This window comes from Equus przewalskii, chromosome 9 (assembly GCF_037783145.1).
Source record: "Equus przewalskii isolate Varuska chromosome 9, EquPr2, whole genome shotgun sequence".
NCBI lineage: Eukaryota > Metazoa > Chordata > Mammalia > Perissodactyla > Equidae > Equus > Equus przewalskii.
In genome coordinates, this window is record NC_091839.1 from 23,116,539 (window position 1) to 23,187,348 (window position 70,810).

Below are 70,810 nucleotides of genomic sequence, written 5' to 3' on the forward strand. Positions count from 1 at the left end.
AGAAGATTTTGGACCTGCCAGCATCCACAATCGTGTGAGCCAATTCCTTAGAATTTCATTCTCTCTCTGTCTGTCCATCTCTCTCTCTATTGCTTTCTACACACACACACACACACACACACACACACACACACACACACAAACACATGCGCGCACATCCTGTTGGTCCTGTTTCTTTGAAGAACCCTCACTAATTAACACAGGAGCTATGCCAGAAGCTATCTACACACTTGGGAAGTGGATCTAACAACAAATAGCCCAGCATCTGCCCAGTGGTGAACGGAGAACTGGTGCTACTAGTCACAGAAAGTCAGGAAAGGAAGGCAGGGGAGAACCAGGGGCCAGAAAAGACAGTGAAAAACGTACTGAGAAAGACACAGGAAGGAGACAGATAAGCACTATGACAGCGGAGATAAGACCCTAAGTCATCATAGGACCTTGAACGGAGGCAGGAAGGAGGCCTCTTCCTGTGCTCGCAGGCTCATTACTCAGAGATGTGGACAGAAACCCCCGCGCTTGGCCCAGTCACCATCCCTGGTGTTCTCTAGAATATGGACCTGAGATGCTTCTCATAACTTCTATTTGACACGTTTATTCTATATGAGGAGGAGGCAACCGAGGCGGCCCCCACCCCCAGCACAGAGAGAAGGGTGTCTTGACGATGAGCATCCTTGGGCTGATTTCTCCACGCGCTCTACGGATCTGCCCTTGTAGAGACTTTCAGATGCCACTGATTGATAGTGAACAATCTTCCTGTAAATGATCAGCTCCCAGAGACGCTCTGGTCTTGTGATCCCATGAGAGCAGGCCCAGCCAGCCCCAGTCCCCTTTGGGGCTCAGACAGGCTATTCTAAGCTTTTGACTCAGGAGAGACCCAGGTGGTGATGTGCGAGGTGGGTTCTAGGTTCTTGGGGAGATGGTGACACAGAGAGACCCTTCAGACTCAGCGGGAGAGAAGCACACTGATAGACAGAGAGAGAGAGAAAAAAGGAGAAACAAACAGAATTTGCAAGAAGCCCAATAGTTATAGGGAGTGAGACTGAGACAGAAGAGAGAAAGAGTGACAGACAGAGACAGACACACTGACTGAAGGAGATCTCTGCTTATTTCAAGCACCAGGAGCATGTTTAGAGCTGTGCTGTCCATTGTGGCAGCCGCTCTGTGGCTGCTGAGTACTTGACATGAAGCCAGTCTCAACTGGGATGCATCACGTGTGTGAAACACACTGGATTTGGAAGACAGAGTATGACAAAAGAAATGTAAGCTATCTCATTGATCATTTTCTTATATTGAAAAGTTAACATTTTAAAATAGATTGGCTTCAATAAAACATGCAATTAGTTTCACCAGTTTCTTTTGGCTTTTTTGGTGTGGAAACTAGGAAATTTAAGAACACATGTGTGCTTTTTGTATTTGTGGTTTTTATTGGATGGCACCGGTTTAGAGAATTAACCTGTCACTTTAACACCACACAATCTTTCTAAAGAAGACAGAAAGGAAAATGGGCATCGTCTCTAAAGCAGACTTAAGGAAATCTCAGGGGAGCATATGACCAAGAGGCATTCCTCAGAGATGTGGTGGGACCTATTCTCTCTGTCCCAGGAGGGAGGAGCTGACCCCCCACGCCTTGCTTGGCAGACTGTGCTGGACTGGCTTCCCATGCGCCTTGTGACCTTAACCACTGAAAAAGCCCACAGTTGCAGCGGTTTTCTGACCCCACCCTTTCATGTCGTTGGAACCTAATGAGTTTTGGACCCTGACTTCACGCTCACAGCGGGCAGAACAGAGAAGGCAAAAAATAACAAACTGGAAATAAGATAAAAGTATCCCAATTGGGGCTGGCTCTGTGGCCGAGTGGTTAAGTTCGCACGCTCCGCTGCAGGCGGCCCAGTGCTTCGTTGGTTCGAATCCTGGACGCGGACATGGCACTGCTCATCAAGCCACGCTGAGGCAGCATCCCACATGCCACAACTAGAAGGACCCACAACGAAGAATACACAACTATGTACCAGGGGGCTTTGGGGAGAAAAAGGAAAAATAAAATCTTTAAAAAAAAAATAAGTATCCCAATTGATGTATTCAGAAAAGAACAATAAAAATCCAAGGGAAAAAGCATAAGAGACTTGAGGAACATGGAGAAAAGTTCCTAGATCCGTCTAATTGGAGTCCTAGAAGCAAAGAAGAGAGGAAAGGAAGGAAAATTAATACTTAAAGACATGATGACATAGAAATTATCCAATGTTATATGATTTTAACTTTATTTGATTTTTAATTATCCAAGGTGATCCAGTTTGGGATCAGCCGTCAAATCACTGTTCCAGTAGCTCAGAGAAACCCAAGAAAATTACAAATAAAATTGTGTTTAGTGCTTGAAGTGAATTCATCCAAACTTTAAAGGAAAAATAATACCAATCTTATAAAAAATGTTTCTGAGAGAAAAAAGAAAGAGAATATATTTTATATCCCGTTTATTCATTTAGTTAGTTATTTTTATTGAGATATAATTGACATGTAACAATGTGTAAGTTTAAGGTGTGCAACATGTTGATTTGATACATTTATATATTGCAATATGATTACTACCATAGCATTAGCTGACACATCACATAACTGCCGTTTCTTTTTTGTGATGAGAACACTTAAGATCGAGCCTCAGCATCTTGAAGTTCATAATACAGTCTTGCTCTCTATAATCATTGTGCTGTGCATTAGCTCTCCAGGACTTATTCTTCTAATAACTGGAAGTTTGTATGCTCTGACAACATCTCCCCATCTCCCCCACCCCTCAGCCTCTGGCAACCACCATCCTCTTACCTGCTTCTATGAGTCTGACTTTTATAGATTCCATATAAGTGAGATCATACAGTATTTGGTTTTGTCTGTCTGACTTATTTCACTTAGCTTAATGCCCTCAAGCTCCACCCTTGTTGTTGCAAATGGCAGAATTTCCTTCTTTACTGTGGCTGAAAAACATTCTACTGTTTATGTACAACACATCTTCTTTATCCATTCATATGCTGACAGACACTTAAGTTGTTTCCACATCTTGGCTATTGTGAACGATGCTGCAATAATGAGTGTACAGTATCTCTTTGAGATCCTGATTTCATTTCCAATGAATATATACCCAGAAGTGGGGTTGCTGGACCCTATGGTAGTTCTACTTTTAACTTTTTGAGGAACGTCTATACTGTTTTCTATATCCCATTTTAGAAGGTTAGCAAATCATTGATTTCAAAACTTACCAGGATATTACAAGATAAAATATTACAAGCTGATCTTGTTAAAAAATCCTTAATAAAAATTCACAAATAAAATACAGTTATATAAAAATAATAATATTTTTCAACCAAGTGGAATTCATACTACATATACAGGATACTTTAACATTTAAAAATACATCAGTATAACTTTCCTCATTAACAAAGGAAAAAGAGATAAATCATACATCTTGACAGATGCAGAACAAATTTAGCAAAATGAAATGGCCACTCATGGTAAACAAAACAAAACAGAACAAAACCACAGCAAAACAGAACAAAAAACACAAACTATAGTAAGATAGGAAATTTCTTAATCTGGTAAACAACATATAAATAACACTACAAAAACATTATATTAAAAGAAGAAATCTTGATATGATCATTTATACACAACATTGTGTTAGTGATTCTAGGCAGTACAACAAAGCAAGAAAAAGGCATAAAAGATATAAACATTGGAAAAATAGTGATAAAAACTGTCATTGATCAGAGAACACCTTGTTGTGTACCTATAAAATTCAAAAGAATTTACAAGCTGTGAAAATTGATAAATGAATTTTGCAAGGCTGTTATATAGATCAACAAAACCTAGTCATGTTTTTTCATATCAGAAAAAAAAGGGAAACGAAACAAAAAAGAGAACTATGCCACGTACAATAGTCCAAATACATGTAATAAATCCAATAAATCTAACAAAAGACGTGCAAGACAGCCACACTGAACTACGACACATTATTTAGAGGACTGTTGAAGTCCTAAATAAAGGGAGGTGGACAGCTGTACCTGCCCATGGGTCAAAAGACTCAACATTGTAAAGACGTTGTTACTCCCAAAACAGAGTGTGCATTTGATGTAATTTCAACCGAAACCCAGGGAGACTTTTTTCCTGGGCATAAAGAGCACCGAAATTATTTAATGAGCTCTTGAAGAAGAAAAACAAAGCCAGAGACTTGCACTACCAGATGTCAAGCCCTATTACGAAGCAAGAACAACTGGTTCTGTATGTTACCGGCACATGGATACACACAGCAAACATTAGAACAGAACAGGGAGATTAGTAACAGGCACATTCAGTCTCCTGCAACATGACCCAGGACACCAGCAGCACAATGAGGAAAGGATGGTCTTTCCACCAAATTGTGCCGTACAAATCAGATTTCCAAATGAAAAGTGTGTTTGGGCCCATCACACACACACACACACACACACACACACACTACATTATTTCCCAAGGACTGAAGATATAACTCTAAACAGTACATATAAAGCTTTGAGAACAGTACACAGGAGAACTCCACATTTTGCAGCAAGCAAGTATTTCTTAATTAGGGCATACGAAAGTACTAAATATAAAATAAAAATATAGATAAACTGGACCATAATTAGATTCAGAAATTCTATTCTTTGGGGCTGGCCCCGTGGCCGAGTGGTTAAGTTCATGCACTCTGCTTTGGAGGCCCAGGGTTTCGCCGGTTTGGATCCTGGGCGCGGACATGGCACCGCTCATCAAACCAGGCTGAGGCAGCGTCCAACATGCCACAACTAGAAGGACCCACAACTAAAAATACACAACTGTGTACCTGGGGGGCTTTGGGGAGAAAAAGGAAAAATAAAATCTTAAAAAAAAAAGAAATTCTATTCTTTGAAATGACTGATGAGAGTGAAACCCTAACCAGAGTAGGAACAGATATTCACAATGAATATATTTGACAAGGAATGCATACCCATAATAAGAAAAATAGAAGGCTTCCTGCTGCTTAGTTAAAAAAAAAAGTCAGCTCAATTTTTTAAAATGAGGAAATGAGAAAAAGACTAAAGTAGTCGTTTCTCAAAAATAAAAAGGATATTCAAATGACCAAAACCTATGAAAATGTTCTTAACTGAATTAGTAATCAGAGAAATGCAAACTAAAACCACGATAATGTACCACTACTCATGACAGCGTGACTAAAACGAAAAAGGGAGAAACTTGAAGAGCTGGTGAGGACGTAGAGTAACCAGAACACTCCAAAGCACTGAGTACAGACTGACACGATCCCTTCAAAAAATGTTTGGCAGTACTTACTAAAGTTGAATACATGCATAGCATGAAACACACCAATTACACTCCTAGGTTTATACCAACAGAAATGCACAAATATGCTCATCAATACACATGTATTAAGATAATCAAAGCAATGCTATCCATCACAGCCTGGGCCAGAAGCTAAACAAGTATTTACTAACACTACGACGGATAAATACATTGTGGTTCTTCACACGACAGAATTCCCTAGAGCAATGAGAGTGGGTGGTCCACAACTCCGTGCATTATTATAGATAAATCTTACAATTGCTTGGTTGAGCCAAAGAAGCCAGACACACACACAGAGAATGTAGAGTATATTCACATCTATGTAAAAAGCAAAAACAAGCAAATTTATTCTATGCTGTTAGATGTCAGGAGAGCATGGATTACCTTTGGAAAGAAGTTACTGGAAAGCAGAATAGATGGGGCTTACATGGAGTTAGTAATGTTCTGTTTGTGAATTAGGATGGTGCTGGCACGTGTGTGCTCAATTTGTGAAAATTCACCGAGCTGTGCATTTGATATGTGCCCTTTTTGGCTATTATACTTCAATAAAAGTAAGCACATACACACACATGCACACACACACACCTACTCTGAGACACATTATAGTAAACCTTGTGAAACACAGACAAAATCTTAAAATCATTGAAAGAAAAAGGACACATTATTCTCAAAGGAGCAGCAATGAGATTTACAGTTTATTTGCAACAGAAATGATGAACGCCAGCAACAATGGGATGCCATCTTGCAAGGGCTGAAAGAAAATATCTGCCAACCTGGAACTCTAGAACAGGAGAAAATGCTGTTCAAAGTTGGAGATGAAATAAAGACATTTTAGGCAATGAAAAGCTGTATCCATCACTAACAGATGGGTACCACAAGAATGAAAAGTTCAGGCAAAATGAAAACAATCCCAATGGAAGCAGAGCCATGCAGGAAGGAGGAACAATGGGCAGAGTCCATATTTGAGTAAAGACAGGAACTTTGAATGATGATTTCATCATTAATGAATTAATAAAACATTAACTCATGCTCACTCTATATTTGATGAGATTTCAAAAATCACTTTGAACACTCTAACTTGTCGTAAAGTTAAAAATGGCAATGGACATATATATATATACACGTAGATATCTATGTGGTAACTCTACAAAAATGCAAGGGAAGTTTGAACACAAGATTTCTGATGTTGGTTACTTAGGTGAGGAAGGAATGGGGCAGGATGGGGTACACAGAAATAGATATGATTTGATGAATTTTCTGGTTTTCCTGCAGGATTTTGATTCCACAGTGTTTTTCTTTACATGTTCTGTTTAATCTTCTTTAAATTGGCCTTTGGGCGTTGACCAGCGTGTGATGGTAAATGTGTGACAATCAGCTCACTGAAAGAAAACACCTGAGGGTTGCGTTTGCCAATTTCTATGTTGTAAATACTCACACCAGGGGTAATTTCAAGATACCAAAGTGGCATTTCCGAATGTGAAATTGCAATGAGATGTCCACAATGAGCTGTCAGGAACTGGTTTGTGCTGGCTGGCTCCAGCACACCACTGAGTACAAGATTAAACAAAATGAGAACTGTATTCATCCAAGGGTTTAGGACTATAGGGCTTTCTTTAAGAAAAATAAAGTTTAGAAAGGGGGAGGCGAAAGAGTGAGTAAACAAGAGGAAGAAAGGAAAGGAGGGAGACAGAGGGACAGAAGGAGAAAGAGAAATCGTATCTGGCCAATGAACAGGAGGATTTTAGATAAAAACCTCAAGAAATAGTTTTTATATGTATTATACGTTGCCAATTATATGGAATTCCAAGATACGTTTGGTAACTCCTTGATATTCATGAAGGAAAATTAGTGGCTTTATAAATGTTGCTGAGTCAAAATTGTAGTTGGAATGATCATTTGAATATGTATGTTTCAATTTCTTTTTGCCAGAGTAATATACACTCCTATTTAGTTGGTAAAGGAATATTATATATAATAATAATATCTTGTATTTCAGGAAAGGAGGAAAGTAAAATAATTTTTTTTAAAGCTTTGATATGCATTTAGCATTTGGAAAAAACAAACTGTGACCACTTCGGATACGAGACTTGGGGCACAGACGCCATTCATGTCAAGCACTGATTAAGGAATCAGGGTTGCCTGACACAGACTTGAGTCTCCTGTAGAAAAGTTTCAGGAAGCTCTGTTCTTTTCTCAGCCCCACCCTGGGAAAGGACAGAGACCTAAAGAGACTAGAGAGAAAACCGCTCATTTGTATGTATGGTTGCTAAGTTGGGGGCTGTTTAAACTGTGACATCGATGTGCAACCACCACATCCTGTACATTTTTCAATTTTGCTTGGCTCCTGCCTCAAGTGCAGCAGGAGCATTTCTGCATGAGGGCCAGACGATAAGATGCAAGTGGGTGAGTCCATCCCCAGCCATGGGTTGCTTTCTTGGATGAACACCAAGTGTTCTCCTAGGCAGGAGGAATGGAGCACAGAGGTGTGGGCTAATGCACATGACTTGGGGAGGGCTTGGGCATTCGGGGCTCAGATTCTCTTCCCCAGACCACCACAGCAGAGACTCTGTGTTTGCTGAGCCAAACTGAGGATGCCCAGAAATGAAGGTCTTTGAGGTGTAGGTTGGGTATTCTGTGTAGTGAGGGAACGACCCAAGGCTACAACAAGCAGAACTCTCTGAAGACCAAGCTCTGGCTGGAGAATGCTGGTCTGTCAGTGAGAGTCTGCGGACCGTTACCCCATCACAGTCCCGGAAGGACTGGTCAGCATGGAGTGACCATGCTGGGGTATTTTTGGAATATTTGGACTGTTCTGATGCAATCTCATTTTTTAAAATTGAGATATAGCTGACATATAACATTGTGTAAGTGTAAAGTGTGCAACATATTGGTTTGATACATTGCCATTAGATTGCCTTTTTAGAGTTAGCTAACACATCTATCACTTCTTCTAGTGGTGGAAACAATTAAGATCTACTCTCATGGGGCCGGCCTGGTGGCACAGTGGTTAAGTGCCCATGTTCAGCTCCTCGGCAGACGGGGTTCGCTGGTTCGGATCCCGGGTGCAGACATGGCACCGCTTGGCAAAAGCCATGCTATCGTAGGCGTCCCACATATAAAGTAGAGGAAGATGGGCATGGATGTTAGCTCAGGGCCAGTCTTCCTCAGCAAAAAGAGGAGGATTGGCAGCAGATGTTAGCTCAGGGCTAATCTTCCTCAAAAAAAAAAAAAAAAAAAGGTCTACTCCCTAGCAGATTTAATGTTTAGAAGACAGTTTTGTTGTCTATAATCACTGTGCTGTGGATTAGATCTCCAGGACTTACTTACCTGCTAGTTTCAACTACGTACCCCTAAAGAACATTTCTCCCATTCTCCCACTGCCCAGCCCGTGGTAACCACACTTCCACTCTCTGTTTTTTCACCAAATTCATCTTTTAATAATGTTTCGTGTTGCATCTTGTGTAGATTTTGTCTTTGCATCTGACATTCAGTTTATATTTAATCTTCAAATGTGTATATATCTGAATCTATTAAGGGAATCATTATTCACTATTTGTGCCACACCTCAAATAAAGATTTTGTTTGAGGAAGATGTGCTATGCTCATCCTGTAATAAGCCTTGGACACAAATCTTCTTTAGCTGGAGACCTGAGTCCTAGAAGAATGCAAAGATTGAGATCCTTTCTGAGAGTCGTGAAGGATGACAGCTCTGCATCACCTTCTTTAAGGAAAAATCCAGAATGACCCCCTGATGGACAGTATGACCTTAGTAGGTGGAGGAAACTATGGTTGCTGATTCAGCCATTCCTTTTCCAAATAGTCAGCCCATCCCCACATCCTCCATGGGCATATGCTATCCAGGCACATTGGGAATGTTAATTAAGATTCAACCAGGGAAACAGAAACTCTTCTAAGTATTAAAACGAAAGAGAGAAATAAATGCAGTATGGTTTTCTGAATTGGATTCTGGTATGGGAAAAGAACATTAGTGATAAAAAATAGATAACATCCAAATAAAGTCTGTAGTTTAGTTAATGATTGTAGCAACGTTAATTGCTTGGTTTTGACAGATGTACTACAGTTATGTAAAATATTAACATGACGGGAAACTGGATGAAGGGAATATGGGAGCTCTCTGCATCTTTGCAACTTTTCTGAAAATGTAAAACTATTTCAAGCTAAGTTTGCTTATAAGTTAGGGAAGAAATAAATATTTTACCCAAAGAAAACAAGATCAGTGATGGCCTGGGAGGAAAGGGACACAAGGAATCTTTTGGCGGTGGTGGAAATCTTGAGTCTAATCATGGTGTCACAACTGTCAGAGCTCAGTGAATTGCACGTATTTGTGGATGCAGTTTTTTGTATGTAAAGCTGGTTAAAAATCACTAACGAAGGCCCACAAAAAGAGAGAGGAGGAGAATTTAATGCATAGAAGCCATTACCCAAGTGAAGGAGAGCTGAGAGGAGCAGGTGTGGGGAGCTGCAGTGCCATGGACAGCAGGCAATGCCGCTGGAGCCGAGGGTTCCAGGTGACCCTACATAAGGTGGAATCAAGTTCGGCAGGAACTGGAGTCATGGGGCAGATACATTATCTGGGTCTTGAGTGTGTGGGAAGGTTGAGAAATAGCCTGGCCAGCCTACAAGGGCAAATGGGAAAGGCACCCTTAGGAGTCAGCCCTTTCCATCAAGCACAGCTTGGGGCATGGGTTTGATCATAAAAGGACCAAGGAGCAGGGCTGTGAGGAATGGGGGCACGGAGCCATTAGAGATGGAAAAGCAGAGAAAAGAGAGGGAGAGATACCCAGAGAGAGAGCGAGTGAGCGAGAAAGAGCGAGTGAGTGTGAGAGAGAGAGAGCGAGAAGAGAGAGAGAAAGAGAGATCCACAGAAGGACACACACAGAGAAAAAGACCAGAAAGACACATATATAGGGTCACTGGCATTAGCCATTTCTCAGGAATAGCATTTTTGGCCTCCTGTTTAATGCTAAGTTTCAAACCATGTGTTCTTTGTAGCCCTCAGAAATGGGCGAGTAATTTTAACTTACTCTTATGATGAAGTGGGAGCTTTTGGTCTGGCTTAGCAAAGGGAGTGTCCCCCTAGACTTCTTAACTGGAATGATTCCTGGGCTTCATCCTTTAGCCTCTATAGTCTGCAAGACCGCGAAAATAAAACTTAATTCATCACCTTCAAGGCGAGAGCCAGGTTCAGCATTCAGCTTGACTCTGGGGAATTTTATCTTCCTTTAATTTTTGACTATATAGCCTTCACTTAGTTTTCATTTCTTTGAGCCATTTAACAAGATCTTTAAAATGTTGTATTAAGATATTTTAATGTTTTAAAAATAATTATTGTATTTTAAGATGGACTATTTGTCCATAGACTTAGTCTGACATTTTGACAGAAAATCTAGATTGTTTACTTTTTAAGAATTCCAGGGGTAGGCCATCCTAGGGCTGGTTTAGCAATCCAAGGACCTTCTAGGAACCTTGAGTCTTGTATTCTTCCACCTCAATTTGCTCAGTATTTCTGCTGTTGTGTTCAAACTTGTTACCTCATGGTTGCAATACAGCTGCTGCAACTCCAGATATCACAGCATCGTGATATACCTGCCAATGAAGAACAGGAGTAAAGGAGGCAATGATCTTATGAGACCCTCTGTCATTAAGGGACAAATACGATTTCCAGAAACCATGGTATATTCTAAGTATTGTTGGCCGTACATGGTCGTGTGCCCAACTCTGAACCAAACACTGCAAATGGGATTGCTAGATTGCCTTAACTCAAACTTCATCCTCATGGCCCTGAGCGTGGAACATAGCCACTCAAACAGAACTAGGTTTCTGTTAGTAAGGAAACAGTGAGCAATGGCTGCTGTGTAGACCACCATCAATATCTGCCACAGCTGCCGTTTGGAGAAGCAGCTCTTTCTTGTCTTCAGAGGCAGTGGATATGAGAACCCATGATGGGAGTTCTTGTCTTACTCGGCTCTGTGATGCACAAACACCACCCCCCCCATCCCTGGTCTTATTCTTCATTTCAGCACCCAGTTGGGTGCCCCATCTGGCCCCAACCCCAAAGTCTGTCTCCTGACCATTCAATCTCTTTAGGATTTTGCATGTGCTGATGCGCTACCCTATCCTTCCCCAATTTCAATGCCACTGGGGGAAGATGGAAAGAGAACTCACGTTACTAGGATATTTTTAATGCACTAAATACCTTGCTGGGAACTTAAGCATATATCATAGTATTAAATACTTGGAAGATAATTTTAGGCTTCCCTTTTTAAATATGAGGAAACGTCAGCATAAAGTGGTGTAATGCATTGCCCAAGAACAGAACTCTAGTTTGTGGATTTCGGATTGACATTCAAGTCAGTCTGTTGCACAAATCTATCTTCTGCCTTGTCCCGTAGATTGAGAATGAGGTTCACACCTCAGGGCGTTCATCTGGTGATGAGTTCAGCCTCATCTGGGCATTGAGGGGAAGAAACATCTTTTGGAAGCCAAGACCCTCCCCTGTCTCATCAGCAGGAATTGCGGAGAGGACAGGAGAGAGAGCACTTCCCCTTTTTGTGAGGCGGTTGATGTAGAAACCCCATGACAGGGCCCCCCAGCTAACACATCCTGTCCCCTTGTGTCTGCTTCAGTTTCTGTCCTTCCTCTGATTGGCTCCAGGACGGCGCAGGCTCGGGGCCGGGGCCATGTCTCCCCATCACACCACCCTCCTGGGCCTCGGTGAGTCCTGGAATGGGGGGCGGGGAGGCAGGATCCCAGGGACAGAGGGAGTGGGAGCCTTGGGGAGGGGGTCTGCTTCCCTGCTCAGTCCTGACTCGAGTCCAGGAGACTCTGGGGCCCTGGGGGGCAAAAGTGGTCCTCCCCGCCCCCTGGGGTCTGCCCCCTTCAGCTCTGGCCCGGATCTCAGTCTGACCACAGAAGATTCAGTCCTGGAAGTGGGTACCAGGTGTGGGGATGAGTTCAGACTCTAAGAAGGGCTGGGAGAGAGGAGTACCTGTTTGGAAGAGGGGATGCGGGATTTGTCTTGAGATTATTTCAGAGCAAGAAAAAGGATTGCACTCAGATGTCATGGTGAGGAAGGGTGGTTTGGGAATTATAAGAGCTGGCTCCCTTAAGGCCCCTTCATAGCAGCCCTATGAGGGAACAGGGAGGCGGACATTTTTTCTCACTGGGGCTTCTCTTCCAGCGCTCTGTCTGAGCTGGGTGATCCACACGCAGGAGGGTAAGTCTTCTCCCCAAGCCCTCTGCACCCCAAAGTCAGTTCTAGATGGGAGCAGAGGGGTGCTGATCCTGGGAGGGTCTGGGGGGACCCTTAAGTATGCCCTGAGGTGCAAATGACCCCAATCTCTCCCCACTCTCCACCTGAGATCTTGATGGCCCCACAAAGACTATTCAAATCCTTTGAACTCTCCCCACACAAGCCCAGACCTTCCTCAGCATCCCCTGGGCAGAGAACAGGATGATTGCCAAGGGCAGACTCTGAGAATTCACCCTTGATCCCATCTTCTTCATCCTCCTATAGTCCACATGTCACCCAGTGATACGATTTTTAAATGATAATTTTGAAGTTTTATTTACATTTTTTCACTGATTTTTTACTTTCAGGGAAAATAATTTTTTAGGGTTCCCTTGCAGTTTATCTTCAGAAAGATTGAGAGCCATGTACCTCTCTTTGGTCTGGTTCTGTCTGTCCGCATGCCCTCTGGTTCCCTCATCTCCAGAAGCTTTGCCTTTCTTCCACTTTCTCAAACTTGCCACATTTCCGCTCAACTCTGGACCTCCTCATGCGCTGATTCCTCCACATTGAATGTCCTAGCGTCGCTTATTGCTCAGCTTGGGTAATTCGTCTTGACCTGCCATCTCAGCTCAGGAGCCTCTTCCCTCTGACCTCCCAGATGAGGTCAGCTTTGCCTCCCATCTGCTCTGCTAGGTTCCCACACTTACCCCAAGGGCACGCATCACAGTTGGTAACTGAGGATTTGCACAATTGCTCAATCAACTTCTGTCCTCCTCTAGATGTTCACCCCCAAGAAAGAAGGGATCGTGGGTGTATTCCTCATATTTGTGGAACCAATGGCACGTGGCGGCATCTGTAAAGGGACAGATAGGATCTAAGATATGGTTGAAAGAAAGAAAGAATGGGCGAGTGAATGCTTGATGAACCTCTGCCGGCTCCCTGCCTCTATCACCAGTTTTGCTAGCTTTGACATCACCTTCCTGTTTCAGGGCCACCAACCCTCTCCTCCTCCTGCCCCAGACTAGTTGAGACAAATGGGGTTTTCACAAGGCTCAATAATAGGAAATGGAAGTAAGGCTGAGAGGAAGATAGAAAATATGGAGAAAACTCAGAGATGGGTGCTTCACTTGCATTGGAGTTAGGAATCCGCATCCACTAGGGGCCGTGTGACCAGATCTGTGCTGGAGCCCCACCACATCCTCACTGACTTCCACTGGAGCTTTGCAGATGGCCCCTCTCAGCCCCACAAGTCCCACGCGGGACTGATCAGCTGCCCTTCAGACCCAGCCAGATCATTCCTACCTACTCCAGACTCTGGTTTCCCTTGTCCTAGTCATTCCCATCCTCTGCCTCTGTCTCAGCCCTGTCTGTCCCCGTAGAAAGTGGTCGTGGGTAGGGAGGGAGCTGGGCTCTGCAGCAGACATGCCCAACCCACAGCCTGCCCTGACACCTCCCAGGTCGCCCGGAGCAAGATGTGACCAAGTCTCAGGTCCTTATGTCAAGTAGGGAAAATAACTCTGCAGTGATGAGAATTCACATGCAGGGAGAAGGGTCATGGGGTGTCTTTGGTGAGGCTGATGGAAATGTTCTAAAACTGGCCTGTGGTGATGGTTGCACTCCCCTGTGTTTGCGAATAAAACAGTGAAGTGTACACTTTAAAAAGGGTGAATTGTGTGGCATGGTGATTTCCTCACAAGTGGACCATGAGATCTTGCTCTGCTTCCCTTCAGTGGCCCTGCCCAGACCCTTCATCTCTGCTGAGCCAGGCTCTGTGATCCCCTGGGGGCAGCCTGTGACCATCGTGTGCCGGGGCCCTGCTGAGGCTGAGACATTCCGCCTGGCAGAGGGATGCTGACTCTAACTACACCGATCAGAAGATCCTGCCCCAACATCCTCCACATGAGACAGAGGTCAGATTCCCCATCACCAGAGTGAGTAACGACACTGCCGGGCATTATTACTGCCGGTATCATAAAAGTTCCAGCTGGTCTGAGCACAGTGAGTTCCTGGAGCTGGTGGTGACAGGTGAGGATGTCTCAGCTCTGCCCTCAGGTTTGTCCCCATGTCCCTGGACCCTGTCCCCAGGTGTGTCCTTTGTCCCCAGACTCTCCTGCCCTCCTGTTGACCCCCAAGTCCTCCGGCTCCCTCTCTCCCTTCTGCACACACATCCCTCTGCCTTCACACCCAGCTGGCTCAGGTCCCTGGAGCCCTGGTCCCATCGGGACATCATGATGGCCTGGACATCAGCCTCAGCATTGGGGTGGGCCCCTATCTGGCCCTGCTGGGCTGGGTGGGGAGTGGGCTTCCAGAGGTCGGGTGCAGGGTAGCCTCTGTTCAAGAGAATGTATGTCTTTTCTCTCAGGATGGTGTTAAACTATCCTTTTGACTGGGACAGAATCTGTGGGGGCCCCAGGCAATGTGTCCCCTGTGGTGTGGTCCATCCACATTGGGCAAATCACATGGTCCAGGGGTGCCCCGACCTGGAATGGATGGTGCTTTGGGGAATCTTTGGGATGAGGCCATCCCTGTCCCTGTGTGTGGTCAGTTCCCGTGATGTCCTGGACTCAGGGTCCACTGGGGACACTTCGATCTCCCTCCAGGTACTCCCAGGGCCTCAGAGGAGCTGCTCTGTGCCAATTCTGTGAGGTCTGGGAGGTCATGGCATGGGAGGAGCAGAGCACCCCCAGAGCTGGGAGAATGGAGGGCTTCTCCCTCATCTCCTGTGCCCCTGCCACATTTCCTCAGAATCTCAGGATGTTGTCTGGGACTGACAACGAGTGTCCGGTGATGGATGCTCAGGGTAGAGAGGGGCCAGGCTGTGTGGGACATCAGCCCTTCTCCCACCCCTGTCACAGGAGCCCCTGGAGACATCAGCTCCCCAACCACCCAGCCCTCAGCTGGTGACTAGAGACCGCAGACTCAAGGGGTTTCCTGGGGGGCTCTGTGCTGGGGATCAGGCTCCAGGGTCCAGCCCTTTACCCAGGCTTGGATTAGGAACTCATAAGACCACAGCAAGGGGCTGACACCCGCAGGGCACTGGGGTGTCACTCATATTCATAATGACCATGATTGAACTATCTCCAAGCTTGGTACTGTGACAGCAGTCAATGCCAACCACAGCCCAATGTGGGAGGTGCTCCTCTCACCTTCCAGGAGGCCCTGCTCTTTTTAATATGCAGAAAGAAACTCAGACACTATGGGAGAGAACAGGATCTATTGATGGTTATGCCCGAACAATGACGTAAGATCACCAAGAGGAAGAGAGACCTCTTCTCGCAGGGTCTTGACTCTGCTGGTGTGGGTGGCACACGGCAAATGTCTCTCACTGTCTGTGTCTGCCTCAGCCTTCTCTGTCCAGCTCAGGCCTCTGACCTATGTCTTCCTGATTCCCCATTCCTAGGAGACACCGAGACGAATTCGTATGACAGTGACAGTAACAATAGCGGTGAGTGGTGGGGACAGAGGAGCATGAAGCTGGTGTGTGCCTCTTGGGAAGGGGGAGAGAATGGGCTTCAGGAATGATCATATTCCAGCTCTGCTGTTGCCCTGTGGACAGAGGACTTCAGCACTCAGGACCCCGGTTTTGTAAAATGGGGATAACGATTTCCATGTTGCAGGACTGTTATGTATGTGAGAGATTTTATATACAAGCACCCAGCATATGTGTGGGATGTAGTAGGTGCTTAGTAAATGCATGCTGCTGATAATCTGCTTTCATCTTCCCTGCTCCCCCAGGCCTGTCGACACAGTATGTTTATATCCTCCTTGTGGTCGCTGGGGCCTTTCTCATTTGTTTATTCCTCCTGGTCCTCTTCTTCCTCTTTCGTCGGCATCGGAAAAAACTTGGTAAATCTCAGGGAGAGGGTGGGGTGAGCTGAGCAGGCTGTCTGGGGTGCTGGGAAGAGGGTCTCTCTTCTTAATTCACACCCTTGGCTGTCCTCAGGGCTCCCCAGCAGCAGAGGCAAGGAGCAGAGGCCCCAGGAGAGGTGAGGCCCCTGGGAATGACCCCTGGACCCCCTCCTAGTCCTCTGCCTCCAGGCTGCCCCCTGTGCTCACTTGTTCTTTTCCTGCAGGCTCAGCCCGGCTGTTGACATCCTAGGGAGGACACCAGGTAAAGATGAGGAGAGAGGACAGGCCTGGGAGAGGGGAAGTGAGGCCTCACAGCCATTCAGGATGCAATGGGAGGAGGGAGAATGTTTGAGCACATTCTGGGGTGTCCGAGATGGGATGTGGGCTGAAATCTGAAGCTGTGAGATTTCAGGCAAATTTGCCTCCTGAGGTCCACCCCAGAGAACTGACCACTTGCCCTCTCCCCTCCAGATCTGGCCATCGTCGATAGTCCTCCTAAGAAGGGCAGGGAAATGCACACCTCGGTGAGTCCTTGTCTGAGTTACCTATTGCCGTGTAATAAAACTACCCCAAATCTAGCAGCTTAATAAAATTATCTCAGTTTCTTGGATCAAGAATGTGGAAGTGGATTAGCCAGGTGGTTCTGGCTCACAGTTTCTCATGAGGTTGCTGTCAAGATGTCGACCAGGGCTGCATTCATCTGAAGGCTCAAATGAGGCTGGAAGATCCACTTCGAAGATTTCTCCCTCCCACGACTGTGGGAAGGGCCCCTCAGTTCCTCACTACATGGGCTTCTCCATGGCAGCCAGAAAGAGAGATCCCAGAGAGGGGAGGGGAAAAGCTACAATGTCTTTTGTGGCCTCTCCTTGGAGGTGATATGCCCTCTTCTGCCATATTCTATGGGTCCCACAGACCAACCCTGATTCTATGTGGGAGGGGACTACGCAAGGATGATCCCAGGAGGTGGATCGGGGGCCACCTGGGGACTTGATACCATAGTTTTCCCCTCCCACAGCCCCCTACCCTCACCTAAGCCACTCAAGCTCACCCTGGGTCTCTCTCCCTCAGACCTCTGCTGCAGGAGGCCCCCAGGAGGTGACATATGCCCAGCTGGACCACAGGACCTTCACACAGAGGCCAGCCCACGCCGTGTCCCCACAGACCACAGAGCCCACAGCCGAGACCAGCACATATGCAGCCCTTGCCAGACGCTGACCACAGGCCCACCTAGCCTCTGCACCTAAAGACACAGGACGTCACTCTTGTAAAAGCCTGACGTGGCCATTTGGAGAGCTTCCCTATGGAATCATCTCTTTCTGGAAAGTCATCCAGTCTCTTCACCTGGAGGCAAGAGCTGGAGTTGGGGGATTCCTAACCAACATGTGGGAGAGTAGTTAACCGTGTGGTACCTCCTTCAATCAACTAGCTCATTGGAGAGCACACACAACACTTGCTTTTGGAGACCCAGCTACAGTCCCTTGGCTGTTTCCAGAGACCCAGCTACAGTCCTACAGTCACCCAGCTGCTTCCAGACATGTCATGAATTTCCAACTGCCCCCAGAGACTCTGTTTTAATTGTCTGCCCAGCTGACTTTGAAGACTTCATAGAGTTCAGTTACTGACCTTGAACCTGGGCTCTACTTAGGCAGCTGATAGCTAAGACCCCGTTTTCTGGATCATGCTTCATTTTGTTCATCAATAAATGTTTTCACAGGCCTGACAGTGACAGCCCAGCACAAGCAGCTGGGGTACACAGGTGACTTGGTCCTAGCCTCTGCCTCCACAGGTGCTCAAAACTTAGGGGCACAAGACAGGAAGGAAGGCATCAGTGTTTTCTGATCTGAGGGTCTCAGGGATGAAGGGGGAGATGTCTGAGGGGACACATGGCTGGCTGAAGGCACAGAGCATACACCCCCACTCACACGCACATGCCTGTCAATGCATGCACGCACACACATGTGCACACACACACACACGTGCACATTGTACAAATACATATACATGTGCACATGCCCACACATATGGACACGTGGACTGGTCGAAGGAGTGAGTGAGGCCATGATTGCACAGGGAGGGTCTCTCAGCCTTTTAGTCCACTTAGAGGAGCATGGCAGTTTTCACTTCCCATCCCTACCCGAGGTTCATCCACGCTGGACACCATGCATTTTCCAAGCACAACAGGACCCATCCAGGTCTAGGTCATTATCCTTGATCTGACCTTCACCCCCTTGCCTAGCTAATGTCCTTCAAGTTTGGGATTGGACACTGTTCTTCCCAATAAACTTGCAAAAACTCCTCCATCTAAATTAAAAGTATTAGTTTCCAATTGCTGCTGTATTAAATTACCGCATGCTTAGTAGCTTCAAACACAATTTATCACCTTACAGCTCTGGAGGTCAGAAGTCTGAAATCAGTCTCACTGGCTAACATCAAGGCATCAGTAGGGCTGCCTTCCTTCTGGAGGATCAAGGGGAGAAGCCATTTCATTACCATTTCCAGCTTCCAGGGCCCATCCTCATTCCTTGATTCACGGCCTCTTTCTCCATCTTTGTGGCTCTTTCAAATGCCTCTTTCACTAGGACTCCTGTTTCTGTTGTCACGTCTGCCCCGCTCTGTCTCTGCCCTCTTGCCTCCCTCTTATAAGGACACTGTGATTACCTAGAGCCCACCTGGAATATCCAGGGTCATCTCCTCCTTCAAGATCCTTCATTCAATGACACCTTCAAGGAGACTTGCCACGTAAGGTAACACACCAGGTGGTTCCTGGGATTAGGACGTGGACACCTTTGGGGGGGGCTGTTAGTCTGTCTACCTGAGTGGATGTCTATCCTCAGTGCTACCTCTGTCCCTGAGGCTCACTATGATTCTGTCTCCTTACGGGAATGTTTTCTTCTCCCACCACTTGGTGAAATGATGGGTGTCTGAGAGTCTCATTTCTGCAGACTTAGAACCTCTACATAACAGCCGGTCAGGTAGGAGGCAGTGGAGATTGGAAAGAGCCCCCAGTGAACCCTTGGAGCCCAGGGTGACAGGTGGCCCCTGTGTGACAGGACTGCAGCTGTTCACCGGCACCATATCCTCCCTTCCCGGGCTCCCAGAGAGACCATCCCTCCAGCCTCCCTTGAAGTTAGGTGCATCCCGGGATGAAGTTCTAGCCAGTGGAGTGTGAGCAGGAGTGACAGGAGCTTCTTCCAGACCGGTCCCATAAATCCTTCCACGCAAGATCCTCCTTGCTCTTCCCTGCTGCTGGTGGACACCGATGCCCTGGGTGATCCTGGACGCCACATGTTGAAGGTGGTGTCCGGTTCCCAGAATGACCTTATGGAGCAGAGCCTGCTGTACCCTTGTATTAGCCACATTTCAGGTTTCTGTAAAGTTGAGGCTTTTCCATCTGTCCTACACGCCTATTGCAGACACGCTGTGTCCCAGACAACCCTATATCATGCCTGAGTCACCTTGCTTTGGCCTCTTGCCTCCCTCATTGCCCCCCTCTCCTGAGCAAGAATCCTCTTGTTGGGGGTGCACTTTTCAACTACAAACCAGCCAATCCAGAGTCCACAGCCCCAACCACCTCCCTTATGAGGTCCTCACACTCTGGGCCACTATGACCTGCCTTAATCCCCCCAGGGCCATGTACTCAACAACTAGCATCACCCCCTCCACCCCAGAACCCCTCAATTTATTTAATCCAGCCAGTCCTCAGCGTGTTTGTCCTGCCTTTCTCATTCCCTCCTGTGGAAATCACAGTAAAGGCTCCTGCCCACGATTTCCCCTCACCCCCTCTCCTCCTTTGTGACTCTGGTGCTCCCCTGTGTGTCCAGGATAGCTCCCTCCTCTTGGGAACTATGAGTAAGAGATACACTTCCTAAAATGCGCACCTTCTGACCGTGAGCCAGCCTTCGCTCAGGTAAGGGGTGCAGCTTCCTCAGTGGCTGTTGCCCCAGAGCTCCCGACCTTGTGCAGTGCAGAAAGCAGATCCCCACATTTTCCCAACTCTGCTCTTCACCTTCTGTTCCAGTTACAGGGTGTCATGTCCACGCAGGGCTCTCACACCTCTCTCCCTGACTCCGCCATCACGGACCACGTGGGTGGGCCTCTGGGGTCTGCTACATGAACGGATTCTCTGCTCCGTTTTCCATTTCCCCTGTGTTATTTCTTCATGTCTGTTCACACAGATGTAGGTCCCGTCCACAACCACCCACTTGTTTATTCAGCATTGACGCTGACTGCTACAGGGCTTGTAAACAGGGCTGCCCCATGCTGTCTCCACAAAGAACCATTTGGGATCTACATGACCACGTCCTCAGAGCGGGACCGGCTGTGCCACCAAGGATATGGGGTCACCTGGACCCCCTCTCCGGGAGTGCCCCAGCCTGCGGTCCCCGCTCAGGTTAAAACAGAACGTTACCCTGCGGACCACTAGGGGGCGCGAGGGGCTCTTTCTGATAAATTTTTGTTTGTCTTTCTTTTTTTTCAACAAAGGTTAGTAACTTGCATGCCTATTAGAGGTCTGGTACTAAAACTTTATTATATATTAAAAATATTTTTAAGAAAAGAGGCTAAACTCAGCTAATTCTTACTATGGTGAAATTGCTATTTTAGTTCTATGCAAGCATTAACACGTTTAAGCCTCCTCGTACGAACCCTCCACAGCACGTACTATTCTGGTCTCTATTTTTCTTGAGGAAAGTAGAGACTGAAGCGTTAACTTGCTCAGTGTCGGTCAGCTCTAAGTGGCGGGGACTGAGGCCCCCCGGGGGGTGCGGGGAGGGGGCTCCTCATTCCCTGTTCTGATTTCCGGACAAGATGCATCTCATCAGCTGCGAGCTTTCTGTCCTGGCTCAGAGGGCGTGTGCCCGGCCTTCCTACTGAATTTCAGTTTGTACTGAGCTTCAATTCTCTATTTGTACTCCAGGGTAATTTCCTCCAGAGATCTGCTTCCTGACCATACAGTCTTTATGTTTATTTTCTTGTTTTATACCCTGTACTGAATTTCTGTTTCATGTGGAACACATTCTTTCTCTCTTTATTATTTTTTGTCTGTTAGAGTATTAGTCAGGGTTCTCCAGATAAATGGAACTATAAGTTCTGTTATAAAGATTATGTATATACAAGACGAGTTTTATCATAGGGTTATGGGAGCCGGAAGTCCCACAGTCAGCCATCTGCAAGCTGGAGACCCAGGAGGGCCAGTGGTATAATTCAGCCCCAGTCTAAAGGGCCAAGAGCCAGGAGAAGCGATGGATTTCCAAGGGCAGGAGACAAAGGATGTCCCAGCTCAAGAGGAGAGAGAGGGAATCGGCCCTCCTTCCTTTTTTTTGTTCTCTTGGGACTCCCCGGGGATGGGATGATGCCCCTCCACACTGGTGAGGGTGGATCTCTTCGCTCAGTCTATGGAATCAAAGCTAATCTCCTCCAGAAACCCCCTCACAGACACACCCAGAAATAGTCTTTTACCGTCTCTCTGGGTATCCCTTAGCCCAGTCAGGTTGACACATCGAAATAACCATTACAGTTAGAATGGTGCGTTTTCACTTAAAATCTGGCTTGTCTGACTCTGATCCCAAGGCAGACAGGTGGGTACACAGGCTCCTTAGCAAGGAGGGGGTGGAGAGCTGGCATTCATAGAGAGCGGATTCCTGAATATTCCACTCCCTCCAGAACACAGGACGGCTGAGCAGGTCCAGCGTCTGCTCCACTGAAAAGGTGTCCCGTGGGTCCAGGCAGTGAGGCCACAGTGGGGAGAGACACGGTTTAGGGGAAATTAAAGGAGGAAAAGTCAACAAGTTAAAATGTTTCGCCTCACGGAGGATAGTGGGAAGAGGAGCAGGGCTCAGGGGGAGAGCAGAGAGGCGGACATCAGGACTAGTCTTTTCTTCTTGACCCTCCAGCCTGCAATCAGACCACTCTCCTCAGAAATACATTTCTCTTTCTAGCTGAAGACAACCACCCTTGATTTCCAAAGAAATAGGAAGAAAAGGCTGGTGACACGTTGTCTGTTGAAACTCACCCCTGTGCAAAGACATTCAAAAAGAAGGCCATGGGATGCAGGGACATTCCTGTGTGGAAGGATGTCCCCCAAGCACCACCGGAGGATTAGCCATATTTAGCACTCCTGGTGGTGAAGCACAGCCAGCAGGTGTGGGGCAGGGGAGAGGAGTCACCTTGCACTTGGACTCCCCTCGAGTCCCTAAGGTCTATCCAGGGAGTGAATGCCAGGGGGCCACAGTGGGGCCCATGGTGGTGGAAGGAGAGATCTCACCTGGACCAGATGGGGCAGGAGCAGATGCTCAGACATGTCTACTGAGCCCCTGGGACAGAGTGGACATTGAGATGGTCAGAAGGGTCCCCAGGCCCCAAGGGAGCAGAGAGAGGGTGGAGTCCATGACCATTGGGGACAGACATCAGCAGGGTCTTCAGCAGCTGGTGAACACACTACAGAGATCCCAGTCAGCTCAAACCCAGGGCCAGCAGGAGGATGCAGAGCCGTCCATTCCCCCAACAGTCATGTCAGCCACCTGCTCCCTCCACCTGGACCATCCTTGGAAGGAATTAAAAAGAAGAAATTGAAAGAAGGAATTAAAGCTAAAGTGGTATTTACAATGGTGGGGAAGGGCTGTGCATGGTGTGTGTGTGTGTTCCCTGTTATTAAGTTGGGGCGGCTCCTGAGTAAGATCAGATCTTTTTATTTCTTATGTTGAAGTGAGTTGCATCATGATCTGCTACTCACACACATGCACACACACATGCACTCATACACACATGCATGCACACTCAAGCATGCACACATGTGCACACACACTCAAACACATGCATGCTCACACAAATCCCCCACACAATACACATGCACACACACACTCACACATAAACATGATACCTACCTATGATGGTACTTTCACTTGTATGCACTACTATGTAAATTCTCCAGGTTTTCATTTCCGAAGGAGTGGCGTGCACCCCGTGGGACTTTTAATGGTGTTTTGATAAATCATAGCACTGCCTGATCAATGAAAGATGCTAGACAAATGCTGTCTATTGCTATTATTTCTCCCAGGTTTTTCAAGAACACATATAATCTTTTCTTTTCAAACATGAGAAATAATTTAGAGCTTCCCCCCTTTAAGTCATTTAGAGAATTTTCACTTAAAAATCCATGAAAAGCTTCCTTCCTCATATTACACTTCCACACAACCACTCGTAGGTCTGCGGCACGTTCCAGTGAGCACGAGTCCTCTCTGGAAGGCTTGGTTTGTCTAATAAGGTTCCCTCCTGTCCCCCCTCACCACCACCTTTCCTTCATGGAGCAACATTGTGCAAACATGTGGGGCTACTTGGGAGGCAGTAAATGGCACTACCTGTTTGCTGTGTTTGAGTGTCTTTGCACACGGGTGAGTTTCCACAGAGAGTTTGTGTGTCGCCAGCCTTTTCTTCTTGTTTCTTTGGGAAGCAGGGCTGCTTGTCTTCATGTAGAAAGACAAGTGATTTCTGAGCAGAATGGCTCTGACCACAGACCCCAGATTCCCTGGAGCACGTGGGGGTGCCCTGTCCTGTGGCCACATCGCCCTCGAATCTAGATTCAGGGCCACTTCCTGGGTTCTGTCCCAGGGCAGAGCCCCCGGGTCTGGACCTTCCGTTCCTTAGAGGCACTGCGTCAGCTGGACTGGGGGAGTTTGGAGGTCTTGGCAGATGTGGGGGTTCAGGCCAGGAATAATAAAGTTCATGGGCCATGATAGCTCGAGGGATGGCAGACACCGAGATCCTGAGTCTCTTCTTCTTGGACAAAGTGACCACAGGGGCTGGGCTTGAGTGCAAGGTCTGGGGAGAGTCACAGATCTGCACTCTTGGAGAGGTAGAGCTCCACTCAGTCCAGGAGGACACCACCAGCAGCACTGAAGACCTCTCCTCTGCCTCTGTCAGACCTCACCTGCTGACCCCAGGACCGTGAAGAAGTCCCTTCCCCAGGACTCCACCTCTGCCTGTGAGCCCACCTGGTGCCGTGGCCTCAGCCAGCCACTCCCTTGAAGTGACCCTAAGAAGGCCCAGGTCTTTTCCTCTGTGTCTTGATTCCCTTGTCCATCTCCTCCTGACTGGGCCAGCCCTCCCCTGGGAGGTTGTGATGGTAAGACTCAATGTCGTCAGAGATGGGGCTATGAGACCACCTTTCCTTGGTCACAGTGCCCGTGTTCTGGCCATAAATGGACCCCGGGAGGCCCATCAGGGTCTAGACAAGAATCCAGCCACCATCTCAACCCATCTGGTTCTTTGCAAACTCAACAATCAAGAAGCTTCACCCACCGATATTTGGACAGTCATAATTGTTTCCTCGGTAGATTTGCATCTTTAGTCTTAGGGGCTTTCAGTTTAGAGTTGGGATATCTGAGAGCATGAATCTCATCCTGTTCTGCCTCCTTCTCCAGCCCCACAGCCCCCTTCAGTGTCCCTAATGAGAAAGCTTGACCAGAGCCAGCTGGGAGGCAGCGGTGAGTGTGCAGAGAGCAGCCCAGAGTCGCGGGACACAGAGGGGCACAGAGACAAGAGCATCGGACCTGCCCAGGGTGCCACTCGCCCTGGAGAGCATGAGGAAAACCCAACTGAGTGTTTGTCCAATGTGCCTCATTCCTCTCTGTGCACCTCCCAGATGATTTAAGACGAAGTCATCAGGAGAATTTTATGGTTGCCCTTTGCATGTGGGAAATCTGTTTGCATGAGGAAATGTGAGGTTTGAGAACAGTCAGCCTGTTAGGAGCAGAAGCCAAACCAGTAAATTTCCCCACCTATATGACACAGGCATCTGCCTATTTATCTATGTATCTATGTATCCATGTATCTGTCTATGTATCTGTGTATTTACCTATGTATCCATGTATCTGTCTATGTATCTATGTATTTATCCATCTATGTAACTATCTATGTATCTATGTACATCTATCTATCTAAGTTTCTGTATATGTACATATGTATCTCTCTATTCACCTATCATCGATCATTTATCTACCCCAATGAGTTAATACTACGTGGGTCTCCTCAGGACATGGGTTCAGCCTGGTTATGAGATCTCTCACCAGAAATGCTTCTGGGAACCAAGGCCTCTCTGGACCCAAATAGAGGAAGCTAGACTCATGCCTGGGACCAACCACCTCCCTTCCTGTGAGACCACAGACACGAACTTTGTAATGTGGCCTCTGAGAGCCAGTCCTGCACACTTCCAGCCCTCACAGCCCCAGGACAAGGACAGAGCAGACGGTGAGAGGCTGGCCATGTCCCCCAGTCTCCCCATCCTCCTGGGCCAAGGTGAGTCTGGAAAGCTGTGGGAGGACTCCAGGGAGGGAGACGGTTGGAGACTCTGGGTGGGGGTCCAGGCCCTGCCTCAGTCTAGCCTGTAATCCAGGATCTCCTGGGCCCCTGGGGAGGAGAGTCACCCCTGCAGGCCCTGCCCGCTCTCATCATCTTGGCCTAAGGTGACCACAGAGGGACCAGGGCCTCTTACATGTCACAGACATTGGGACAGGGACAAGTCAGACAAGAGAAAGGCCAGAGGGAGTGTCTGGTTGGGAGGTCACCTGGGAACTTGTCTGGGACTGGCTATAGGGCGAGGGAGCTCTTGTACTGGGAGTTGACGTTGCTTAAGGATGGTTTGGAGATTTCTGGTGGCTAAGTCTTTCTCTGCATCATACTGTCCTTGATCCCCTGGTTTAAGGGAACCAGGCGGTGGACATTTTTCTCACTGGGGCTTTTCTTCCAGTGCTCTGCCTGGGCCAGGTGATCCTCACACAGGAGGGTGAGTCATTTCTACACTATTCCTAATCCCCCTTCACCCCAAGGGCAGCTCTGGATGGGAGTCTCCTTGGTTGTGGGAGGGATCCAAATCCCAAGTTACTCCAGATGAATATCCCTCCTCAGTCTTGTCCAGAACAGATAACACATCATCATCCTTGGTTGCCCCCAACTCTCCCCCATATTGACTCCATCGGAGAATCCTGTGGATTTCACCTCTGCATGTTCTCACGTCTCCCACATCTCCTGCTGGGCACCGTCTCCCCAGTCTGGGGCTCCATCATCTCTCACCTCCACACTAGCTACTGAGGCCTCCGGGGGACGCTGCCCACATCTCTTCATGCGAGCTCTGCCTGTCCATTCTCTCCCTGCAGGTGGGTTTAGAAAACACAAATCTGATGATGTTACCTCCCAGCTTCAGCCCTTCAATAGTTGAATTCAGGTCACATCAGATCCCTTATCAAGCATTTCCTCTGATCCCATGTGTCTCTAGACACATCCCGCCCTGCTCTCGCTCTCTTATCATCAGGCACATGTTTTCTTTCAGTTTCTCAAAGAGCCACAGTCACCTTCCACTCAGGACCTTCTCACAGGCTGAGTTCTCCCCCTCCAACAGCCCGGCCTCCCCTTCTCTGCTCAGCTGAGGTATTTCCTACTTGTCTCCCAGATCTCAGCACAGACATCTCTCCCCAGGAGAAGTCCCCCGACCCTCTAGATGAGGTGGGGCCTCCTTGTTATGTGCTCTCCTTATACTAGAGGGCGTTTTTCATAAGTCTGTCTGGGATCAAGCCTTTCTCATCACTCCATGTTGTCTTCCAACTGCTCTGTACAATAAAGCGCATCTCGGCAGTTCATTTCTCTCTCACAGAAATGCAGCCTCTGCGGAGTTTGGCCAGAGGTCATGTGCCAGCCCCATCATGTCTCCATGGATACAGGCTCTATATGTCTGCTCCACAATTTTAATTCATGACCACCAGCACTAAGGTCACCTCTTGATGCAAGATGCATGCTAGAGCTCCAGCCACCACATATGTTTGCAGACTGGTTGTCAAGGAAAGGCAGAAATAAGATAAGGGACCCCCAAGCTTAGTTGCTACCCTTTAAGCTGCCTTCCTGAGAATCTCACCAAAAACTTTCCTTCCACCTCCTTGGCACAGACATGGTATCACAGCTGCACAGCTTGGATCTTGGGGTTACCAAGTGTCATTTGTTGTTCTGTAAGGCCCTGTGCCCAGCGACAAGTGATGCTCTGATTCATGAGGATGTGGAGTGCAGGTGTTGCTGAGGCAACAGCAGTCTCTGCATTATTTCCCTCCTGTCCCTCACAAGGAGGGACAGTCTATTTCCTCATAATGGACCCTGAGATTCTGCTCTCATCTCTCATGCATACAGGGGCCTTACCCAGACCCTCTATCTCTGCTGAGCCAGGCGCTGTGATCCTCTGGGGGCAGCCTGTGACCATTGTGTGCCGGGGCCCTGCTGAGGCTGAGACATTCCGCCTGGCATGGGAGGATGGCTCTAACTACACCGATCAGAAGATCCTGCCCCAACGTCCTCCACATGAGACAGAGGCCAGATTCCCCATCACCAGAGTGAGTGACGACACTGCCAGGCATTATTACTGCCGGTATCATAAAAATTCCAGCTGGTCTGAGCACAGTGAGTTCCTGGAGCTGGTGGTGACAGGTGAGGACGTCTCAGCTCTGCCGTCAGGTTTGTCCCCATGTCCCTGGACCCTGTCCCCAGGTGTGTCCTCTGTCCCCAGACTCTCCTGCCCTCCTGTTGACCCCCCAAGTCCTTTTCTCCCTTTACAACTGAGCGTCTTCTCTCCCTTTTCTCTTTATTCCTCTGTGACTCAGACATCTCATGGCTCAGATGCACAGTGTCCAGGGGTAGCCCCCAACATCCTCGGGGTATCCACCTAATTTATCCTAATCCTGTGACCCCCCCACTGACCTGAGGGAACTCTCGGTCGCACAGTGTCCTTGCTAAGAGGGGTCAGCCTCCAGGACCCTGACCCCTTTGGCCTGGTGCGATAGCTTCCACCCACTTTGTTTGTCCATTGACCAGGAACCACTAGCTTTGTGCTAACATAGAGGGGGTGTCCAGCCCCTCAGATAAGTGGAAGCAAACAGGGTGCCATCCCTGTCCCCCTTCTAGGGGAGCGTAGAGGGTCATCTATACATGACAGGTGGAGAGAACGAAGTCAGGTGGGTGGACACTGCAGGAGGTGAGGAGCCAGGCTGAGTGGACAGACTGAGGAGGTCAGGCTCAGCCCTCCTCCTGCCTGTTCACAGGAGCACTGGAGACCTCAGCTTCCCCCTCAGCTCCCTCCTCGCCTGAGGACTCACAGACGTCCCCTGGGGCATCCACTCCTAGGGCCTCTGCAGGGGAGTGGGCTGTGGGCGGTCCCTTAGCCCTGTCCTGCTTTCAGGTGAGACTAGGTTTTAGCGGGGTGGGGATGACATTCTCTGAGCACTGGGGCCCCACCGTGTCCTCCCAGCTCAGAGCATCACATCTGTCCTGGGCCGGACAGGAAGTGTGGACCCCTCAAGAAAAGGGTCTTATGGGGTGAGACCCAAAGAGGGTGACAGAGAAAGAGACAGCATCAGGGAGAAGTGTGTGTGTGTGTGTGTGTGTGTGTGTGTGTGTGTGTCGTGAGCCCATATCTACGTATTGATATGGATATGCAGGTAAGGTTTTAAAATATGAAATCTCTATAAAGACCACAATGGTATAAATATATTTTGCATGAATCCTTGTGCAGATGCAGATCATGTATCATTCATCCTTTAAGGGGATGTTGCCTCAGCGTGGGGAAGTGGTCCTGACAGCAACTGGCCTGAGTCCCCACCCTCTCTGTCTTCCTGTCAGTGTGTCAGGAGTTTAGTGGCCCCACTGTCTGGACCTCAGTTTGTCCATCTGTGTGAGTGGAGTCCTATCTCATCCTCTCCCTGTGCTATTTGCGTGGAAACTTCCAGGAGGAGGACAGCCCAGCATGAGGCCTCTCTGGACCCTCCCCATCCTCCCCCTCTCTGTCCCCATTTAGGTAGTGGCCCTAGTCCTCTCTTGGCTTTATCAGTGTCTGTGAGGCTCACAGCTCTGACCACAGAGGGAGGTACTTCTCCATGTGCCTGCCCACTGAGGTCTTAGCAGGACCTCCAGATCCTGGAGTTCATACAATCACCACCCTCATGGGAGGTCGGCTCCCAGGGATCCACTAGAACTGGGGATCCCAGCACAGACCTCCATCCCAACGTGTAAGCTCCCAGAGTCTGTTTCACTCCATCATCTGGGCCCCAAGGAACCTCAAATATTGGGTGGAGGAGGGTGGCCGAGGGAAGGGTGAGCAGAATCATCCTTCCTCTTAGGGATGGAGACACAGGGGCCATGCTGACTTCATCCCATTCCCATATTGTCTCCCGAGATGCTCAGATGCTGGTCTCTGAAGCTGTGAGTGGAGGGAATGGGAGAGCATGAGTGAACAAGGGGGCAAGGCACTGGGGTGAGGTGGGCAGAGCAGAGGCAGCTCCACTCTCCTGTCTGGAGCTCAGGGGCCCTGCAAGTCACAGCCCCTCACCCAGAGCCAGGACAGCCAGCTCAGGGCTGGGAGCATGTGAGGGCAGTGGTCAAGCCGGTGGTCCCAGCCTCTGGCACCAGCACTGAGGGGGCAGGGATCCTACTTCTTGCACCAGTAGAGTGGACGCTCACTGGAAGTGAAATCTCCTTGCATCCTCCTACAGCAGAAACCCTGTTCCCTTTTGGGGCATGAGAACCAGGAGTGGGGAGATGTCCCTACATCTCTGAGTCAGGTTGGGTCAAAGGCAGGTCTGAACTTATCAGCTGTGCCGAGTTCTCAGGTCCTCTTGTTGACTGTTTGTGGGACCTGGGGGGTGTGGACCCAGGGATCCTGGGGTGGAGGAGAGGCGGAAGGGACCAGGGGAGGCAGGGGCCTGGATAATCCCAATGAAGGGAGGGTCTCGGGAGGGCTCAGGATGCCAGGTCAGCCTGAGAAGGGGGAGAGGCTGCCCCAGACATTCACAGCCCTTTCTGACTCCTAGGAGGCCCTGATGAAATCTTCCCCCTGCCCACAGAAGCGGGCTCCCAGACAGGTAGGTCACCTGGGAATGTGCCCAGGGGAAGTGTTGGGTGGGGACGGGTCCTGGTGCCAAGTGTGGAAGGAGCTCCTGTCCCAGTGGTCCTGGGCTGGGCTGGGTCTTGTCCACCTGTCAGTGACCCCATGTCCTTCTGCTTCCAGTGCCCACCTCCTGGAATTACACTGTGGTGAACTGTGTCCGCATGGGCCTGGCTGGTGTGGTCTTGCTGATCCTGGTGGTGATTCTGGCAGAAGCTTGGCACAGTCAGCACAGGTCCCAACATGGACCACATGGGGCCCACCAGACAGATTAGACCCCAGGGCCCCATGAGGTACATCCCCTAGGGCTCTGAGACTGACACCAGAGCTGAAGGAGACCCAATGCCTGTCATGGGCTGTGAACTCTGCAATGCACCAGGGGGAGGCTGCCCTGTGGGACCCAAACCCCATTCTTGAAAGTGCATGGGGCACAGCGTTGATGTGTCCTGGGCTCTCCTGGGTTTATGAGTCCCCAGTCTTTGAGGATTTGCCTCCAAGTTCCACACTCATAATCATAACCTCTGCCCCATTCCTTCCTGGGTCTCCTTTCCCTCCAGTCCTAAGACAGATCCCGGTTCCCTCCAGCCGCTCCCTCCCTTTTCCTTTTCCTCCTCCTTTGCCTGTTTCAGAGGCTCCATGAAGCTCATTTCCTGTTTTCCCTCCTCACCCTTTGGTGATGTCAGAATCTAGGGCTTCCCTTCCACATCTGGGCAGACTCCTTCCTGTTGGACTTTCCCATGCCCTCCTTCTCCTGGAGCCCCACATTGCCAGCTGTCCCCTGGGAACTGAAAACTTGTCCCCCAAGTCCCTGGCTCTCAGTGACACCAGTCACCTGCCTTTCCCAGGGAGGCCCCTCACTGCACCTGCCCTGGGCCTCCACGCATCCCATTTCTCTTCTTCCTGGAGTGGTTTCTGCCCTCCGTGATCTGTTTTCTCCTGCTTTCCCCATTGTCTTGGATCAAAAGTCCAGTGAAGGAATGTCAGTCAAAACTGCAGTGAGATGTCACCACATGCTTGTCAGGGTGCCTACAATTGCAAAAAAAAGAGGAAAGTAACCAGTGTTGCAAAGATCAGAACCGTTGTGCACTGTTGGTGGAAATGCAAAATGCTGCAACCACTGTGGAAAATGGTGTGACACTTCCTCAAAAATTAAATAGAATCACCACGTGGTCTGGCAATTCCACTTCTGGGTATGCAGGCAAAGAAATGAAAGCAGGGCCTTAAGCAGATATCTGTACACTCATGTCCACAGCAGCATGATTCACAATAACCAACATAATCACGAGGCTCCTTAAATATGGAAGAAGGAAGCAGAATAACCAGTGTTAGAGTGATGCAACATGAGAAGGACTCAGCTGGCCAGTGCTGGGTTTGAAGATGAGGAAGGGGCCACACGTCAAGGATGCAGGCGCCTCTAGAAGCTGGAGAAGGCCCAGGAACAGATTCTCCCCTTGGGCCTCCAGGAAGCAATGCAGCCCTGCAGACATCTTGACTTTAGCTCAGTGAGACCCATTTCAGATTTCCGACCTCCAGAACTGTAAGATAGTAAATCCGTGTTGTTGTGAGCCTCCATGTTTGTGCTAATTTATTACAACAGAATGAGGAATTTCATACACCTGGCGTCGAACACTGTTGGTCTCAAGAGGCCCCAAAACTTCTGGAAACTGATTCTGGTGCAGACCTTTGCTTATAAGGTCCTTGACCTCACCCCCTCACATTTCATCCCAAACCTCTGACCACCAGCGTCTCGAAGCCCAGCCTGGCACACATTCAGCCCCAGGGTCAGGAGGAAGGGGCTTCGTCTTTGAGGCACTGCCACAGAGGGCAGGATGTACCCAGGGATTGGAGCCCTTGTGGCTGGGATGCAGGATAAAGAACGAGTTTCCCCACTCTCGCTGCATCTTCCGTGTGAGGCAGGGCGGAGCAATTGGTTCTCCCATGTCCCCTTCCCTTTTCTCAGCACAAACAAGTGAAAGAGGGAGGGTCACTTTGCTTTGACTCAGGGCTTCTTCTCTCAGGACCTGTGCCCAACCCTTCCTCTCTGCTCATCCGACTCTGTGTCGCTCTCTCTCAGCGAGTGACAGGGGATCTTTCAGCACGATGGCTGCCTGCAAGGACCGCCTGCATCCTACTCAGAGTAGGGAGCGTCGTTGTAGTTTTTGGCACCCAGCTTCCCAAACTTGGCCATCGAAGGTTCTTCCAGCTTCCTGCTGTGCTTTTTGAGATGAATCCACTGATGATTTGAGCTCTGTCTTGCTCTCTGGATTAAAATGGGTTCCCAGGCTCTTCTTGTGTTCCTCCTGCACTGGACCAGGAATCCAACTTCTCTCCAAGAGTTCTTGAGTTCCTTTCGGTGGGGAACAATGCTAGAAAACAAGATCTGGTGTTTATGTGAACTGAAGGCTACTGGGATTTTGTTCTTTATGGACCGCTTAATATTCAGGGAGGATGCAAAGTGTAAATTCACACAGCTATTTCCAACCCTAGTGTAACGCCACAGAGTTTGTTACCCTTTTATGTTATACTTGTATCACTTATATTTAAAAGCCCAACTCCTAATAAATTAACATAGTGAATTTTTTTCTTTACCCTGTGACTCTGTTGTGAACTGGATATAAGCTTATCTTTGTTTTTATTCCTTTATATTCATGTTAGGGTGTGCTTTTTCCATCTTTTGCAATTTAATTATGTGTTTTGGAATAAGTAGAATAGTTACAGGTTTCAAAAGTTAAAACTACATAAAATGGCACCTTTAGAGATGATGCACTTCATCTTATTCCCTTCACCCCATGCCTCCACATGTTGGAAGTAACTATTTTTGTTAGTTTCTGGTTTTCAGAATGAAAAAAATGTGAAAAATACGTAAACATATACGTGATCTTATTTAGCTACTTCTTTAGAAATAAGTAACACATTCTATATATTGTTCTGCATCTTGCTTTCCATCTTTCTAGTTTTCTGTTGCTCTTGCAACAAATTACCACAAACAGTGTTGAAAACAACACATTCATGATCCTACAGTCTGTAACTTAGAAGTCTGACACGGGTCCCATTGGGCTAAATCCCAGGTGTCTGCAGGGTTGTGTTCTTTCCTGGACGCTCCAGGGGTGAATCCATCCTCTTGCCTTTTCCAGCATCTACAGTTTGTCCACATTCCTCAGCTCACGGCCCTTCCTCCATCTTCAAAGCTGGTAATGGGGGCAAGTCCTCATGCCGCATCTCACTGACTCCATTTCCATCACTGCAGCTCTTCTCTATCCATCCCCTCCTGCCTCCCTCTTCCACTTTCAAGGACCCTGGTGATTACATTAGGGCTCACCTGGAGAATCCAAGGTCATCTCTCCATCTCAAGGTCCTTAATTCAGTCACATCTGACAAGTCTCTTTTACCAGGTTAGTAAATTATTCACAGGTTCTGGACGTTAGGATGTGGGATCTTTGTGGGGCTGTCATCCAGTCCACCAAAATATATATTCTGGAAGTCAAGGCACAGCAGCTCACATACATCCTCTATGTTTTGTTTATGGCTGCTTGTCCCTCAGATGCCCCAAAATAATTTCCTTTCTTCGTTTTTTTTTTTTCCATTTAAATATATTTGACGTATAAATTTAAGGTGTGCACCATGGTAATTTGCTACATTTATACATTGCCATATGATTGCCTTTGTAATGATAATTAGCACCTCTATCACTTAACACAATTATCCTTTCTTTTTAGTATTTGGAATAAAGTCGTAGTCTCCTAGTGCGTTTCATGATTAGAGTACAATGTTGTTGTCTATATTCACTATACTGTGCATTAGAGCTGCAGAGTTTATGTACAACTCCTTGCGAGTTTGTTCTGAGACAACATCGGTCCTAACCTCCCATCCCCCAGTCCCTGATAACCACCCTTTTATTCTCTGTTTCCATGAGTTCAGCTGTTTTAGATTCCACATGTAAGTGATGTCATACAGAACTTGTCCTTCTCTGATTTCCTCACTTAGCATAATACCCTCGAAATTCATCCACGTTGTTGCAAATGGCAGGATATCCTCCTTTCTCATGGTTGAATAATATTCTCTGGCATATGTGTCCCACGTCTTCTGTATCCATTGTTGAGCACTTAGGTTGATTCTGTACCTTGACTATTATGAATAATGTTGCAATCAACAAAAGAGTTCATACACGATACTTCATTGTGGTTTTGATTTACATTTCCCTGATGATTAGTGATGTTGAACACCTCTTCATATAGCTGTTGGCCATTTGGCTTTCTTCTTTGGAAAATGTTTATTTAGTTCCTCTGCCCACTTTTAAATCAGATTGCTTGCTTTTTGTTATTGAGTTGTATGAACTCTTTATGTATTTTTTATATTAATCCCTTAAGTGACATATTCTTTGAAACACTTTTCTCCCATTCTGTAGGTTTCCTTTTCTTTCACTGATTGATTCTTTTGCCATGCAGAAGCTCTTAAGTTTGATGTAGTGCCTGTTGTGGATGTGAGCTTTGGTGTCACACTGAAAAAAATAATTGCCAAGACCTGCTTCCCTATGTTTCCTTCTGGGAGTTTTATGGTATCAGGTTTTATGTTTAAGTCTTTGATCCATTCTGAGTTAATTTTTGTGAGTGGTATATAATAAGGATCCAAATATGTTCTAAATGTGGTTATCCAGCTTTCTCAACACCATTTGTTGAAGAGACTGTCCTTGCCCTATTGGGTTTTCTGGCTCTCTTCTTAAATATTAGTTGACTGTACATGTGGGGTTTAATTTTGGGCTTTCTATTCTGTTCCATATATGTCTATTTTTGTGCCAGCACCACACTGTTTTGATTACCATAGCTTTGTAGTGTAGTTTGAAATCAGGAAGCGTGATGCCTCTTGTTATGCTCTTCTTTCTTAGCACCGTTTTCGTTATTCAAGGTCTTTTGTAGTTCCATACAAATTTTAGGATTGTTTTTTTCTGTTTCTGTGAAGAATGCCACTGGAATTTTGGTAGGGATTGCATTGATTCTTTAACAGCATTGGGTAATATGGCCACTTTAGTAATATTAATTTTCCCAATCCATGAACACAGGGTATCTTTCCATTTGTTTGCATCTTCTTCAATTTCTTTCAACAAAGTCTTGTTGTTTTCATTGTCAGATCTTTAACTCCCTTGATGAAGTTTATTCTTAGATGTTTTATTGTTTGATGCTATTGTGAATGGGATAGTTTTATTTTTCACATGTTTAATTATTAGTGTATAGAAATGCAACTGGTTCCTGTGTGTTGATTTTATATTCAGCCACTTTATTGAATTTGCTGATTAATTCCAACAGTTTTTTTTATTGCATCTTGAGAGCTTTGTAAATATAAGAACTATCATGTGCACTCACAGCTGAGAGAGAATTTAGAAGTTCAGTCTGCCTGAGGAGACATCCCAGCTTGTCATCACAGAGGGAAGAATATGAGTTTGGAGGTGGTGGAGAGGGAGGAACTCCAGCAGAGCTCCCACCCAGGGTGACACGGCACAGGGCTAAGCTGTCTGGTGGTGGCAGCTTCTCCCGGGGAGGAGGCAGAAACCTGTAAGTGAGTGTCCAGCTACCCAAGTTGTGCATGATTTGGCAGGGGCAGCTTGTTTTTTTCCAGCAGTACCTAGAGCACCGAGGCGGGACTTCCCTGACTGAAGGCGTGGAGAAGAATGGGAAAGTACCAGATAAGAATATCAAAGGGCACTAAAGGGATGAGGTCCTGCTGACTGTCAGGACTTCAGCAGGAAGTCTGCCCACAAGCCACCCAAGGATCTCCTCGCCAGGTTTGCAGGCATCCCTGATGCCCAGAGTGCTAAACCCACGCCTCCCCAACACTGGAGGCAGATATTTGTGCACCTCGCAGGACAGCAATGAGAAAAAGTCTGGTAAAGGAAGTGCTCCCGGAAAAGGAGACCAGGATCTGTGGGCAAGGGAGAAACTACAAACTGGAGCCATAGTGTCTCCTTCTGGGAAAGAAAGAGAGGTGTCCAGCAGCCAGCCTGGTGAGTTGTAAGAATAAGAGAAGACATAAAAGCTCAAGAATTCTCTCATGAGAGAGAGCAAGAAGAGTGGAGCAGGTGTACCCACACAAAATTGGAAGAAAGCCCAGATATTGGAGCACCAACAAACAGTACTCTATCTAAAGGCAACCAGAAAAGATTGAAGGAGGTGTCTGCTACTTCAAACACAAAAACGACAGCAGAAACCTATAAGGAAAGCAAAAACATCAAGGAAGTATATCATCACCAAAGGATGTCAATAATTGTCTAACAACCAAGCTCAAAGGCATTGAATTTTGTGACAGCTGATGAAGAATCCAAAATAGCCGCTTGACGAAACTCAGTGAGATACAAGAAAACTCGCAAAGACAGCTCGATGGTATCAGGGAAAAAATTACAGGAACAAATAAGTTCTTTACCAAAGAGATAGAAATCATAAAAAGAACCAAACAGAGACTCCGAAGCTGAAGGATTTATTAGGTGAGCTGAAGAATGCAATTCAGAGCATCTGCTGTAGACAAGAGCAGATGGCAAACAAAGTAAGTGAGTTAGAGCATAGGAATTTTGAAACAACAGAGTTACAAGAGAACAAAGAAAAGAGAATAAAAAGAGAAAAGAAAGCCTGTGTGATCTATGGGAATTCATCAAAAGGGAAAATATTAGAATAATCTTGTTTCTGGAAGAAAGGAGATAGAGGAGTAGAAAATTTATTTAAAGAAATAATAGCTGAGAATTTCCCAAACTTTGGGAGAGACTTGGACATCCAGGTTCATGAAGCTAATAGATCATCCAATTATCTCAGTGCAAAGACACCTTTTCTACGACACATTATAATGAAATTGTCACAAAACAAAGATAAATTGAAAATCTGACAGGCAGCTAGGGAAAAAGACTGTGACCTACAAGGAAACCCCCGGCAGGCTGTCAGTGGATTATTCAGCAGAAACCATGTAGGCCAAGAGAGAGTGGAATGACATATTCAAAGTGTTGAAAGAAAAAAATTGCTAGCCAAAAATACTCTATCTGGCAAAGTTGTCCTTCACATGTAGAGCGGAAGTAAAGACTTTTCCACACAAACAAAAGCTGAAGGAGTTTGTCACCACTAAACCTGCCCTACGAGAAGTGCTGAAAGAAGTCCTTCAATCTGAAATTAAAAGACACTAATTAGAGACATGAAAACACACAAAAGTATCAACACATTGGTAAAGGTGAAAAATATACAGTCCAATTTTGAAAACACCAATTCAATAGTGGTTGGTGTTTTAACCACCGAGCTATACTATGAAAATTAAAGGAAAGAAGTGTTAAAAAGAACTACAGCTACTATAATTTGTTAACAAATATACAGCATAAAAGGAGATAAATTGTGACATCAAAAAATATAAAAGGGGGAGCAAAAGAGTGAAGCCTTCTTAGGCAATTGAAGACATGTCGTTATCAGCTTAAAATAGATATTCCAAAAATCTATGAGATATTTTATGTAAGCCTTATAGTAACAACAAAGCAAACATCAAGAATAGATTCCCAAAAGATTTTATAATGAGGAAACAGAGCACACGCCAAGGGAAAATCACCAATTTAAAAGGTAGGCAGGAACAGAGGGGGAAAAATAGAAAATCAAAACTATCAGGAGCCAACTAACAAGATGCCATTAGTAAGTTCCTACATATCAATAATCACTCTAAATGTAAATGGGTTGAACTCAACAATCAAAAGGCACAGGGTGGCTGGTTGGATAAAAAAAACCAAGACTCACCTATATGCTGCCCACAAGACACTCACTTCAGCCTTAATGATACACATGGGCTCAAAGTAAAGGGATGGAGAAAGCTGTTCCACGGAAGCAGAAACCAAAATACTCTGGGTTCTGCTTGAGAGGAATAGGTTACTCCAGCAGAGTCCCACACAGCTGGGGAAGCCAGGCGCTCACTCACCTCTCTCCCTTTTGATGTTGGCTAGTTCAGCTTACACTGTGCCACCTAGGGAGAGGGTGGCATTGGAAAAGTTCTTCTTATCCTCTCAAATGCATGTTCATTTTCTTAATTTACCATGAAAGGTCAAGATACAGATATCATTTTAAAATATATGCAACCTATCTCTTGGTTGATCTTTCTTCATCTCTGGAAAATGTTCAATTCTTTATCTCTTGAGTTGTTGCTAGACATCATTCTAATTTCTTTCCTTCTGACACTTACAGTAGATGTGACATAGGCCCTCGTTATTCCACTCTCCAATTATCTTGAATTTTCATTTCTGGGATCTCTACACTGCATTCTGGCAAATTTCCTCAATATTGTATTCCACTTTCATAAATGGCTCCTCAGCTGTGTCTTGTCATTGATGGAACGATTTTCTTGAATGTGTTAATTCTATTGGATTTCTCATCTCTAAAATTTCATATTCACTTCAATAATTGCCTATTCTTCTGTGGCAAGTGCATATTCTAGCCTCAAATGTTCAATATCCCCCATTATTTCTCCAGATATTTAAACATGCTGAATTTTAAATTATTCTCATATTTTCCTATTGACTCTACTTCCTTGGATATGGTAATCCCCATTACCTTAAGATTTTTGTTCATAACACTGCTTATCATTATTAGAATTACGCTTTGATGTCCATTCTTGTTGGACACTCTCCCCTCACACACCTGATCTTCCTTCAAGGATGATCCCCAGGGAAGTCCTGGATGTCAGGCTGACGAGGATGGACTGTTGCAGCTGTTCCTGCCCCATGATGTCCACTTTCTCAAATTTAACATCTGCTCATGGTTGTGTGAGGCAGGGATGGCCCCATGGTGGCCTCATGCTCACATGTGGGACACACGCTCATGTTAGAAAACACTGCAGGGAATCTGTTTCACACTCACATAGAGGAAGTGACTCAGGGCAGACCATGGGCCTAGTCAGTGAGCAGACATATTCCTGTGCTTGTTCACCACTGCAAGGAGGAAGGCACCACAGCATCCAGCCTTCACTGGAGCCCTGACCCCTCCCTTCCTGTGAGGATGCTGGGGTGCCTCTCCTGTCCACACTGCTGGAAACCTTCACTCTATGACCCCTTGATGGTCCTGGGCTCAGGCAGCTACTCAGCTTTGTTCTCTGTTCTGTCTTGTGGCTTCCTATATATTTTAGAAAATTTCACTTCTCTTTTCCTGTATATGACTATTTCTACATATTTCGGAATTATGACAAGTCACCTTTATTCGTATTCAGAGCAGACTAGGTCTCTTGATCTTGAACGCATCAACAAACATCCACCTTGACTGTGGAGTCCGCCATCATGATCCTCTCATATCCCAAATCCATCGTGTCTTAACCTGTTCTGAAAATTACCAGTGACTGATTCCCTCTCATGAACTAGGAACTACTGACACCCACAGCTGCTCTGAGGAGTGCGGTTTGTGAAAACATGATTTAAACAGGGAAGCAGGCAAGGAAATAGAGAGTGTGCTATTGCCAAGGTCACACAGTCAGTAGATGATGGATGAATATTTTTAAAAAGTCATCTTTCTTTTTGAAATTGGAGCTCTAATCCAAAAAATGTCCCCTGAAGCTTATAAGCCGGACCCCAGGATGAGGAGCAGAGCTCTGCTCTAGGGAACGAGGGGTACTGAGGAGTCAGGGATGACTCAGAGATTTGTTCTAAGAGAGATGGGGGTGGATGCTGTTGCAAGAAAAAGGAAAATCCGTGGATCCGTGGGGCTGGAGGGCGGAGGCTGTGATAGAAAGTAAACCCACACTCTGAGGCCAGGAGAGGAGGAATGTTTCCTTCCCTTATTTTGCTGTATTTCTCCTTTGTGCTCATTGTCCCAATGACCTCGACCTAACTGTACAGTTAGATGTTGAGTGTGTGTCTCTGCTGATCTGAGCTTTGCCGTGCATCGGGAACCTGCATCTTCCCTGAATCATCTCCAGGGCCTGGATGACTACTCTCCCTGGTGAGGACCCCACAAGGATGTGCTGATGGATGGGCTGAGGATGAAGGACACTCAAAGGGAGGCTCAGAGAGGGAAGTATGTGCCCTGGCTCTCCCTCACCTGGAAGGGGCATTTCTGGTACGATTTGCTGCTCTGATCTGTAAACAAGAGTCAGGCTCTTGAGAAGAGGCAGTTCCCCTTCCTGTGGGGCTGCTGATGTAACGGTTTTGTGACAAGAACGACCAGCCTCTGAGTTGCCACAGCCTGTGCATCCGTCTGTCTTGCTGGACACAGTTGTCTCCTCCACCAGCATAGCCAGGGCCAGAGGGAGTGCATGACATGACCCCCACCCTCACGGCTCTACTCTACCTCGGTGAGATTTGAGGAGGGGTAGAGGAAGCCCTAGTCTGGGTGGGACCCTGCCCCTAGCCAGGCGTTGGTCTGTCAGGAGGCCAAAGGACTCAAGAGGCTCATGGGGAGGAGGGTTCTGCTCAGCTTCAGGGGCAAATCACTCACAGGGAACTCTCTTCCAGGACTGAGTGTGGGCCTGGGAACCCCAGAGGAGGCAGGTGAGTTTGTTCCCACATATCCTAGGCTGGGCCCCACCTCCTCATTGGGGACAAGGGACCACCCCAGGCAGCCGGGGATGAAGAACAGCAGTTGTGGGTTAAGGGATGGAGGACGTCTGGAGGGTCCTGGGGCTGAGAGCTGGGGAACTGGGAGTGAGGAATGTCTTGTGACTCAGTCTCTGATTTCCTTCCAGGGACCCTCCCCAAACCCACCATCTGGGCTGAGCCAGGTTCTGTGATCCCCCGGGGCACGCCCATGTCCGTCTGGTGTCAGGGGATCCCGGGGGCCCAGGAGTACCGTCTGGAAAAAGCAGGAAGCCCAGAGTTCTGGGGCAAACAGAGCCCACTGGTATCAGGGGACAAGGCCAAGTTCTCCATTTTACACATGACAGAGACATATGCAGGGAGATATCAGTGTTACTATCTCAGCCCCACTGGCTGGTCAGAGCGCAGTGACCCCCTGGAGCTGGTGGTGACAGGTGAGAGGACACTCAGGGGTCCCAGCCTCAGGCTCTGTCCTCAGGAAGGGAGTCCGCTCTCAGGGGTGTGTCCCCTCTGACTGCCCAGCCCTGAGGTATATGCGGGAGTTGTGAGCCCCATTTAACACACTTCCTGCTCCTCTCCTAGGAGTCTATGAAAATCCCACCCTCTCAGCCCTGCAGAGCCCTGTGGTGACCTCAGGAGGGAACGTCACCCTCCAGTGTGTCTCACAGCTGGGATTTGGCAGGTTTGTTCTGACCAAGGAAGGAGAACACAAGCCCTCCTGCACTCTGGACTCACAGCGACATCCCAATGGGCATTTCCAGGCCCTGTTCAGTGTGGGGCCCATGACCCCCAGTCACAAGTGGATTTTCAGATGCTATGGCTATTACAGGAACTCCCCCGAGTGGTGGTCACACCCCAGTGACCCTGTGGAGCTCCTGGTCTCAGGTAAGGAAGTCCCAACCCTGTCCTCTCTGTGCCCCTAAGATCAGCTCACAGCCCTGCCTGTGAGAGCCCCAGTCCAGAATGAGAATGAGGGGCTCCAAGGGAGGGTCTTCCAGAGGTGTCCACTCTCAGATAAATGGGAGACGATAGGGCCCTCTCACCCATGCCCCTTCCCATGTTTCTATCACCATAATTCTCCAGGTGGGTCGAGGGACTGCCTCGGGAGAGGATAGGACAGATTTAGGAGAGGGGAGTGAGCAGAGATGGAGTCTCTGGGGAACCTCCAGCCTCTCACTCTCCCCTTGTCCTTTTCCCATGAACCTCTGTGGATCCCAGTCCCTCACCCACTGAACAAAGCCTGACAGCTGGTGAGTCACTGAGGCCCCTTTGCTCAGCGGGAGCACAGACCACATCAGGGCAGTTCTGAGAGTCTCTCAGAGGATGTAATGCCCCCTCAGATACTCAAGAACAGGCTTGTGTTCCAGGGGAGCTGGGAGTCAGGGCAAGATGCTGGAGGGAGCACAGGGCTCCAGGGTCTCTGAGGCTGGACAGATGAAGGATGGGGTGGTCATGGCAGAAGGAGATGTTGGTGGCCCAGCCAAGGGGGCCTCATCCAGCTGAAGTAAGGAGCACAGCAGCTTCTGCCCTTCAATTCCCCATCCTTGGTTTATGACAATTGGGCGAAGTCCACTGTGGGGCTCTCAGTGCTCCCTGAGGTGGTGATTTTGAACATCTTCTTTTCACCTGGGCCTCAGTTTCTCCAGGTGTAATAGAGGAATCCTGGCTCATATGTTAAAGGGCATCTCAGTTCTGACCCTACAGGGATGCTGTCCCAGGTCTGCAGAACTGAAGGATGGACAACGTTGAGTTGTCAGGGCAGCAGGGAAGAACAGAGCGATAACACTAGTGATGTCCCAAGCACTTTCCTACTAGTCCTGTGGTCTCAGCCTTGTCTTATGGAAGGAAAACAAATTAAAACCAATTAAAAATAATTAGGGTTTTGAGGTCAGGCTCTATGGGGTGTAAATTCCTGCCCTATCACTTCCTGGCGCTGGGACTGTGGACAAGTCACATTCTCTCTCTGAGTTTCTGTTTCACTGTCTGTGAAATGTATCTCCTACCATCTCCATCACAGGTTTGCTAAGAGACTTGGGTAAGACCACAGAAGTGAAAGTACTTCTCAAGGGATGGGCCCCTCCAGTGTCAGGAAATGGCAGATCCATCCTCACTGTGCCTTCTGAGATACACACACCAAAAAGTTGAGGCAGGCTTTGCATGTGTGTGTGGGGTATGAAGGACAGAGGTTGGATCTTGTTTGGACTTGGAGATTGGGGAGAGCACAGCGTCCATCCCACGCAAACCTCTGCTCTGAGCACTCACTGTTAGGATCCCCAAAGCCCCTAATGGGTTGGTGTATGGGAGTGACAGTGAGGAGGTGCATTCAGCTCTAGCTAAAGGAGAGGGCTGAGCCATACAGGGACAAGTGGACAGGCTGTTCAAATCAGGTAAGGAGCACCAAAGACTGAAGCTGGAGTCTGCAGTGGGGTGGGCAGCATGAGGAGACCACAAGGGAACCCAGAGTCCTGGGTTCAAATCTCAGCTCTGAAACTTCCTGGCTGTTGACCTAGGGTAAGTGATTAATTTCTCTAAGTCCCAGCTTCTCATCTGTAAATGGATGGAATTGGGGTTGGAATGCCCATGTTGCCTGATTGTTGTGAGGGTTAGATGTGCTAAATTCGCAGACCCCAACATGTACCTGGGACACAGTAAGTGCTCAAATAAGTGGCATCATCGGTTCATCCATGACATCATTTCTTCCCAAGGTCTTGAAAGCTACCAGAAAGTTCTGATTGGGGTGTCAGTAGCCTGTGTATTGCTGCTTTCTCTCCTCCTCTTCCTCCTTGTCCGACAATTGCGCCAGAACAAATGCAGCAAGTCAGGTGAGTAGAAGATGGGAGATCTGGTCTACCTAGAGGTGAGACCTTACTCTAAAGACCTTTGAAGTGGCTCCTTAGGACACCAGCCTAAATATGGCACCAAAAAGACAGAAAAAAATGTTCAGTTTAAAAAATTATCCAAATTATTCTAGATTTCTACAAGCTCTTTCGTTGCAACTTCCACTCTATAATCTTATAGGACAGAGATCTAGGATTCCCAGGAAGAGTGACTGTGAGGGCAGGGGTCCTGTGTGGAGGTAGCATATGTGTACCCAGCGCCTGAAGGATCATCTTGGCGATGGGGCTGGGGAGCCACGTGAAGGCGTCATCATCATCCTGCAGCCAAGAGCAGTGCTGAGGAGTTGGGGAGAATGTGGAAGTGGTTGGGAGATTAGTTGCTGTGAGCAAATATGTAAATATATTGGGAATGAATGAAGCCAAGTTACTCAGTGTCTGTGAAGGGATTTATAAACGTGCAAAGGCAGTTGGCTAGAAGAAACTGTGAGGTGTCCTATTGGCATTGGAAATGACAGTATGACTTTGTTAAAAAAGAACTATATATCTATATCTATACCATCTATATCTATATCTATCTATATAAATTTACATAGAATTAGTTAGAGGCATATGTGTTTGTTGTCTGTCTGTGTGCATATGTATGAACAAGTATGTCTCAGCTGTGACCACTCATAAGACATAGACACAATGACAGCCCAGTAGCACTAAGCAAACCAATCATCCAAATCTTGGTTTCTAAACACCATCCTCTGTTAAAAGGAATTAGGGCTCATTGGATAAATTCTTATTCATTTATTTATTTAGGTAACATTGGTCTATAACATTATATAAATTTCCAGTGTATGACATTATATTTCAATTTCTTTGATGACTATATCATGTTCACCACCTAAAGTCTTGATTGCCATCTGTCAACACACACATGTGCCCCATTACCTCTTTCACTCTCTTCCCTCCCTCCTTCCTCTCTGGTAACCCTTTTCCCTCCTCCCTTTCTCTCTGGTAACCACCAATCTCTTCTCTGTGTTTATGTGTTTGTTGATGCTGTTTTTGTCTTCCACATATGATTGAAATCACATGGTATTTTGTTTTCTCTGCCTGACTTATTTGGTTTAGCATAATGCTGTCAAGTTTTATCAATGTTGCTGCAAGTGAGAGATTTCATCTTTTTAATGGCTCAGTAGAATTCCATTGTGTGTGTGTGTGTGTATATATATATATAAATACATACATACATATATTTATATATATACCACTTCTTCTTTATCCATTCATCCATTTATGGACACTTAGATTGTTTCCAAGTCTTGACTATTGTGAATAATGCTGCAATGAACATAAGGGCACATATATCTTTTTGAATTGGTGTTTTTGTGTTCTTTGGATAAATACTCAGAAGTGGTCTAGCTGGATCATATGGTAGTTCTATTCTCAATTTTACTTTATATTTATTTATTGAGTTAGTTAGTTATTATGAGGAAGATTGCCCCTGAGCTAACATCTGTGCTAATCTTCCTCTATTTTGTATGAGAGATGCCGCCACAGCATGGTTTCATGAGCTGTGTGTAGGTCTGCGCACAGGATCCGAACCCCTGAAACCCGGGCCACTGAAGCAGAGTGTGCCAATTTAATACCACTGGGCCAGCCCCTCTATTCTTAATTTTTTTGAAGAATCTCCATATTGTTTTCCATAGTGGCTGCATCAGTTTGCATTCCCACCAGCAGTGTGTGAAGGTTCCCTTTTCTCCACATTGTCTCCAACAGATATTATTTCTTGTCTTGTTAATTATCGTCATTCTGATGGATCTGAGGTGAAATCTCATTGTAGTTTTTATTTGCATTTTCCTAATAATTAGTGATGTTTAACACCTTTTCAGGTTTCTGTTGGCCATCTCATATATTTTCTTTGGAAAAATGTCTGTTCATATCCTCTGCTTATTTTTGGGTTATTTAGAAGTTTTGGTGTTACGTTGTATGAGTTCTGTGTACATTTTGGATATTAGCCCCTTATTGGACATACAATTTGCAAATATCTTCTCCAAATTGTTACATTGTTTTTATTGATGGTTTCTTTTGCCATGCAGAAGTTTTTAGTCTGCTGTGGTCCCACTTGTTTATGTTTTATTTTGTTTCCCTTGCCTGGGAAGACATTGTATTCAAAAAGATAGTCCTACCGTTGATGTCTGAGTTTTCTTCTAGGAGCTTTATGTATTCTGGTCTTGCAGTCAACTCTTTAATCCATTTGGAATTAGTTTTTGTATTTGGTGTAAAGTAATGGTCAACTTTCATTCTTTTGTATGTGATTGTCAAGTTTTCCCAACAACATTTATTGAAGAGATTTTTCTTTTTCTATTGAATGTTCTCGACCCCTTTGTCAAAAATTAGCTGTTCATAGGTGTGTGGTTTTATTTCTGGGCTCTTGATTCTTTCCCATTGATCTATGTATCTATTTTTGTGCTGCTATCATGCTATTTTGATTACTATAGCTTTGGGTATAGCAATTATACAAATCAATATTAAATTATACTTAGGATTGTTTTGACTATTTGGGGACATTTTTTATTCCACATAACTTTTAGGATTATTTATTCTATTTCTGTTGAAAAATGTCATTGGGACTTTGATAGGGATTGTGTTGAATCTGTAGATTGCTTAAGAAAGTGTGGACATTTTAACTATTTTAATTCTTCCTATCCATAAGCATAGGATAGCTTTCTATTCCTTGTGTCTTCTTTGATTTCTTTCACCAATGTTTGATAGTTTTCAGTGTACAGGTCTCTCATCTCTTTGGTTAAATTTATTCCTAGATAATTCATTTCTTGGTTGCAATTGTAAATTGTATTGTATTCTTGATTTCTCTTTCTGCTGTTTCATTGTTAGCATGCATAAATGCAACTGATTTTTGCATGTTAATTTTGTGCCCGGTAACTTTACTGTACTGAGGAAAAAAAAATCACTGGTAAAAGTAAATATACAGGCAAGGTAGTGGATCAACCAGCTATAAAGCTAGTATGAAGGTCAAAAGACAAAAGTATTAAAACCACCTGTATCTATGTTAAGAGATCAAAGGATACACAAAAATATAACAGGTAAAATTTGAAATAAAAAATGAAAAATGTTGGGGGGTGGAATAGAGCTCAAACTTAAGAGACCATCTACTTAATATAGATTGCTATTTACATAGGTTTTTATATGTGAAACTTATGGTACTCACAAGCCAAAACCCTGCAGTAAATACACAAAAAATGAAGAGAAAGGAACCCAAACCACAAAATCTTCCAGAAAAAAGGAACAAAATGGCAATATGTATGTACTCATCAATAGTTACTTTAAATGTAAATGGACTAAATGCTCTAATCAAAAGACCTAGAGTGGATGAAAAATCAAGACCCATATATATGTTGCATACAGAAGACACACTTCAGACCTAAAGACACTCACAAACTAAAAGCGAAGGGATGGAAAAAGATATTCTATGAAGTGGAAATGAAAAGAATGCTGAGGTAGCAATACTTATGTCAGACAAAATAGACTTTAAAATGAAAACTATAACAAGAGACAAAGAAGTGAACTACATAATGATAAAGGGAAGAATCCAACAAGAGGACATAAAAATTGTAAATATTGATATGCCCAACATAGGAACACTTAAATATATAAAGCAATTATTAACAGACACAAAAGGAAAAATGGACAGTAACACAATAACACTACGGGGCTTTAACACTCCACTTACACCAATGAATAGATCATCCAAACAGAAGATTGATAATGAAACAACGACATTAAATGACTCATTAGACCAGATACACTTCATAGATATATCCGAACATTTCATCCCCAAACCGTAGGATATACATTCTTTTAGAAAGCACATGGAATATTCTCTGGGATAGATAATATATAAGGCCACAAAACAAGTCTCAATAAATTTAAGAAGACTGAAATGATACCAAGCATCTTTTCTGATGGCGATGAGATGAAACTGGAAATCAAGTACAAGAAGAAAACTGGAAAAATCGTAAATATGTGGAGATTAAATAAAATGCTACTGAACAACTATTGGGCCAATGAAGAAATCAAAGGAAAAATTTTAAAAAATACCTGGAGACAAATGAAAATGAAAATACAGCATACCAAAATTTGTGCCATACAGCAAAAGCAGTACGAAGAGGGACGTTTATAGCAATACTGGCCTACCTCAAGAAAAAAGAAAAATCTCAAATACGCAATCTAAGAATACACCTATAGGAACTAGAAGAAAGAACAGACAAAGCCCCAAATCAGTAGAAGAAAAGAAATACTAAAAATCAGAGCAGAAATAAACAAAATAGAGACTAAAAACACTATAGAAAAGATCAATGAAACTAAGAGCTGTTTTTTTGAAAAAATAAGCAAAATTGACATACTTTTAGCTAGTCTCACCAAGAAAAAAAGAGAGAAAGTCCAAATAAATAAAATCAGAAATGAAAGAGGAGAAATTATGATGAACACCACAGAAATACGCAGGACTATAAGAGAATACTATGAAAAGCTAATGTCACCAAATTGGATAATCTAAAAGAAATAGATAAGTTCTTAGAATCATAGAACCTTCCAAAACTGAATCAAGAATAAATAGAGAATTTGAATAGTTGATCACTAATAAGGAGATCAAAACAGTAATCAAAAACCTTCCAAAAAGCAAAAGTACAGGACCAGACAGCTTCCCCACTGAATTCTACCACACATTTAAAGATTTAATACCTATGCTTCTCATTCTTCCAAAAATTGAAGAGGAGGGGACACTTCATAAGTCATTTTACAAGGCCAAAATGACCCTGATACCAAAATCAGGCAAGGACAACACAAAAAAAGGAAATTACAGGCCAATATCACTGATGAATGTAGGTGCAAAAATCCTCCACAAAATATTAGCAAATTGAATACAACAAGACGTTAAAAGGATCACACACCATGATCCAATGGGATTTATTCCAGACATGCAAGGATGGTTCAACATCCACAAATCAATCAATTTTGTACACCATATTAACAAAATCAAGAATAAATATCACATGATCCTCTCAATATGCAACATGATCATCTCCATATGTGACAAGACACAGCATCCATTTATATTAAAAACTCTCAATAAAATGGGTATAGAAGGAAAAGACCTCAGCACAATAAAGGCCAAATATAACAAACCCACACCTAATATCACACTCAATGATGAAAAACTGAAAGCTACCCCTCTAAGAATAGGAAGCAGACAAGGATGCCTACTTTTGCTTCTTTTATTTAACCTGGTATTAGATGTCCTATCCAGAGCAATTAGACAAGAAAAAGAAATAAAAGGGATCAAAACTGGAAAAGAAGAAGTAAAACTGTCACTATTTGCACATGACATGATTTTATATACATAAAGCCCCAAAGAATTTGCAAAAAAATGATAAGAAATAATAAATTCAGTAAGTTGTAGGATACAGAAATTCTTTATTCCAGGTTGAGACAGGGGAGCCCTAGAGGATGCTGGAGCATCTTATTGTTGCCAGAAAGTGCAAAAGCTCTCAAAAATGAATGGTGGAGACAAGTCAGAATGACACAGGAGCCAGCCAGAAGAAACTTTTGGAAAAAATCTAGGATAATCAAAACATCCATGTAAAGAATGTGAGTATTGGATTAAAATGCATTGACTAGAACAGAAAGCCAATAATTCATAGTCATATTTGTAAATGAATAACTAATAAATTAATACACGGGAAAACGTTAGAGTAGAATGCCAACTAATCAAGGCTGGAGTAATTAAAAGAGACCATGATTATTTAGTTACCAGCATGGTGCATGATCAGGTTAGAGTAATCAATGGATGTAATAAGAATGACAGTTGCATGGTTGAAGAGGGCCATGATAGTGGATGAATACTCAAATATTTATCCCCAAACTCCAAGGGAAAATTTGGGACCTCAGCATGAGAAACCTGACAGATACCTGCTTGACCAGGTGATCAGAGGGAATACCACTAGGGACAGGATAGGAGGACATCCTGAGCCCTTGATGTTGAGGGACATGACCACAATCTCATTTGTGGGATGTGCATCCAGGAATGCATGACCTCAGTCTTCTTATAAGTAGACATTGGGTGGAACCAGATTGAGGGTCATCCTATGGAATGCAACTCCTTTATTCCTGAAGACGGTCAAGGGGATGAGGGACAGAGAAACACTGAGGAGTTCTTCAGATTGCAGGAGGCTGATGACACAGGGCATATGAGGGTGACATCTATTCCTGAGTGGAACCCTGGGCCAAAAGGGAAAAGAAGATACTGTTAGGCAGTTGGTGGAACGTGAATTGGGAGTGAGGATTTGGTGAAAGTGTTGCATCAATGTAGACATCCTGATTGGGAGTTTTAGGGTTATGTAGACTGGTGTTCAGTTTATGGGAGGCACATGCTGGTGTATCTAGGGGTGATGGTGCATCATATCAGAAAAATATTTGTCTAGTCTTGTATCATCTATCTTTCTATATATCTATCTCTAGCTATCTTTCTTTTAATTAATCAATAATTTTTTTTTATTGTGGTAACATTGGTTTATAACATACAAATTTAAAGTGTACATCAGGGGGCCGGCTCCGTGGCCGAGTGGTTGAGTTCGCACACTCTGCTGTGGCTGCCCAGGGTTTGGATCCTGGGCGAGGACATGGCACCACTGTTCAGGCCACCTTGAGGTGGCATCCCACATTCCACAACTGGAAGGACCTGCAACTAGAATATACAACTATGTACGGGGGGTTTGGGGAGATAAAGCAGAAAAAGAAAAAAAAAAGAAGATCGGCAACAGTTGTTAGCTCAGGTGCCAATCTTTAAAAAAAAAAAAGTGTACATCATTATATATTTTGATTTCTGTGTAGATTGAATCATATTCACCATCCAAAGACTATTTATCATCCATCACCACACACACATGCTATATCTATCTATCTATCTATCTATCTATCTATCTATCTATCTATCTATCTCTCTATCTCTCTATCTATCATCATCTATCTACTTCTGTGTGTCTCTCTCTTTACCTATTTTTGTGTGCATGTGTTAATATGTGTGTGCACAGATATGCATATAATAGACATCTCTTCTCTCTCTCCCCCTCAAGACTTTCTCTCTATCTCCATCTCCATCTCTGTCTCTATGTCTATTTCTACTTCTATTGCCAAACTGTTACCAAACCAGGAATGTAGGTCAAATTGATGTGGGAATAAAGGATGGTTCTCATAAATTTGTGTGTAAAAATAAATATTATGAAGACATTGAGAATGAAGGGACTTAATAAGAACATGCTCAGACTTAAAAATGTTGTTTCTGTTTTATAAAAAAATTATTTAAATTATCTGTACAAGTTTTGCATGTTACAGATTAGCCTTGTTTCTGTTGAATTCCAAATGGTTGAGAGTGTGGAGTTTAAAGTTGTCAGGGCTCAGATCCTATGAGATCAATGTAGCCCTGGGGGCCAGGTCCTGGGTAATTTAGATGTTGATTTCTAACTTTGTGCAGGTACTCCAGATCCTGGAGCTAAGACCAGAGCCTCACAGAAAAGGTAATTTCTCCCCAACGATCCTGATCTCCCACTCTGCCTGCAGCTCCTTCACCACCACCTAATGCTTCTGTTTTCCTTCCCTCAGCTCCAGCTCCAGGGCTCATGTCCAGCAGAAGAACCAGTGTAACTGGGGAGGAGGTGGTGCTGATGGGAGATGGTGGCAGGCGGGTTGATTGGGAAGGGTTCTTGGCTTAGGGGTTGGAGAAGTATGAAAAATTCCAAATATGTGTGATCCCAGACACATCTCTGCCCCTTGCTGGGCCTCAGTTTCCCCACCTAAGGATGGGAGGGGTGTGTGGGACTGCAGGATTTCAGGAAACTTAGCTTGAGGTAGAATCTTCTCATTCTCTAGATACTGCCGTGAGAGATTGCCAGCCTGAGGAGGACAAAGAGGTGGACAGTGTGGTAAGCCCCCTCTCCTGTGCAGGGCACTCAGCACAGTCTAGTCAATAATCTGAATCCCCTGGCTACTTCTCCCTCCTCCTATCACTCAGCAGCATCTGACCTCACACTTCCTCTTGAAAGATGATACATGCAGGCTGCTGGGAGACTTCTCAGTGGAGTTTTTCTGATTCCATGTGGGCTTCTCCTTCTTGGTCTCCTCATTTGGGTCTTTTAATTGTTCATTGTCTGTGTCTTATAAAGGTAGTTCTTCCAGGGATGGTTGTACAGTTTGTGCACTGCACAACAGGGATTGTGGGTTTGAGACCCTACTGGTGGGATCTGAGAGGTGTGCCTTTTATTATTCACACAAAGATCCCCTATAAACTAGCCAATCCCTGCACTAGGACCCTCTGCCTTCCTTTTGCTCTCCTTACTCTATCCCCCCGTCTAGTGGATTTAGATGTGGTGGAACTGCACAATAACATGTCTTGGGTGTAATGGTTGGCGTTCTGCTTCTACTGTCACAGGAATCCCATCCAGCCATTTTGTTAACCTCACCGTGAGACAATTTTATGTGGTCACATTTAATTAATCCCAGGCATAGTTGGACTATCTCTCTGCTCATGATTCCGTGATTATTTCCAGCCCTGACCTCGTGCCAGAGCACTAGCCTCATATATCCAATGACCTGTTCATCCAGCAGGCATGTCAATGTCACACACACAACTCTTAAATTTCCCCAAAAAGTTGTTTCTCCCTCAATGTTCACTTCCTGAAAAAAAAATCCAGAAGTCTTTCTCTATTCTTCCCTCTCCCTTATGCCAACACCAATGTTTAGGGGCATTTTGTTGTCACAGCTGGGAGAGTGGGGTGCCAATGTCCTCGAGTGGCCAGGGATGCTGCTAAACATCTGACACTTCACAGGACAGCCCCAAAGGCAGACAGTCATCTGGCCAAGATGCTGTTACTTCTGAGTGGAGAAACACTGTCCTAACCAAGTAGTTCACTTACTCTCTACTGCGTCTCTATTTCACTTTCTTCCTAACACTTATCACCACCCCAAAGTACCTTGTTTCCTGGTTTATAGTCTGTTCCCAACCCTGGTGACCATGAACTCCTTGAGGGCAGGACTGTTATCTGTCTGCTTCTTGGCCTCTGGCAAGTGCCTTGATTCTCTCTCTGTCTCTCTCTCTATATGTATTTCTTTATTTATATTTATGTATGTTTATATTTACTGTATATGTACATATGTATATGTATATGGAGTGAAGTGAATGAATCAAATCCTAAATGAATGTCCTTTAAGACTTGTACTTTACCCCACATCAGTTCATTCATTTATTCAGTGAGTCAGCAAATATTTATTAGGAATCTCTATTTGGCAAGGCTCTGTCTTATACTGAGTATTGTAAATATAAATGAAAATGCATCTGAACAAGAGAGTCATATGACCCGATTTATGTTTTAAAATCAACTCTCTGGCTTCTGAGCGGGAACATAACTGAAGAGGGACAAATGTGGAAGCAAGGAGAGGAGTTCACCTCCTCACTGTCTCCCCTCAGCATAGCCCTGACAATGAAGACCCCCAGGGAGTGATACATGCCCAAGTGAACCATTCGAGTCTCAGGAGGCCTGTGGACACCCTGCCTTCCCCCTCGTCAGAGAGATTGCTGGACACGAAGGACAGACAAGAGGAAGGGGACAGTCAGGTGAGTCCTTTCCATTCCTGGAGGCCTGAGTTCTCCCCACCCAGTCACATCCCTGACTCTCACTCTACCCCTTTCCAGGCTGCTGCATCAGAAGACTCCCAGGATGTGACCTACGCCCAGCTGAACAGTTTGAATCTTGGACAGGAGTCAACCACACCTCCTTCCTCCCAATCAGAGTGTCCCCCAGCAGAGCCCAGTGTGTACGCAGCTCTGGCCGTCCACTAGCCCCAGGAAGGACCCAGACACCATCCTCCAAGGAGGGAGACTGCGGGGCCCCCAAAAGGCAGTGAGGCTGCCCCCATGGACACTAAGCTAATGAACTGGAGCCTGGGGACCTTTTGTAAGCAAGAAGGAGATCCTTGGACTTTAGAAGTCACCAAATTCTGTAGATGAATATAAATATTAGCTCTCTATTTTTAGAAATAAAGCAATATACTTCTAAATAACCAATGACTGAGAGAAGACAAGCACAAATGAAGATATAACTTTTTCTTTTGCTTAAATGATAATGTAAATCCTATACATCAACACATACTTGTACTTAAAGGGTAATGCAAGTGTTGCATATCAAGATCTAATGAGAAAATTAAATGCCTCTATGAAATTATTAGAAAGAGAAGAAAGCCTGAACATGAGCAACCTAGGTGAACATTTGAAGTGATTAGAAAAAAAGAGCAGCAAATTCATCCCAAGACAGTGGATGAAAGAATATAATAAAAAGAACAAATATTTATGAGGAAAGAATAAAAAGAGAGAAATCAGTTGTCTCAGTCTGTTCTGGCTGCTACAACAAAATACTGTAGGATGGGTGGCTTAAACAACAGAAATTTATTTGCTCACAGTTATGGAGGTCGAGAAGGCCAAGACCAAGGTGTCGGCAGGTTGGTGTCCTTTGAGGACTGTCCCCTTGGGTTGTGGATGGCTGCCTTCTCTCTTCTGCTCACATGGCCTTTCTTTTGTGTGTGTGAGATGGAGAGAGAGATCTCTGGTGTCTCTTCTTATAGGGGCTCTAACCCATCTGATCAGGACCCCACCCTTATGATCTCATTTATCCTTAATTACTTCCTTTGAGGTGCCCTTTTCAAATATAGGCACACTGGGGATTAGGGCTTCAATATGAATTTTGGGAGGTCACAAGTGTTCAGTTCAGGACATTCCACCTCTGGACCCCCCAAATTCATGGTCTTCTCCTATGCAGAATATATTCATTCCATCCATGTAGTCCCTCCAAATCTCCACTCACTCCAGCATCAACTATCAAGTATAAAACCCAAAGTCTCATCTAAATATCATTTAAATCAGACATGAGTGAGACTCAGGGGTAGATTCATCCAAGGGAAAGATTCCTCTGCAGCTGTGACCTGTGACCTGTGACCCAGTCAAGTCATGTGCTTTCAAAATGCAGTGCTGAGGCCATGATAGAAGAGAGAATCCCGTTCCCACAGGAAGAAATTAGAAAGAAGACAGGGGTGATGGGTTCCAAGAACATTCAAAATATAGCAAGGCAACTTCCACTAGATGTTAAGGTTCCAGAATAATCCTCTCTGGTTGGGAACTCTGCCCTCCAGGCCCTCTGGGGCACCAGTGTCACCTCTATGGCTCAGTGGAGTAGTGTGGCCCCTTTGTCTCTCTGTGAGGCCCCACTTTCAAGGCTGGAGAGGAGGCCAACTGCCCTGTTGAAATGGAGGCAGGGACCCAACCATTGAAACCAAGGAGGCAGCTCTGATGACCTCTGAACTGCCTTTGGGGTCATCATTCCCTTTTCTCGAAGAAGGGCACATATTTGCAGCCAAATAACCCTATGGTCTCATCCTGTAGATATAAGAAATCTGGCATTTTTTATCCTTTTTCTCCCCTCTCCATCCCCTTCAGTTCAAGGTGGCTGTTTCTCCTGCAATCTTTTCACCTCTTAACTGACTGATAGTCCATCCTTACCTTTGGAGTTGTCTCCCAAACATATCTTCTCATTTCCTGCAATATGGACAGCTGGGAATTTTTCAAATGGACCCAAGTTCTGGGTCCATTTGCTTAACAATTCATTCTTCCATTCATCTTGAATTGTACTGTAAACAGTCAGGAGGACCCAGGACACACATCAACATTTTGCTTAGGAATCTCTTCAACGAAATATATAATTTTGTGGCTCTTAAGTTCTATCTTCTACAAGCATCAGACTGCAATTCCAGCCAAGTTCTTTGCCATTTTATAACAAGGATTGCCTTTTCTCCATTGTCCAATAACTTGTTCCTCATTTCCGTCTGAGCTTTCACTGGAACAGACTTTACCATCCACATTTCTATCAACATTCTGTTCATGATTAATCATGTATTCTCTGAGAAGATGAAGGCTTTTTCTCCAGCTCTCTTCTTTTCTTCCTGACCTCTCAATGGAATCTCCTTTAACGTCCATGTATCTACCAACATTCCATTCACAGCACATAAAGTCTTTCTATTCTGCACCTCAAAACTCCACCACCCTCTTCCCATTACTAGTTCCAAAGTGCCTCCACATTTTAGGTCATTGTTACAGCAGCTCCCCACATCTCAGTACCAAAATCCATACAGTCATATTGATGAGGATTTTTAGGCTGGTTAATTTTAAAACTACAGATGAGAAGCAGGTTCCAAGGAGTGGAATTTGCTTGTCCCTTTCTTGGGAAACATTTACATTTCTAAGGGAAACCTCTATCTGTGAAGATGCCTCCCTCTCTGTGCCAGGAAGAAGGAAGATGGTCTTATCTCTAGAAACTCTTAATCAATGCCAGAGGCAAGAACTTAAGTTGGTTACTGTCTGGCAACCTCATGTAACTGATTTAGGGTGGTAGCTTCTGACCTTTACTTAATCCAATTTGATTCTTATCTAAAAGTTATGGGACCACCCAATGGCTGGACCCTACCGGCACTGATACCATTTTAACTTTTTCTTTTTTAAGATTTTATTTTATTTTTTAAAATTTTTTCCTTTTTCTCCCCAAAGCCCCCCGGTACATAGTTGTATATTCTTTGTTGTGGGTTCTTCTAGTTGTGGTATGTGGGATGCTGCCTCAGCGTGGTTTGATGAGCAGTGCCATGTCCGCGCCCAGGATTCAAACCAACAAAACACTGGGCTGCCTGCAGCAGAGCGCGCGAACTTAACTACTCAGCCACAGGGCCAGCCCCATCCATTTTAACTTTTTTACACATTCTTTCCTTTGTCTTGCAAAGAGATAACTCACATACCTATGCCTTAAATTTAGCCTTACTTTCCACTCAACTTTGCAGCAGAAGCGGTGGCAGCAGCAGCAGCAACACGCCGGCAGCAGCTCTGCCTGCCCATGGGTGCTGTCCCCATGCCAGCGGCAGCAGCAGCAGCTCCCCATGCCAGCAGCATCTCTGACTGCCCATGGGTGCTGTCCCCACGCAGCAGAAGCTCTGACTGCCCATGGGTCCTGTCCCCCTGCTATTCTATTCTCTAAATAAAAGAGCACTACTGCCAGATCTTAAGAGTCTAAGAAATCTTTCTTTCGACTCCTCAGCTCACCGACCCCACATCAATATTTGCTTAATGATGGGGACAGCTTCTGACTGATAAATGCATCTTTAGGTGATTTCTTCATTGTGCAACCATCATAGAGTGTACTTACACAAACCTAGATGGTACAGCCTACTACATGTCTAGACTATGTGGTACTAATGTTATGGGACCACCATGATATACTTGGTCCACCATTGACCAAAACGTCCTAATGTGGTGCATGACTGTATTCTTCTGCTCAGGCTTCTATAACAAAATATCATAGACTGGGTGATTTAAACAATGAAATCTATTTTCTCACAGTTCTGGAGACTGGAAGTCCCAGGTCAAGGAGCAGTAGGGTTGATGTCTGGTGGAGGCTCTCTCCTAGGGTTGTAGACAGCCCCTTCTTGCTGTGGTTCACATAACCTTTCCTCACTGTGGGAACCTGGAAAGAGACACACAGAGAGAAAGAGAGCACTCTCTGGTGTCTCTTCTTAGAAGGACACTATTCTTATCAAATCAGAGCCCCACCCTTATCTCCTCATTTAACCTTAATTACTTTCTTAGAGGCTTCACCTCCAAATACAGCCACATGGTGGGTTAAGGTTTCAGCATGTGAATTTGTGGGGACACAAGCGTTCAATCCATAAGATTAATAAAGCCCAAAATATTTATTATTGAATATTCTTAAAATGTGTAAAATCCTAGGAACACTGATAAGAAATAGAGATAAGGCATAAATTACTCATATCTGACATGAAATAAGAGACATCACTACAGATCCTGCAGTGTTTTACAGTTCCAGCCTAAATAAAGTGGTAAATTGAGATAAGCTCCAGTTACCAAAAATTGAGTTTACTCAGGAATAGCGGAGGGATTGCTGTTCTCAACACTCAAATGGTAAGAATCTGCAGGTGAGGACTTTGAGGGTTTGGGGTGGGCTGTATTTATGGGCAAGGAGTGCACAGAGAGGGGCATTTAGTTAGTGTCCAAGCAGCAAGTTCATTCACTTGAGGATGGGGAGTGGTTCTTGATGGATGCTCATTGGTTGAAGGATAAGTTTCCATTTTCTGTAAATCTGGCATTTATGAGAAATCAATCTTTCAGTCCTTAAGTTTCATTTTCCTGATGGTGAATGTGTGGGATTCTCCCTTTCATGTATTCCATCCAGTTCCATTTCAGATTGAAATCCTTTCACAACGGATATAAATGGACCATGTGAAGAACTTTATCCAATTTAGATAAAATGGACTAATCCCTCCAAATTTTTCCAAAACACTCTCGATAATAAATAGAAAATCTGAATTGTCTTTGAGCTATTAAATAAATTATGTCTAAAAATTAAAAACACCCCACAAAATTAACCCAAGATCTGACAAGATTCCCAGTTGAATTCTTCCAAATACCACGAAAGATTAAACACTAGTCTTATGGACATTTTTATAGAGCAAACACATTCCCACATATTTTCATAGGCCAGCATGAAAACCTGACAAGGATATTTCAAGACAGGAAAATTGCAATTCAGTCTCCTACATAAACTCACATTCAAAATAACTTTTAAAATGGGGAAAAATTCTGATTGCAATATTACTGCTCATCCACATAGGTAGGGGGTGGTAGACAAATATTTAAATAAAGATCAAACTTCTTGGAAAAATCAGAGCCCTAACCGACTCATTGTCCCCTAAAGCTGAAGACAGAACCCCAGCATGAGGAGAGGCTCTGCCCAAGGGAACAAGGGGCACTGAGGATGCAGGGATGACTCAGTGGTTTGTTTGCAGAGAGATGGGGGCACATGCTGTTGCAAGAAAAAAAGAGAAGTCCCTGAAGGAGACTGTGTTAGAAATAAAGCCCACACTCCAGGGCCAGGAAAGAAGTCATGTTTTCTTCCTTTATTTCACTGTATTCCTTCTTTGTGCTCATTGTCACAATGATCTCAACCTGAACTGTACAGTTAGATGTTGAGTGTGTGTCTCTGCCGATCTGAGCTCTGCAGTGCATCTGGAACCTGCATCTTCCCTGAAGTATCTCCAGGGCTGTATGACCACTGTCCATGGTGAGGACCCCACAAGGATGTTCTGATGGATGGGCTGAGGATGAAGGAGACCCCATGGAAGAGGTTCTGAGAGGGAAGTGCATGGCCTGGATCTCCCTCACCTGGAAGGGTCGTCTGTGGGTATATTTGCTGATCTGCTCTGGAAACTAGAGCCAGGCTCTTGAGAAGAGACAGTTCCCCTTCCTGTGGGGCTGCTGACATGGCAAACCTGTGACGGGAAGGACCAGCCTCTGAGTGGCGACACCCTGTGCATCTGTCTGTCCTGCCAGGAACCCGGGTCTCCTCCATCTGCACATCTGGGACCAGAGGGAAAGGATGCCATGATGCCCACCCTCACAACCCTGCTGTGCCTCAGAGATTTGAAGAGGGAGAGGGGAAGCCCTAGTCTTGGAGGGACCTAGTCTAACAGCCAGGCCCTGGTTTGTCACGAGTCCCTAGGACTCAGGAGGCTCATGGGAAGGAGAGGGTCTGCTCAGGATCCAGCGGCCAATCTCTCACAGAGAACTCTCCTCTAGGGCGGAGTGTGAGCCCAAGGAACCCAGTGCAGACAGATGAGTTTGTCTCCAGGTGTCCCAGATCCTACTTCCTCACTGGGGACGAAGGGCTACCCTTGAGCAGTTGGGGACTGAGAACAGTAGCTCTGGGCTGAGAGATAGGGGGACATCTGTGAAGATCTTGGGGCTGAGAGCTGGAGAACTGGGAGTAGGGGATTTCTGGTGACTCAGCCTCTGATTTCCTTCTAGGGACCCTCCCCAAACCCACCATCTGGACTCAGCCAGGCTCTGTGATCCCCTGGGGGAGGCCCGTGACCATCTGGTGTCAGGGGACCTTAGAGATCCAGGAGTACCATCTGGATAAAGAGGGAAGCCTGGAGTTCTAGGACAGAAAGGACCCACTGGAGCCTGGGACAAGACCAAGACCAAGTTTCCATCCCACACATGACAGATCTATATGCAGGGCGATAGCGCTGTTACTATCTCAGCCCCACTGGCTGATCAGAGTACAGAGAGCTGGTGGTGACAGGTGAGAGGGGTCCTAGCCTCAGGATCTTTCCTCAGGAAGGGGATCTGCTCTCAGGCATGTGTCACTTCTCACAGCCCAGCCTGGGGGATATGAGGGAGCTGCGAGCCCCATTTAACACGCTGCCTCCTCCTCTCCTGGGATTCTACAGCAAACCAACCTTCTCAGCCCTGCCGAGCCATGTGGTGACCTCAGGAGAGAATGTGACCCTCCAGTGTGGCTCATGGTGGGGATTTGACAGGTTTGTTCTGACTAAGGAAGGAGAACACAAGCCCTTCTGGACCTTGGATTCACAGCTAAACCTTAATGGGCAGTCCCAGGCCATGTGCCCTGTGGACCCCGTGACCCCCAGCCACAGGTGGATGTTCAGATGCTATGGCTATGACAGGAAAAACCCCCAGGTGTGGTCACACCTCAGTGACCCCTGGAGCCCCTGGTCCCAGGTGAGGAAGTCTCTTTCTTGACCATGAATGACTTAGTGTTTGGGACAGGTCCTCAAGAGGGTCCCTGGTGGCATGATGAGATGACAAAATCCCAGGGATACTGAGGCCAAAGACACAGAGAGTGAGATGCAGTGAGAGCTGGAGACTCAGGAAGAAAGGAGTGTCTTCAGGTGTCTCCTCTCAGGCTCCTTCTCCTCTGTCAGGAATCAGCTTAAATGTCATCTCCAAGAATGAACTTCACTGATTACATTCCTCAGAACAGACCTGCCTCCTTCTTATCTACTAAATCCTTCGCTCTCTCTCAATATGCACACATACACTTACCTTACATATATCTAGAAGTTTACTTATATGTCATATATTTATATAAAGATGTTTACACATGTAAGTATAAACATGATTATATAATCCTCAGTTTAAAATAGTTATTTTACCCATGTAACTAATATATTTCATCTGATGTGGGTTTACGTGTTTGTTATTGGTCTACTCAACTACGTCCACACTCCAGAAAATCAGAAACACTGTCTTGATGAATCACTGACTTAACACTGCCTTTTGGAAAAAATATGCGTATATATGAGAGATTAAATGGATGATGAAGCACCCAATAAACTAGTTGAGCTAGAGTGAAAAGGGGGGCAGCCCCAGACTTTCATTCTTTGTGCTCCCAACATCAGGAGCCCATGATGACCAACTTCTTATCTTTGGATCCTGAGTCTTCAGCTGTTAAGTAAGTGGATATTCGCATCTCCAAGGGATTCAGCTTATATGGTCCTGTATCCCATATTGAACAGAGAATGCACAAGAGCTCCATTAATTCTGAATTGGAGAGAAAATTGTTCTGACCTCGTGGGGCACTGCCAAAGTGTGTTCCACTGAGACTCAGAAATGAGATCTGAATTCCCTACCACTGCTGACTCTTCCTGACTGCCCTTTCTTTTCTCACCGCTATGAAATGAGGGTATATCTTGCAAGGTGGGTTTGGATCCACACCTATACACACCTTCATGCTCTGGACAAGTTTTGTTAAACAAAATGTGGTATCTCCATCATACTGGACTTTTATTCAACCATAAAAGGAGAGAAGTACTGATACATAGTACAGTGTGGGTGAACATCAAAAATATGAAACTAAGTAAAAGAAACCAGACACAGAAGGTCACATTTTGTAGGATTCCATTTATACAAAACAGATAGAAGAAAAAAACCCAAATAGACAGAAATCAGATTTGTGCTTGTCAGGGGCTAAGCTGGAGGAGGGAGTGGAGACTGACTGCTTCATCTTTCCTTTGGGGTGAGGATAATCTCTTGGAACTAGATGGAAGTGGTGGTTGCAACATCGTGAATTTACTAAATTTCAGTGAATTATGTGCTTTACCAAGGACAATACTTTGTTATGTGGATTTTACTTCAATAAAAAGAAATGCGATAAAAAGAACATGGTTCCCTGTAGGTCTATGAGAAGTTTCCCCACGTCCCTGAGGAGTTTTGTCTGCCGTAGGATCCTCATCAGACCAGAGCTGTCCTAAGTGCTGCTGAGCTTAGGGATTAACCCACTGATGAAATTTTCACCTTCACTCTTGAAGTTGGCTGAGTATAGAATCCAGGATGAGCACCATCATTCCTGCATCTTTTAAGTCTGTGGTAATCTACCATTTGACCAAAGATGTGACATGGCTTCTGATTTATATTGTTATTTGGCTAGGAGGGAAGATTTGTGTGCTTCCAAGTAGCCCTTCCTACCATAAGTCTCTTACAGCACATGTCATAATCAGGTCATAGAAATGCCACCAGACTGAGACCCTTCCATGTCTCAGGCACTACTGATCCTATAACAACCCTGAGAAGTGAGGTTGTGATCATTTTCCTACAATGAGGAAAATGGGAGAGGGCATGTTACTTGCTCGAAGTAGACTGTCAATAAATACCCCCTCTTGTCTTAAATTAAAACCCATGAATGGTCTTTAACCAGTGCCTTTGACCAAAGCATGGAGCCAGAATCCATGGTATCAGTTGAAAAGTCATGGTCTGGGGGCAAGAGGTCTTGAGGAGGCAGAAATGACTCAGAATTTTTGATGGAGAGTGATGAAGAGAAGGTGCCGCTGCTTGTGGCAACAAGAAACAGAAAAAGGAAGTGTTTGGGAGAAAGAAAACCACAGATCCAGGCTGGGGGAGGGGTGGTTCCCACTGTGAGTTAGTTGACAGTATTCTAAACACCTCCCCAAGCTTCCTTTTCCTCTTGGGGTCATTCATCCCCTGATAACCCCATTGGCTCCACCAGTCAACCAAAGTAGAGAGTGAAGAATCCTTCAGTTCTTCACTCTCTTCCACCTCACATACAATGAACAAATCCACAGTTCTGCCACTGATCCCTTCTTTCCATGACCCTGGTCCATCACCACAGTCAATCTCAGTTGACGATTCAAGACCTCTTGCTGGTGCCACACCATTCACCTCATTTCTGCCTTCTAGCTTAGATCCACATTCCCTGATGAAGCATTTTACTGCCATGGCCCCAAACTTATCTGTCACTGACAGTACCCTGCACAAAACCCTCCCAAAGCTCACCAACTTCCTTCAAGTGAATTCCGACTGTCTCCACCTGTCAATCCATGGGGTTGATGATAAGGCTGAGCTAAACTCTCCAGACCCAGCAAAGCCAGCTCCTACCTACAAACCAAACTCCTCCCAGTGGGCCACTTCCCCTCCCCGGACACACACAATCTGAGTAATTACCACATTTGTGCCTTCTCATGGGTGGCTCCCTGAGCCAATTTCAACATAAGAGACTCCTCTCCAAACCTCCAAGACCATGATAATGACAAAAGACTCTTCCTGTCTAATTCCACTCAACTGTGAAGTAATTTATTTTATTTTTTGCAGGACTTGTGTGAGGGTTACATGAGAAGTCCTCATAAACCACTTAGATTACTGATTGCTCATCATCTAGGCGTTGGGTTAATGATGAGTTTTGTGACTGTTTATATCAGAACAGTCCTCCTGAAGAGCAGTCCCTACAGAATGGTGCTCTTCTCAAAACATCAATCTGTTCATATCTTCCTTTACTGAAAGTTTTCCTGTTTCCTGAAAGATAAAATCCAGAAATACTTCAGGGTGCACAAGACCCTGTGTGATCAGGGTGCAATGTTACCTGATCACACACAGTTCTTAGACTAGTTCATCCTCTTCCAGGTTGAGGATGCTGGCCCCTCACCACACTTGTGCTAGCCATACCTTGTCTCGGTCTCTCCTTCTCCAGGAGGTCCCCACACTCCCATCACCAAGGTTGCTTGACGTCCACCTGTTATTGAGTCTCTGTTTTCAGTTTTTCTTTTTCTCTACAACTTACCAAAACTATAGCCAAATGATCCATTGTCTAAATGTCTGCATTATCTGTTGTCACTAATCAGAGCTCTGTGAGTCCAGGGGAGGAATTGGTCAGCTTCACCACTGAATCTCATGCCTGGACATGGTAACTGCTCATTAAACATTGGTTGATTGACTGGATGGTGGAAAGAAGGAAGAAAAATTGCATTTATGGAGTCTCAGTAAAGGGAAGTGGTTTACCTCAGATTACAGAGTTTCTACAAAAGGCGGAGACAGAATTGGTACTGAAATATGCTGGCTTCTAGGCCCTACCTTGCATCCTCTACCCTCAGGTTCTGGGACAAGTGTCACTCACTCTATCTGAGTTTGGCATGAGCCATGGAGACAGAGCATAGAGGATCTGGTGAGTCTCAGATCTGGTCCGGATGATCCCTGAAGCCTGTGGCTCCTCAACCCCATCCTTCACGGAGATCATACTGAGGCCCTGGGAGGGGCTGTTCCCCTTCCTGTGAGGCCTCTGATGAGGAACCCATGAAGCGTCATAGGGACTCTGTCACATGCCCTGAGTCTGTCTCTCCTGTAGAGCTCTGTGGACTTTATAAGTCACCTATACAGCTGGGATCATGGGAGACAGAGCCAGGACACCTACCCTCACTGCCCTTCTCTGCCTTGGTGAGTTTTGGGGAAACAAAGAAGAATAGTGCCCCCTCCACTGCCAGGTCTAGTCCCTGAGATTCCCAGGACTCAGGAACTTAGTCAGGGCAGAACTTGTGGGAGGAGGAGAAGGTGCTCAGCCTAGATCTGACCCCAGTGCTCAGGGGCCCAGACCAGGCCTGGAGCTTCTCTGTGTGGGTGGGGGACATGCTGTCACAGAGAACTCTCTTCCAGGGCTGTGTCGGGGCCCATGTGACCAGGTACAGGCAGGTGAGTTCTCCTCCAGACCTCCTGCTTCAGCCCAATGGACTCCCCTGGGCATCTGGAAGGAGCATGAAGGGTCTGAACTGATGGTGATCAGTCTGGGAGGAGGCCTTGAGTGACAGCTCAGGAAGATGAGAGGAGATGGACCTCCCTGACACTCAGGTCTGATTATTTTCCAGGAGCTGCCCCCAAACCCTCCATCTGGGCTGACCCAGGTCCCATGGTAAGCAGGGGGAGCCCTATGACCATCTGGTGTCAGGGATCTCTGCAGGCTGATGTCTACCATCTCTATAAAGACAGGGTCTCTAAACCCTTGGATACAGAGGCCCCACAGAACTCCAGCAAAAAGGCTGGTTTCTCCATTGAATCTATGAGCACACATACTGCAGGGCTGTATCAGTGTGCATATCACAGCAGGAGGAAGGGCTGGTCGGAGCGCAGTGACCCCCTGCTTCTGGTGGTGACAGGTAAGGGGGAGAAGCTGGGTACCTTCCCATTGTGGGCTCCTCCTCATGAAAGGTAACAGAGTGTGGGCTCAGGAGACCTCAGCTCTCACAGTCCACACCTGGGGTATGTGGACTGACGGTTCCCCCTTTAACATTGCTCTTTCCTTCTCTCTCAGGAGTATACCCTGCACCTTCCCTCTCAGCCCACCCAAGCCATGTGGTGACTTCAGGAGGGAATGTGTCCCTCTCATGTAGCTCAGAGGTCACAGGGGACACTTTCTATCTGCTGAAGGAAGGAGGAGCTGGCCCACCCAGACAGATGCAATCGAGGACCTTTCGTGGGAGGTGGCAGGCTGTCTTCTCTGTGGGTCCCATGAACGCCTCCCATGGAGGGACCTATAGATGCTATTATAATTCCAGCTCCTACCCCCATACGTGGTCATACCCCAGCAACCCTCTACATCTTGAGGTCACAGGTGAGGGTGCCCCTGAGACTCCAAAATTACTGATTTAAGCCTTGTGCTCAGTGGAGCCCTGGGGGTGATTCGGGGATGGTGATATGGCCTCCTGGGATCTGAACTACAAAGCAGGAGGCTTGGGGAAGGATCAGTGAGAACTCTCACTGTAGCCCCAGGGGGCAATGTGGGGTGTGCGTCTCCTTTCATGCGACTGTCCCTTCTCTCCAGGCGTGTATAGGGAGCCCTCCCTCTCAGCCCAGCCTGGCTCGCTGGTGTTCTCAGGAGACAACCTGACCCTCCAGTGTCGCTCAGGAGCCGGCTTTGACAGATTTGCTCTGACCAAGGATGAGGGGCTCACATCCCTCCAGCATCTTCATGGGCAGCACAGCCCCTACTTCCCCCTCGGCCATGTGAGCCACACCCATGGGGGCCAGTACAGATGCTACAGTGGACACAACCTCTCCCATGCATGGTCGGCTCCCAGTGACCCCCTGGACATCTTGATTGTGGGTGAGGAGCCCCATGTCCTGATTGTCAGCCCAGGGCCCTGGGCCCAGTGTCACTCCTGTGTGGTGATGGGGTCCAGGGAGAGAGTCCTGGAGCAGAGGCTGGGATGGGGCCATGGTCTAGGGAGAGGGAGTGAGAAAGGGGGAGTGAGGGGCAAGGAGATAAAAGAGATCCACCCAGAGGGACTGAGAGGAGCTGAGAGGTGGCTCACAGAGTCCCTGGAGAGAAGTCAGTGGTCAAAGGCATGTGAGGAGGAGTCAGCTGTCTACACATCATAGCTTTCCTCTCCTCAGGGATGTATGAGAAACCCTCCATCTCAGCCCAGCCAGGGCCCTCAGTGTCCTGGGGAGAGAAGGTGATCCTGCAGTGTCGCTCTGAGATCTCGTTGGATAGATTCCATCTGTCCAAGGAGGGGTCACCTGCTGCTCCCCAGCTCCTTCGTCTGCAGGATGCAGCTGTTCCCTTTCAGGCCAGCTTCACCATTGGTCCTGTGACCTCAAACCACGAGGGAAACTACACATGCTACAGTTCAGACAGCACCTTCCCCTATCTGTTGTCACTCCCCAGTGACACTCTGGAGCTCCTAGTCTCAGGTGAGGAGCTTCAGCCCTGTCCCCTGTCCCCATGATCTATTTGGGACCCTGTTCTTAAGAGGTGTCTGAGCTGGCCTGGGAGAGAGGAGGCTCTGATGGAGTGTCACCCAGAGAAGGACCTGCCCCTCAGAGGTGCTAAGACCCCTCCCACCCCCTTCACCCTCTCCTGGGTCTAGAAGGTGCCAAGTGGGCAGAAGGAAGGTCTTGTGGTGGCCACAGGACAGATGCTGGAGAAGAGTTTGAGTGAGGTGGGGACTCCAGAGTCAGTGCCAGCCTCCCACCTACAGGGTCCATCTCGACAATGTGAGTCACCAAAGCCCCTTTGCTCTAAGGGAGCACAAACCACCCAGGGCAGTTCTGAGAGTCTTTGAGAGGATGTGATGCCCCCTCAGATGCTCAAGGACAGGCTTGTCTCCAAGGGAAGCAGGGAGTTGGACATAAATGCAGGGAGGGTGCACAGCACTCCATGTGTTCTGATGCTGAGTGGACAACTGTTGGGGAGATCATCCAGAGGGAGACCTTGGGGACCAAGTCTGGGGGAGCGGTAGCTGGGATGAAGAGAGGAGGAAGACGGCCCCACCCCTTCACCTCTCCCATCCTTTCTTTATGATATGTGAGTAGGATCCACTGGGGGGACTGTCTCAGTGCTCTCTGAGATAGTGACTTTGGAAAGGCCCCTGGTCCCAGAACTCCTGGTCTCAGGTGAGGAACCCCTGTCCTTGTCCTTTCTGAGCTCAGAAGGTCTTCTCTGGGTCCCATCCACAGGAAAGTCTGAGACATGAGGGAATAATTAGAGCACAGGGCATGTTCCACAGACAGGTCCAGCCCATGAAAGCATAGAAATAGATGGGAACCTCTAACACTTGAGACACCCTATCCCTGTAGTTGCGGACAGGGCTGAGGAAGGGAGAGGGATGGGATGACACTTGGTGAACCTAAGAGGAAATGAGATTACACTAAAGTTACAAGGCAGAGGCCCCCACCCACTGACTTCCTGGTGTCTCCATCTCAGAACCACAGGATTGCTACTCACCAGGAGGCAGGAGCAGGGGCAGATCCTACAGAGGTGTTCAGTCTAGGAGGTGGGGTGAGAGGGACCCCTGGGAGGTGAGGTTGAATCTGCATGGGCTCAGCTCTCCTGTGAGGTTGAACTTATGAGAAAGCCTTTTTCCATCTTTCTAAGGAGGAGCTTATAGTGTAGTTAACAATGATATTGGTTTAGTGATATTAACTTTATATGCTAACAAATTACTATAGATTCTCCTCCTCTCAATTGTTTTCCAATTGATCTCCTCTCATTTACTGATAATACCTATATCAGCCTCAATACAATTGAAATTTCACTTCTTTATTTCCAGATTGTGTACCGATTTTATTTTCATAAAATATAATATGACAATGATTAAAAAGTAAAATTTTAAGATAACCTGAGTGTCACTTTAAGAACTGAATTTTTAGCTTGAATTATTTTAAAACAGACACATCAAAAATCTATATTTTTTGTATATATAATTCTATTGTCCAATCCATGTCAGTTCATTTTTCTGTTACACTGAGGTTTTGTTAGGAAAAAATATTCTTTTCTTAATATAAATTAGACATATTTTCTGTACGTTTGTACATCTCCTGAATTTTTTGTCTTTAATTTTTACCACGGTGAAATACACTTAAAAGACGTCTTAGTATCAACCATTTAGATCTTAATTACACTGAGTGACATTTATTGTTAACTCACCCTTTCTGATTTTTATAAGCTTATCTAGAATTTTTACATGAAGATGTATAGTTAGAATTGACCTGTAATTTTTAAAAATCTTTTTTATGTTAAAACTGGTTAAAATAGATTTGCAGGATTATCTATTTTTTTGTGCTCACACAATTTTATAATACCACTGATTTTCTCTGTTCCTTAAGGCTTTGAAGATCAGAACTATAGACTTACTTGGTTCTTGCTATAGGATATGGAGAGGGTAGAGGTTATCTTTTTATTCATTCATCCATTTAGTGTTTATTGAGTGCCATTAACCATTATGTGAATTCAATTTCAAAGAATCTGGGAAATTCAGACAATCTTGTAACCCACATTCATACCCAGGATTTTAGTGTGAAAAAGTTCAAATAAAAAATCAAATGACAAGTCTCCTCTCCTTGAAATCTTATAGACATTTCCAGAGTTCTTCCAAAGACACACACAGAGAGAATGATGATGATGATGATGATTACAGTGATGATGATGATGACAGTGACGGAGCTTCCCTCAATTGTCTTGTTCTTTCTGGTCTATCTTAAATGCACAAACTCCACCCCCAATTCTCAGCTTATTCTCCTCTGGACCCTTCCTACATCCCGCAGAGATGACCTTAATCCTCATTGAAGAACAGAGTGAGGTCTTTCTGGGGATCTGCGTTCCTGTAGCCTGTGACACATCCTATCTGGGTCTTCATGTGGCTTTTCTCAGGCTCCTTATCCTATTTAGGATTCAACTTAGATGTCATCTCCAAGTGTGACCTTCACTGTGACACTGTTCAGAACTGTCCTGCCTCTTTCTTACCTAATTTATTCCATGTAGTTAACACAACATATGACGTACGTATGTATAACATATATATAATATATATATGACCAACCTCTCATCAATGAATCCTGGGTCCTCAGCTTTTGAATAAACAGAAGCTTTCATACCCGGAAGAGTTAGCTTACATGGTCTGTATCCCAGAATGAAAAGATACTATACAAGAAGTCAATTATTTCTGTATGGGGAGACCATTTTTCTCATCAACCCTGAGCTCTTGGAGAACATCCAAACTCTGTTTCAAAGTGACTCAGAAGTAAAGTATAAATTCAAAAAACAGAGAAAGATGGGAAGAATGCAATGCGAAAAGAAAGAATCCTTCTACAGCAGATAAAGCGTTCATGAAGAGATTGCATAACAGTTGTGTCATAAGAAAGAGAGGGAGTTATAAGAACACAGGGCAAAGGCTTGAATTGCATCAAGTCCTCTTCTATCCTCACTTTTTTTTTGGTTCTCAGAAGCAGCTGAAGCCATCAGCCCATCACAAAACAAGTCAGATGCCCAAGAATAGAATAGAGCAGGAGAAATTCTCAGTTATAGTGTTGGCACAGAGGGTAATGTCCTATCAAGGGATGGCAGGTGTCCTAGGTAGACATCCAGGGATCCTGGAGTCAGTTTAGCCTGCCCTGACCTCTGTGGCTTCTTTATCCACAATTCCTAGCCCCAAGTCCACAAGACTACACAGTGGAGAATCTCATCCGGATGGGTGGAGCTGCCTTGATCCTGGTGGTCCTTGGGATACTGCTATTTCAGGCTCGTGACAGCCCAGGAAGATTAGAAGATGCACCCAGGAGGTAAATACAAGAGACGACGATGCATCACTCATAGTGATAGAATCTTGGGAATAAATCTTCTGTTCCCAGGAAGTTTGGGATGAGCATCTGCTGCATATGCTATGTGAACTCTCTGCAGCTCATTGTGCAGTGGAGGAATAATTTTTCATGTGCAGGGACAATGTCTGGACTCTTCTGCCATTAAACTGTGGAACTTTCCTTCATGACCACTTCATGACATCTTGACTGGCTCCTATCTTTCCCCCTTTCTGTGAAATCAGCATGTATCCCACATGGCAGATTTGGGTTCACACCTCCTCACACTTTCTTGCTCTGGTACAACTTCACGTAATATATTTCCCTCTATTTTTAATTACCACATAAGTGATGTGTTTGAAGGAGTCTCTTCATTCATATCATGCAGCTATTTTAATAAATCAACAAATTGGCATAATAAACGTGCATCCTGAAAGATAAATGAAAAAATGATGCCCTACCACTCTCTTTGGACTCCACAAGCCCTTCACTTTTCATCAGATGCTATCTGTGTAGTTTCTTCAGAAATATCATCACGTGGGATAAAAACATTGCTGTTTGAAATCATAGCATGGTTTTTACTCCCCCTGAAAAAATCATTGTTAAAAACACCGATTTAAGGTATTTTCCAATTTCTCTTGTGCATCTACTCCCTTCACAGCCAACTTCAAAGTGCCAGTGTGAGTTCCCTTAAGCAGAGTTGGGAAGTGATGCACGGAAGTGACTTTCAAAAAACAGTCCAAGCCAATAGGACACCTCGAATTATAGCTGAGTTTCCTTG

At 45.8% G+C, this 70,810-nt stretch overlaps 3 protein-coding genes, 1 non-coding gene and 1 pseudogene across 13 annotated transcripts in view; all 5 read left to right on the forward strand.

Moving 5' to 3' along the window:
• The first annotated feature begins 12,286 nt into the window (after nt 1–12,286).
• On the forward strand, nt 12,287–14,421 carry LOC103554701 (uncharacterized). The gene is made up of 3 exons (XR_011543886.1): nt 12,287–12,423; nt 12,539–12,574; nt 14,320–14,421. It is a non-coding gene; the product is annotated as an uncharacterized protein (transcript).
• An 11,136-nt stretch (nt 14,422–25,557) lies between these two features.
• Nucleotides 25,558–32,935, forward strand: LOC103554703 (leukocyte-associated immunoglobulin-like receptor 2). Its single transcript, XM_070559540.1, has 5 exons — nt 25,558–25,729; nt 26,181–26,216; nt 27,641–27,898; nt 30,274–30,324; nt 30,471–32,935. The coding sequence occupies exons 1-5, from the start codon at nt 25,558–25,560 to the stop codon at nt 30,620–30,622; spliced, it is 669 nt and encodes a 222-aa protein (XP_070415641.1). The 3' UTR covers nt 30,623–32,935.
• Nucleotides 32,936–40,062: 7,127 nt separating this feature from the next.
• On the forward strand, nt 40,063–53,993 carry LOC103554704 (leukocyte immunoglobulin-like receptor subfamily A member 5). Of its 5 annotated transcripts, none has more exons than XM_008525873.2 (10): nt 40,063–40,279; nt 40,792–40,827; nt 41,022–41,306; nt 41,455–41,757; nt 43,578–43,694; nt 51,244–51,286; nt 51,372–51,424; nt 51,639–51,691; nt 53,233–53,379; nt 53,458–53,993. In XM_008525873.2, exons 1-10 carry the CDS (start codon nt 40,264–40,266, stop codon nt 53,602–53,604), a joined length of 1,200 nt encoding a protein of 399 aa, XP_008524095.1. In that variant the 5' UTR covers nt 40,063–40,263; the 3' UTR covers nt 53,605–53,993. The 5 variants fall into 5 exon arrangements, with proteins under 5 accessions (XP_008524095.1, XP_070414602.1, XP_008524093.1 ...); XM_070558501.1 differs by having other exon boundaries at nt 40,072–40,279; nt 51,372–51,409; XM_008525871.2 differs by having other exon boundaries at nt 40,092–40,631.
• Nucleotides 53,994–58,917: 4,924 nt separating this feature from the next.
• LOC139073698 (leukocyte immunoglobulin-like receptor subfamily A member 5) lies at nt 58,918–60,417 on the forward strand (annotated as a pseudogene).
• Nucleotides 60,418–64,079: 3,662 nt separating this feature from the next.
• Nucleotides 64,080–70,810, forward strand: part of LOC103554706 (leukocyte immunoglobulin-like receptor subfamily A member 6) — a 16,555-nt gene continuing 9,824 nt past the window's right edge. For 3 of the 6 annotated variants that reach the window (XM_008525881.2, XM_070558498.1, XM_008525876.2), the window contains exons 1-7: nt 64,231–64,398; nt 64,615–64,650; nt 64,824–65,111; nt 65,267–65,566; nt 65,777–66,058; nt 66,349–66,648; nt 69,882–70,014. In XM_008525881.2, the coding sequence (XP_008524103.2) occupies nt 64,350–64,398; nt 64,615–64,650; nt 64,824–65,111; nt 65,267–65,566; nt 65,777–66,058; nt 66,349–66,648; nt 69,882–70,014 (1,388 nt within the window). In that variant the 5' untranslated portion in view covers nt 64,231–64,349. Of the gene's footprint in view, nt 64,399–64,614; nt 64,651–64,823; nt 65,112–65,266; nt 65,567–65,776; nt 66,059–66,348; nt 66,649–66,824; nt 68,786–69,881; nt 70,213–70,810 lie in introns of those variants that run through there. The other 3 variants (XM_008525882.2, XM_008525879.2, XM_070558500.1) reach the window with 3 other exon arrangements.

What these genes read in the sequence shown, in the direction of transcription:
- LOC103554704 (XM_008525871.2), top strand. Translation starts at nt 40,598, where the DNA reads ATGACCCCCACCCTCACGGCTCTACTCTACCTCG. An exon ending in CACGGCTCTACTCTACCTCG is followed by an intron (nt 40,632 to 40,791) that starts GTGAGATTTGAG and finishes ACTCTCTTCCAG; the next exon opens with GACTGAGTGTGGGCCTGGGA. An exon ending in CCTGGAGCTGGTGGTGACAG is followed by an intron (nt 41,307 to 41,454) that starts GTGAGAGGACAC and finishes CTCCTCTCCTAG; the next exon opens with GAGTCTATGAAAATCCCACC.
- LOC103554703 (XM_070559540.1), top strand. Translation starts at nt 25,558, where the DNA reads ATGCCTGGGACCAACCACCTCCCTTCCTGTGAGACCACAGACACGAAC. An exon ending in GGTGATCCTCACACAGGAGG is followed by an intron (nt 26,217 to 27,640) that starts GTGAGTCATTTC and finishes CTGCTGAGCCAG; the next exon opens with GCGCTGTGATCCTCTGGGGG. An exon ending in CCTGGAGCTGGTGGTGACAG is followed by an intron (nt 27,899 to 30,273) that starts GTGAGGACGTCT and finishes TCTGACTCCTAG; the next exon opens with GAGGCCCTGATGAAATCTTC.